The 60,948-nt window shown below is 45.5% G+C and overlaps 1 protein-coding gene across 1 annotated transcript; it reads left to right on the forward strand.

Moving 5' to 3' along the window:
* Positions 1–7,156: 7,156 nt before the first annotated feature.
* ITPKA (inositol-trisphosphate 3-kinase A) lies at positions 7,157–60,665 on the forward strand. The gene is made up of 7 exons (XM_065404261.1): positions 7,157–7,651; positions 46,976–47,072; positions 49,058–49,271; positions 51,731–51,935; positions 57,980–58,081; positions 59,344–59,415; positions 60,462–60,665. Exons 1-7 carry the CDS (start codon positions 7,157–7,159, stop codon positions 60,663–60,665), a joined length of 1,389 nt encoding a protein of 462 aa, XP_065260333.1.
* Positions 60,666–60,948: the final 283 nt, after the last annotated feature.

Raw genomic sequence — 60,948 nt, forward strand, 5'->3', positions numbered from 1 at the left:
GCTGGCCTGAGCCCTGCCGGGCCCTACCCCCACAAAATAGAAATCAAACTATGCTTATGCCTGAGGCCCTCTCCCACCCAGCAGCTGAAGCCCAGAGCCCTGGTGCCCCACAGGGCTAAATCCCTGAGCCCCGCCCCAGCTGCTGAAGCCTGGAGCCCCCCACCCTTCCCTCCATGAGGCCCTGGAGTTTTTATAGTATGTTGGGGGGGAGGGGGAGGCTCAGAAAGAAAAAGGTTGAGATCCCCTGGGTTAGAAGATGTTTTAGACCTAATTTCTCTGATTTCAGTATTCCAGGCTAATTATGATCTTGTGATTTCTCACTGCTCTGAAATCCCATTTTTTTAATCTCCATTTCACAGTTTATCATGTTCAAATTGGAATATACGTTACAGTCAGATGCAGCTCACACAGAACCCTACCACCCTTTTAATAATTTTTTTTAATTGGGAGATGCACTGATCTTGCTCCCCACGTAATCCCTTTGGTTTCAGGGATAAGGGATAGGATTAAATCTCCCTATGAACCTCGAGAAACTGTATCACACATGTATTATATATATACACACACACAATGGGCCATATTCTGCTTGTTCTTGTTTACACTGGTATAAACCAGGAATAAATCCACTAAACGTAGCAACTCCTGACTTATGCCAGTGTAAGTGACAGTAGAATATGGCCTAATGATTTTAGGGAGTTATTTATGAAGAATAACAAATGTGGTTACTTAAAGTGTAGGGCTAACAGTGATTTCAACAAGAGGGATTGTTTTTAAATATTGAACAACCTTGAAGTCAAGTCATCACAATGGTAACACAAGAAATTCCGACAGAGCAGAATTCACAGGGAACTGTGAATAAAGTGTGACCTTTAATCATGCTGTCTGTATGAGAACAAGACTTCCCCTTCTTTTGTTTTTACATTTTAAAGTGAATTTAGTGCTGGATTGAAAGTCCTGGAGGCTGAATCCTTTGTTTATCCACAGGACAGCACAGACAACAGTGGTGTAAGCATCACAGACACTGTTCCACCAATGTACATCAGCCCTACACAAAGAGGGACTGATGTCAAACTAATGAGCCAATGGTTGAATCCTGCAACCAGAGATGCTGGTATAATCTTCACCGACTCTTCTGGTGGTGGCTGCTGCCCTAAATAAGAGGTGAAGTTGCAGGTATCAGAGCTTTCTTCATCCCATTCTTGTTTTGTTCCGTCCCCTCCCCTTGAAAGCGGGGCAGGATTACAAAGTGGTCAGTTTGGACACTGGTGGGAGACGTGAAGGAGAGAGGTTTTGCTGGTAGATGGTCAGTGAGGAAGTGAGAAGAAATGGGCTTACTGAGAATGAAAAGCTATGAGGCTTTACAGTAAAAGGCAGAAACAATATTTACCCCTCGGTGACCTCTTTACTGTCTTTGCTCAGTCCTAGCTTCTTCTCTCTCCCCCTCCAATTTAGCTCTTACCTTCCTATGCCCCAGATGTCAGTTGTACAAAATACTGTTTCCTTGCCACCCACCACCCTTTCTCACACACAATTCATCCTCTCACACCAGTTCATCCCGTACACCTACTCTCACTCCAATTCAACCACAGTTAACCCTGCCAAGCCAGACCTTTCCCAGCTCAGAATCTGCTCAAGTCCCCTTGGCTCCTTCAAGTCCAACTCCTACATCCTCAGAATCCCCTTCTTACCTATCCTTGCTCTCTAGGCTCAGACCCAAAGCATCCTTCCAGCTTTGGCCCACCAGATAATGGTCCCCCTCTTTCCTTATCTCAAAAACTTTCCCCACCTCTTGGAATCATTGCTAGCCAGGAAAAATTGTACCAACATTAAGGCTGCCCTAACTTATGCTGATGGCTGGAATGGCCCCCCCAGCTGACACCAGGACTGGGGAACATAATGGTGGTTTATCCAGCTTGGCTGTCCCAGAAATTCTGGTCCTGAGTCTCTAGTGTAGCTGACTGCTGAAACATTATTTGTGGGACTTAACCCCACTGGCTCCTATGGAGTAACCCACACTTACTATAGGTAACTTATTCAGTGCAGAACTATTACAGGCCATATTGCCTGTTTAGATAAAAGTGACTTTCCAGATCACTTTTATTGCATTGTTGGAGCAGATGGCTGGCATCTAACAGCCCTGTCTCAACTGATTTGGCAGGTAGTGTACACAGGGTTCATATGACTGTATATTCAGTGTTAAAATTACTATATACATCCTCATCCAGTCATAATACAAATGGAAACCTGTTGCTTCCATACTCCTCTTTGCAACAATGGACAACTTCCTTAATTAAGTATAACATGGTCTCAGAACCCGATTCTTTTCTCACATACACCAGCTATTCACCTGCATAACTACATTGCCTTCAACAGAATTACACCAGATTAATACCCCTGTATGTCTACACGCCCTGCAGCAGCAAGCCTTCCATCCCAGGTTGACAGACTTGGGCTCATGGGGCTTGTGCTACCATGCTAAAAGCAGCTGTGTAGATATTGCAGCTTGGGCTGGAGGGATAGCTCAGTGGTTTGAGCATTGGCCTGCTAAACCCAGGGTTGTGAGTTCAATCCTTGAGGGGGCCACTTGGGGATCTGGGGCAAAATCAGTACTTGGTCCTGCTAGTGAAGGCAGGGGGCTGGACTCGATGACCTTTCAAGGTCTCTTCCAGTTCTAGGAGATGGGATATCTCCATTAATTATTATTATTATTATGCTCTGAAGCTAGAGAGGGAGGTGGGCTTCAGAGCACGAGGGGCAACTCCAGAGCACAGTCTACACAGCTACTTTTATCACAGTAGTGCGAGCCCATGTCTGTCCACCTGAGCTGTGTAGACACACCCAGTATTCTCTTTTCTCAGAAATAAGATTTTACTTTCCAGTTGGAAATGTAATCAATGCCTGCCACGAGGGGGCAACCTTACACTGTCTCTGGACTAAAATGCTCATATGACTTTTCAGATCCTCTTGCATTTATTTATTTGTATTACAATCTAAGTAGACTAGAATTTAAAGATGTGATGTCACAAAGCATTGGCTAAGGTATCCTAATCAATATGTTTGAGAACTTTAATGTAGACAAGACGGTACATATAGTTTAACGTGGTAATCTGGTTGAGTTAAAGCCAATGCTTCCCTCTAGGTGGTAACTCAACCAGTTTAGCACACAATAAAAGTTGTCTTGTACACATTAGATTTGTCAAATGTGTTAGTTGGAACTCTAACAGTACATCTTTTGTCCTAGTTTAGACAAGGACTAAGAGGGGTTTCTTTGTTATCTTTATAATGAAATGTTGTGTTTCAATTTTTTATAGGAGTAAAAAAAATGAAAGGAGTAAACGCAAACAATACATTATAGGTAATGATGCTGAGAAAGGGGTTTGATGGGGATGCAGTGGCAATTTTTTTGCAAATTCAAACAAAGGCAGAAAGTTCCTTCTGTAGCAGGACGCTGTGAAACTGAAAACCACAGCAGTAAGAAATAGCTCTGAAATGAATCATAATGACTGAAATGAACAAAACTTAAAACCCCAAGTGGGTGGGGAGCGTGATCTCATGGTTAGAGCCACACACTGGAAGTCAGAAACTCTTAGTTCTGTTTGCATCTCTGGCACTGACTCACTGCATGACCTCGGTCAAGGCTTTTAATCTCTTTGTATATCAGTTTACCCAGCATTAAAATAAGGACAGTGCATATTGAAGTTTTAGGAGTGTTGTGATGCTTCATTAATGAATATTTATAAAACACTTTGGAACCATGGATGAAGGTATTATTAAAGTGTTATTAATTATTATTAAGTTCCTGTGTTGGGTGCACATTTACTTAATGAAGCTGTGATAGTGTGACTCAGGGGAGAATCTCTTGTATCTTCTGCTAGTCTTCTAACTCTTCAACCTAGATCTAAAGATTTTGTAAAAATAATGTTTGTTCAAATCGAACACAGATCAATAGCTCCTCCAACAGGGTGCCATCTGATGGATGCTTGGCATCCTATGTAAAATGAGTTGGTGGTCCGAGTACAATTTCTGCAGCCAGGTGTTCACATCACAGAACACATAATCACAGCTAGCAGCCTGGTTGACAGTTTCAGCAGAGGTCAAGGATTGCATGGGCCTGGAACCTGAATTACCATCTACATTCAAAGGTGATCCCTGAAGGCAGTGCAGATTGTGGCACATTGACTGGCTGATCTGAAGAAGACTGAATTACCACAAGTTACACTGATTAACTAACCTGATTTAAGTTATAACAGGTGCAACTTCTGTGCGTGGTCTCTCTTACATCAGTTTAGAACTGGTTACATAGGTTTAGCTGGGCCTGTAAATTTTCAGATGCATGCCAGACTAATATAAACCAGGCTTAAGCTAATTCAAGAGCATCCACACACAGAGCCACACCAGTTTAACTAAATCAGTATAAAATCATACCTTCATTTAAGCGTGTACAACTCGGCTTATGGACCAGGCTTGAGCCTGCAGGCATATCAATATGGTACCTGAGTACTAAAACGTCATTTAAAAATTAATTAAAAATGTTGTGCATCTATCTATATTTCTATATCAATTCTCAGCCTACAGAGACTTCCTCCATAATTCTGTCCATCATAAAGACAAATTCCTTGGTTTTGGCCTGTGCTTGTTTCTGAGAGACAGAGTCAGCTAAATCATTCTATTTTCTTGCACACTTTATCACCAAGGTGTAGCCTGCCAGGAGCTATCATCCCCTGTGACATGCCTTAGAGCAGTGGTGGGCAACCTGCGACCTGTGGGCCACAGGCGGCCCATCAGGGTAATCCACTGGCAGGCCGCGAGACAGTTTGTTTACATTGACCGTCCACAGGCACGGCCGCCCACAGCTCCCAGTGGCTGTGGTTCGCCGTTCCCAGCCAATGGGAGCTGCGGGAAGCGGCACAGGCTGCAGGGACGTGTTGGCCGCCGCTTCCCGCAGCTCCCATTGGCCGGGAATGGTGAACCACATCCACTGGGAGCTGCTGGTGGCCGTGCCTGCGGACGGTCAATGTAAACAAACCGTCTCATGGGCTGCCCACCACTGCCTTAGAGGTTCTCTGTCAGATTTGTTGCCACTTTTATATAGTAAAGCCTCTAACTTTTAAATCAGATAAATCAACCAGAAGTGGAATCAATAGTAACACTTTACAAGTCCATGTGGGCTGCTGTTCCTCAGGCTGGCAGAAAAAGGAATGATTTGGTTATGGTGCACTCAACTGAAGAGCAGAGGAGTGCTTTGTATTACTCAATAAGATCCCATCTGGCTGATTAGGGAGAGGTATTTTATGGGCTCCAGCAGGCCTCCTTGCCACTCTTCCTTGGTCAGAAGGATAGGCGCTATCATGCAGGATCTCTGGGGAAGTTTTGTTAGAGCTGGAGGATGGGAAGGCAGAAAAATAAGAGGAATTCCATTAGAGGTTCATAGTTCTCTCTCTCTGCATGTGCATGAGAAATAAAAAGAACAAATTCTGAAGTCCTTACTCAGAAAAAGGTCCAGCTGACTTCAATGGGCATTAAAGTTGAGTAACTAATAAGCAAAGACTGATTAAAGATGTCACCATCTGATCTCCAAATTATTCAGTGTACTACTCAACTCTATAGTGATATAACCTTACTGTAAGGCCTTCCTTGCTCCAAAGGTCTTACAATGTAGGAGATAAATTGTCATCTCATGCATTGTAAGGAAAAGAGAGTGGAAAATAATTGGCAAGGTAAATGAGGTAGAAAGGATTCTGATGTAACAGGGTACCCTCCTTTACTGAATGGAATTGTATCTTGATAGGATCTGGGTTAGAAAAACTGAACTAAGTGCAGGTCAGCAGGTGAAATAGTGATACAAACTAAGCGCAGGTGCATATGAGCCCAAACCACATATTATTCAGCTTTCACAACACACGAAGTATGCTAGTGCATCAGAAAACAGTCTGAGGATGCTACTGCTCAATGCTTGAGTACCAAAATATGTGAGAACCTCACATACATCTAAAGTATCCAGCTCAACCCTAAAATGCACCACCCACTCAGGACAGCAGATGCACCTTCAGCTGCTGAACAATGCAGTTCAGCCAGCCTGAGTAACTGGGCCATTAACATTGTGCAACTCAATCACCAAGTATTTTCCTAGCAGAGACCAGTTTAAACATTGAAGCAGGACCAGCTCCTGCAAGCTGCTGAGAGCCCGCAACTCCCATTGATGTCTGTGGAAGTTCAGAATTGGGGCAGGTTATTGAATTTACAGAATTGGGCCCAAGGGCATGTACTGAACTATTGAAATGTGTCTGGGAGATTGTGGGGGGCAGGTCTACCGACCCTGTCATTGTCCATCAGGTCACAGATTTCCTAAGGGGGAAAAGGAGCCTGAACTCCCCTTGGCCCGTGAGAGCAGGATTTGGCCTGAGACGGGGAGTGGGAGTAGCGAACAAGGGGAAGGCATCCCTGTTTCTTGCTGATGGGAGGGTGTCTGTTGGTTGTTTTGCCCCCAGACTGTGGGCAGGTGAGGGGGGGCACTGGTGAGCGATAACCACCCAGGACTAGAAAGGGGGGGTGCGCGTGGCTGCCGTCCACGGAGACCCATCGCCTGGGGCACAGCACAGGCTGGGCTGGGGAACTTCTCAGCGGAGCAGGGGAGCGTGGAAGATGGAGCCCTACGCGCCACCACGTGAACAGCGCCCGCGAGGCTGCACTCTGCGCCCTGCCCGGGAGGAAGCCGAGCGGCGGACCTTGGCCCCGGAGCCGGCACTGGCCCGGGCTGTCACCCCGCTTGCGCGAGGCCAGGGCCCGGCGTGGGCCTGACTCTCCCGCAGCTTTCTCCTGAGGCGTCTCTGGGTGGCGCCGTGGAAACTGAAAGCAAAAGAGACGAAGGGGCCAAGCCGCAGCCAGGAGCGGGCGTGGGCCTGACTCCTCCCTCCGGCGGCTACGCTCAGCTGCTGCGGCTGGGCGGGCTGAGCCAGCCCAGATGGACCTGGCTGCGGCCCCGGCTGAGGCAGGATAGGCGGCTCCGGCTCGGAGCCTCCCTGCGGGCGAGTGCGGGCGGGCTGGGACATGACTCTGGGCGCTCCTCGGCCCCCGGCTCCGCGCGGCAGACGCAGCCAGCAGGAAGTTTGCCCGGGTGCATCGGCGGCCGAGCTCCTGGCAGCGCCGCGCTCCCCCCATGCACACGCACAGCCCCCGGCTCCGCAGCCGTGCCCAGGAAGCGCCCCGCACCGGCCCCACCATGGACTCTAGCTGGCGCCGGCAGAGCAGCCCGGAGCTGGGCAGGGGCAAGCGGCTGAGCGTTGGGGAGCTGCGCTCGTTCTTCGAGGCTCACTGCGCCGCTGCTGCAAGGGAGCTACCGGACCCGGCCAAGAGGAGCTGCCGCCCCCCCAACGGGCTGCTGCCGCCGGTCATCCCGCAGCTGACCGTCACCCCAGAGGAGAGCGAGGAGGCGCAGGGCAGCCCCAAAGGGCCCCCGCCGGACCCGGAGAGCGGCTGGCTGGGGACGGGCAGCTCACTGCACCTGCTGCAGTCCCGCCGGCTCTCCAACTCCTCGCTGTCCTCCACGGGCTCCTCGTCCGTCTTCGAGGACTCCGAGGACGACCTGCTGAGCGACACGGAGGGTAGGAGCCAGGGCATCGTGCACCTGGAGCACGGGGAGGACACCAACCAGGTAGGCCCCCCCAGCGGCAGACTAGCCGAGCGACCCATCCTGGACGGCCCGCTGCTTCCCACGTCCCCCGCGGACGGGCGTTTGGGAGAAACACTCACGTGCCCGCAGGTCCATATGCAGCCAGCGAGCCGCGCCGCCGATCTAGAAGCGGCGCCTCCTGGCGGTGCTGGAGAGCGAGTGCTATAAGCCTGGGCTGGGGATATAGCAGCAGGGGTCGGATACCAGGGTGATGGACGACCTTGTTGTGGGCTAGCTTGGGGGAGGCCACCACTGCCCCTGCTGTACTTCTGGGGCTGGGTCTCCACCGGGTTGTTCATTTGGCACGTTTCACCGGCACTAGGTTAGTTTAAAATGAAGTCTGTTAAAATGAAAACAACAGGTCTACCCTAATCTAAGCCGAAGGGCTCTTTGTTGCATAGGTGCCTGCGATATCAGGCTCTCAGCTCCACTGTACTCTGTGGTAAACACCAACTTGATAACACAGTCCTCCAACAACATCCAGTCACTGGTCTGCTCATGTGAGCTCAAGTTACTCCCCTTCAGTTATTTGTATTGCTGTACTGCAAACAGCAGCATAGCATGCCTGTGGACGTGGAGAAATACGCAATTCAAGCTATGCTTCCAATCCCATGGTCTCAGAATGTGCATGGGGTCATTGAGCGCTCACCAGTCTGGTGTTTTAAGCAAGGTTTCAGTGACCTGACTAAAAGGAAACTATTTTCCCTTACCCAATCACATAAACTGAAAAATCCACCATGCTGATCAGTGATAATGCTACATGATTCTCTGTGTTACATTGCTGGGGACCTGAGGCTCTTGAAACCCAGCCAAGTGCTGCTACTGTTTCTCTTCTTGCTATGAAATTGCCATCGATCTATTAAGATTTTTTTTAAATTGTGTTAGCATTTTTTGATCACAGGCATTTTTCAGTCTCTCTTGTTGGATTTTAAAAATAATTTTTTTTTCCAGCCATTTACCAGCATTTCTGCCTCTCCCACTCCCCGAGTCTCTGGTTGTCAATTTTTGAGCTACTTTGTGCTGTGATCTTGACAGAAAATTGGGAGGAGCTTGGAATTATTAGCATGCATGCTTTTGTCCATTTTGGCAGTAATACATTCATCCCAGTAAATCCCTTATGTAATTTGGCAGCTGCTCTTACATATAAAGGGCAGTTTTGAAGACATGCAGTTGGCTTGTTTTTCATAGTGGTAATACATATTTTACTTCGTGTTTATAACAACTCTCTGGGCGCCTTGAAACTGAAATGTTTCCTTAGCAAATTCCCCCATCCACCATTCTTGAGACCACCCAATGTTTTATTATTATAGGGTTGTTTATGACTACAGGGCCACTGACAGTGAATTGAATCAGGAAAACCAGCGTATATTGTGAAACAAGATAAAAAATAAGTGACACAGTGTTGTAGGTAATTCTTCCAGCTGTGTTATTTTCCTGAGAGTTTTAGGATTATTAAATTAGAGGAAGTATGGTTGGGTGGCTAAAGTACAGGCCAGGGAATTATGCAACCTTGGTTCTATTCCCGTAGACGTGCTTTGTCACCTTGGGAAAATTGACTTTTCTGTGCCTTGGTTTCCCAATTATGTAAGATAATATCCTGTAAAGGGTTTTTCAAGGCTTAATTAATTAATATTGATAAAGTTATGATCCTCAGATGGAATCCCCTGTAGAACGGCAAACTATTATTATTACAACAACATAACTTTAATGTTATTTTTATAAATACCTGTAGCCCATGACATTGACTTTGAGTTACAGAATAATAGAAATTAAAGACGGGGTGGTAGGGTGGTGGAATATTAGATCATCTAGTTCATTCCTGTCTGCTATTGCAGGCAGTGAGTGGGTATGATGATGGAACACTGTTAGCTCTGAACACCTATCATTGAGAGCTGTGGGCTGGATGCGTGGTTAATAGCACTTTATCAATACAAAGAACCTGATGCCATCCATGCTGGCCCCAGGCTAACTTGTCTCCTGAGAATAATCTGAAGCAAAACTATCCTCCAAGCCAGGTGTCCTGTTGGATGCAATTTGGTCCAGGTCCGGCACCATTGAGGTCAGTGGTAAACCTCTCATTGACTTCAATGTGTGCAGTATCAGGCCCTAAATCATTAGTCAGAACAGCTTACTACCCTGTATACTACATTTTAAAAACATGGTACATAAGTGTATGTTTTGGATGTAAGCTGTGTTACCCATTTAAAACCTTATTAAGTTTGTTAGCACTATTTAAATCTGGACAGGGTTCAGAGAAAGCACTACATCTAATTACAAATAATGTAAATAATTAAAGAATACTAACTAATGGAAAAAAAAGTGTTTAAACAAATAGAAAGCAGCCATTTTAAATGTTTTGAGCTATGGTAGGATGGAGAGAGACAGCATCCATTCGCGTGCACGGGAAATCAGGGACTTTTCAAGTATTAAGATAAGTTCTGTTTCTTTAAAATGTTTTTGCAGACCTGCCAAGTGTCATGCATTCCCACAGAACAGGTCAAAAGTCACACATTTTTGATGAGAGAGACCCTACCCACATGCAAGAGCCTGTAGCTTTGGGAAAGGTGTACTCAGCTACTTACCCAAGAGCCCATGCATTCTAATCCAAGCTCTTCTTATGATTGGGTTTAATACTTCTTTGCACCCCTCATTAACCAATGCCTCATTACCTCTACATTAGGGGAGACAACCCATTTTACAGATAAGTGTGAGCCTGGACAAGCTTTTTGTAGGCAAAGCTAAAAATAGAATCCTGGACTCTGTTTTGACAGACCCAAGGCTTATCAGCTTTTCCACACTGCCTTTCAGGTGAAGTGGGCCAAATTCTGTGTCTGTCTAACCGATCCTAAAACAGTGGCTATGTCTGCACTGCAGCTGAGAGGTGTAATTCCCAGTTTGGGAAGATGTACACATGCTAGTTTGCGAAAAGTGGCATTGTGGCACAGGTGGCAACTCAGGCTATCAGCCTGAGTACAATCCAGTTGGAAATACTAGGTACATATTTGGGCAGCTAACCCATGCTGCCCACTACACTGCTATTTTTAGTACACTAGCTGGAACAGAACTAGTGCATGTACATCTTCCTGAGCTGGGAATTACATTTCACAGCTGCAGTGTAGATGTACCCAGTGTGGCTGGACCACATCTAACGGTTTGAGTCTGCTACAGCCTGCATGAATTTAATGTGCATTGTTGTCCTTTAGTTCAAATAGTTAAAGTGCATGCTTTTTGATCCCAGGTTGCTCCTGGCAGAATGACCCTATTAGTCTCTTTAATCACTAGACCACACTCAGCTCCTAGGGCCAGGAATCCTGATAGCCAACACTCCAATGCTAGTTCACGAATAGTTGTGAACCAGTAAGTAAATAGAAAATATGTGCAAAGTGTGTGTTGTGTCCTTTTATGGCCTGTTCTTTATAGAGAAAAATAATATGATTCCCCCCTTCCCCTAACAGCAGAATTCTGTGTTGTGTATCTCAAGGTTGTGGGTTCAAGGCTGGCTTGTGATTCATGGGGTGAAATACATATAAGTTAGTGGGAGGACCTTGAGATGATAGGTGAAATGACTTTATTTTGCCAAGCCTTATAGTTAGTTAGAGGTGAGTTTGGATGTTAATATTTATTTTTTGTTGTATTTAGTATTTGGTTAATGTGAGCTGCCCTTTTAAGAACAGGGTGGGGCCCATACCACAGGGTTTGTCTGAAGCAGATTGAGAGCAGTGCCTGGGGGAGATCTTGCTTGTGTGTGCAGAGGGAAGACTCTACCTGTGTAAGCACCAGAAAGGTCACAACTTGATTTATTGAACTTACCTTTCCAGAAAACAAGTTTCACCCTTGAAGGTGTAATGGCACTTACCCAGGGACTGGGTGCCTCAGGGCACCTCTAATGTGCTTTAGAGGCGTTTTTGCCTGTAGGTCGTCAGTTAGGGATTAAAAGTTGTTTCCATCTGATGGAGGTTTACTGGCCCCACCATGAGTGGAACTTGGTGGGTCTGAGTTTCAACTCCCACCTCCCAAACTCACCACCTCACTTTGTATTAATTGACAAACTCCAAAGAGTGACCAAGAACTGCATGGGCCATGGAGACAGAATTATCCTTGTGATCTCTAGGGGAAGGTCCTCTGTCAGGATTAGGGCAGCGTGTGTGGGAAGCTTATTCTACTGCTGCCCTGTTAGCCAGACTTTGTAGCTGTGTACAATTTATTACATTTGCATAAAATGCCATACATGGAACTGCACAGGTACATGACAGCTATATTTTTTGGTTAATTAAGCAATAGATTTTAAAATAACCAACTGTTAAAATACACGTTGGATCTTATCCTATGACAGCTATAAAAGTATCTGCATTCCCATACATTCAGATGGGGACTACAGTTTCCCATTCCTACTTTGCTTCATGAGATAGGAGATCCCTGTTGGGGAAGTATATGTACAATGGTAACTTCCACTGAGAGACCAGCCAAGCCACTCTCAGTCATGAGTCACTAGCATTTCTAAAAACCGCTTTCAAACAGAGATAAGGAAAAATAAACAAGTCAGGTTAGGACCTTCATATTGGACAGTGTCCCTTTAAAGTGTTTTGCTCAGCAAGTAAGGCTAGGTCTACACTACCCGCCTGAATCGGCGGGTAGAAATCGACCTCTCGGGGATCGATTTATCGCGTCCCGTCGGGACACGACAATCGATCCCCGAATCGATGCTCTTACTCCACCAGCGAAGGTGGGAGTAAGCGCCGTCGACGGGAAGCCGCAGAGGTCGATTTTTGCCACCGTCCCTACAGCGGGGTAAGTCGGCTGCGATACGTCGAATTCAGCTACGCTATTTGCGTAGCTGAATTTGCGTATCTTAAATCGACCCCCCCCCCGTAGTGAAGACGTAGCCTTAGTGATGTGATATAATGGCTGCTGCACCATGTTAGAGGAATGTGATTTACTAGGTAGAAATGTGCCAAATACACAAACCACATATTCCTGTGACTGTAACCATGAGAACAGCTGACAGCCAGAAAGAAGCATTAGATTCTTGCCTGCAGTGATAGTAGCCCAGAAATTTTTGGGGGGTAGTAGGGTATTTAACCTATAGCATATTTGTTTTGGCTGGTCCTTTCTCTCTCTCTTCCTTTTTCATCCTTAATAAAATCTTAAAATAGACAAACATGTTTCATAATTAAGGACTAAAAGTATGAACAGTTTCAGCTCAGGAGCCAATTACATAAACTAATCCAGTAGAGAAGAATTTTTATTTTTAAACTGAGATGGGAAGGGACCCTAAGGGGTTTATTTTATTTATTTATTTTTTTACATTGTGTGAACTTCATGCTTCTAAAAGATGCTGGATTGACAGTGATATCCCTGTACTCTGAAGTCCCCTCTTTGTCCACAGTCTAAGGGCATGTCTTCACTAGCAACGTTAAAGCGCGGCCACAGTCGCGACATGGTGCTGGGAGAGAGCTCTCCCAGTGCTCTAAAAAACCCACCTCCACGAGGGGAGTAGCTACCAGCGCTGGGAGTGCGGCTTTCCACAGCACACTTAAATGGTGCCCCCTGTACCGACATGCCAACAGTATGGGTGCTGAATGGTTCCAAGAATTAGATATGTTCATGGAGGACAGCTCCATCGACGGCTATTAGCCAAGATGGTCATGGACGCAACCCCATGCTCTGGGTGTCTCTAACCTCTGACTGCCAGAACCTGGGAGTGGACGACAAGGGATGGATCACTTGTTGATTGCCTGTTCTGTTCATTCCCTCTGAAGCACCTGGTGTTGGCCTCTGTGAAAACAGAATACTCAGCTAGATGGACTATTGGTGCGACCCAGTATGGCTGCTTTTATATCCTTAATTTGCGTCCTCTTATTTTTAATGAGGACGTTTGTCTAGGAGGAAGTGAACTAAGACCCAGTAACTAATTTCTGATAGTCTACTGAATACCCCTCAGTTCCATTAGCCTTTAGTTATTTCTGAGCTGGGGTGGATTTGAAGTTATGACCTAGGAGTTAAGAGACCCTTTACCCCATCATTAGTCTCCTGAGCCATTCAGTCTCCTGTTATGGTTTTTATTTTAAATATTTAAAAGGGCACAGTTCCTGCCTGGCCCCGCAGGATGAACTGGGAGGAGCAGATGCAGCACTGTTGCATAACTGTTCATGGAAAGGTTGTGTTTTCTTCCTTGTACTTTCATAATGCCGTTGAAACCTGTTTGCAAGGTGTGGTGTATCTGGAGCATGGAAAGGAAAACAAGTCTGCATCATCAGGAGATGTATCATTGTTTAAGGAGGGGTCAGGTTTTTTTTTAAAAGCCTCTGGGCAGATCTCTTATGGGTTGGGGTTGGTTAACAGTGGCGGTGGAGAATACTCATGAGAAGTGGTGCCATGCAATACCTATAACTAAAAGGAGTGCTGTCTAGTGGTTAGAGCAATGGATTGGGAGCCAGGAACTCCTAGGTCTATTCTTGGTTCTATCACTGGCTCACTCTGTGACCTTGAGCAAGTCATTTAATCTTCCAGTAATTCAGATTTAGCCATGGGCCACAGAGAGAGAATGACTCTCTGGCCCAGTGGTTACGGCACCTGCCTGGGACGTGAGAGACCCTGGGTTCAGTCCTGCTGCTCCAGTCTCTCTAGTATTTAGTCACAATGGAACAGCTTCAACAGGAGAAAGAGAGGAAGCCCCACATATCCCATAGCTCAGTGATTAGAGCATCCTCCTGAGAAGACCCCCCTATTCAAATCTTTAGCAGAGAGGGGAAATTGAACCTGGGCCTCCCACATCCTAGATGAGTGCTGTAACCAATGGGCTAAGAGTTATAAGGCAGACACCAGCACTATTTATGGTGTTTGAATGTGATGTGAGCTGGTAGGCTGCCTCTGCACATGTCTACAGGATCAGGCTGCTTGAGTGAGTTAGGTGGCCAGATGGCTGCCTTTCCCTGGTTTGTGAATTGCTCTGGGGCTTAGGCAGGAAGTAGGCATCCGAATGCCTCAGGGGAGGCAGCAGTATGCATGTCCAGAGGTGGGAACTTTTGCCTGGAAAACCTCAGTGCTGAGTGAGTTTAGGTGCCTGCAGGGTTTGGTTAGAGCATTATGGCTAACAGTGGAGCCAAAACTGGGACTTAGGTGCCTGAGTGCCTTCTAGGGTGACCAGACAGCAAATGTGAAAAATCAGGACCGGGGGGGGGGGGGGGGGGGTAATAGGAACCTATATAAGAAAAAGACCCAAAAATCGGGACTGTCCCTATAAAATTGGTACATCTGGTCACCGTAGTGCCTTCATGGATCCAGTCTTCCATGTCCAGGGCTACAGCTCCCTTAGCTAAGAATCAGTCCCTTTGGAGTTTGCTTCCCACTTATAATGGAGTGTGCATCTCCCCCATCCTTGGTCACTGCAGAAACTGCTCAGACTCTTCTTTTAATGTCCGTTCCATGTAGCTTATTCAAGTCCCCTCCACCAACGCCTGTACAGTACAACAGTTCTAATACTTACGACCTTATCTGCCATTGGGCAGAGTTTCCTCTCCCCATGAATGCGTTCTGACTCTGCCTTCTCCCCTGGGAGCCTCCGGTGGACCCTCACTAAGTCCCCCCCAGATCAATGAATATCCTGAGCCAGCATCCGTGATCCCCTCCTTAGATGCCTCCTTCCCGCCTTCATAGGGACAGTAGGCATTTTCCTTTTTAACCCTGCCCTTGAGAGTCCCAGTCCGTCCACAGAATTGTGCAAACCCTCATTCCATTTTGGAGCAGTCCTCTTTTATATATCCTGGCCTTCCACATTGATAGTATGCTATTTCCTGAAATAATTTCTTTCGCCTCCTCCCTTTTCTTCTTGAGGCTTTTCAATTTGCTACCCCTTCACCCTGGCTCTGGGCCCCTGGACCTCTCTTCTGGGGAAGTCATAAGAACATAAGAACATAAGAACATAAGAAAGGCCGTACTGGGTCAGACCAAAGGTCCATCTAGCCCAGTATCTGTCTACCGACAGTGGCCAATGCCAGGTGCCCCAGAGGGAGTGAACCTAACAGGCAATGATCAAGTGATCTCTCTCCTGCCATCCATCTCCATCCTCTGACGAACAGAGGCTAGGGACACCATTCTTACCCATCCTGGCTAATAGCCATTTATGGACTTAGCCACCATGAATTTATCCAGTCCCCTTTTAAACATTGTTATAGTCCTAGCCTTCACAACCTCCTCAGGTAAGGAGTTCCACAAGTTGACTGTGCGCTGCGTGAAGAAGAACTTCCTTTTATTTGTTTTAAACCTGCTGCCTATTAATTTCATTTGGTGACCCCTAGTTCTTGTATTATGGGAATAAGTAAATAACTTTTCCTTATCCACTTTCTCAACATCACTCATGATTTTATATACCTCTATCATGTCCCCCCTTAGTCTTCTCTTTTCCAAACTGAAGAGTCCTAGCCTCTTTAATCTTTCCTCATATGGGACCCTCTCTAAACCCTTAATCATTTTAGTTGCTCTTTTCTGAACCTTTTCTAGTGCTAGAATATCTTTTTTGAGGTGAGGAGACCACATCTGTACACAGTATTCGAGATGTGGGCGAACCATGGATTTATATAAGGGCAATAATATATTCTCAGTCTTATTCTCTATCCCCTTTTTAATGATTCCTAACATCCTGTTTGCTTTTTTGACCGCCTCTGCACACTGCGTGGACATCTTTAGAGAACTATCCACGATGACGCCAAGATCTTTTTCCTGACTCGTTGTAGCTAAATTAGTCCCCATCATGTTGTATGTATAGTTGGGGTTATTTTTTCCAATGTGCATTACTTTACATTTATCCACATTAAATTTCATTTGCCATTTTGTTGCCCAATCACTTAGTTTTGTGAGATCTTTTTGAAGTTCTTCACAATCTGCTTTGGTCTTAACTATCTTGAGTAGTTTAGTATCATCTGCAAACTTTGCCACCTCACTGTTTACCCCTTTCTCCAGATCATTTATGAATAAATTGAATAGGATAGGTCCTAGGACTGACCCTTGGGGAACACCACTAGTTACCCCTCTCCATTCTGAGAATTTACCATTAATTCCTACCCTTTGTTCCCTGTCCTTTAACCAGTTCTCAATCCATGAAAGGACCTTCCCTTTTATCCCATGACAGCTTAATTTACGTAAGAGCCTTTGGTGAGGGACCTTGTCAAAGGCTTTCTGGAAATCTAAGTACACTATGTCCACCGGATCCCCCTTGTCCACATGTTTGTTGACCCCTTCAAAGAACTCTAATAGATTAGTAAGACACGATTTCCCTTTACAGAAACCATGTTGACTATTGCTCAAGAGTTTGTTTTTCTATGTGTCTGACAATTTTGTTCTTTACTATTGTTTCAACTAATTTGCCCGGTACCGACGTTAGACTTACCGGTCTGTAATTGCCGGGATCACCCCTAGAGCCCTTTTTAAATATTGGCGTTACATTAGCTAACTTCCAGTCATTGGGTACCGAAGCCGATTTAAAGGACAGGTTACAAACCTTAGTTAATAGTTCCGCAACTTCACATTTGAGTTCTTTCAGAACTCTTGGGTGAATGCCATCTGGTCCCCGTGACTTGTTAATGTTGAGTTTATCAATTAATTCCAAAACCTCCTCTAGTGATACTTCAATCTGTGACAGTTCCTCAGATTTGTCACCTACAAAAGCCAGCTCAGGTTTGGGAATCTCCCTAACATCCTCAGCCGTGAAGACTGAAGCAAAGAATCCATTTAGTTTCTCCGCAATGACTTTATCATCTTTAAGCGCTCCTTTTGTATTTTCATCGTCAAGGGGCCCCACTGGTTGTTTAGCAGGCTTCCTGCTTCTGATGTACTTAAAAAACATTTTGTTATTACCTTTGGAGTTTTTGGCTAGCCGTTCTTCAAACTCCTCTTTGGCTTTTCTTATTACACTCTTGCACTTAAGTTGGCAGTGTTTGTGCTCCTTTCTATTTGCCTCACTAGGATTTGACTTCCACTTTTTAAAGGAAGTCTTTTTATCTCTCACTGCTTCTTTTACATGGTTGTTAAGCCACGGTGGCTCTTTTTTAGTTCTTTTACTGTTTTTCTTAATTTGGGGTATACATTGAAGTTGAGCCTCTATTATGGTGTCTTTAAAAAGGGCCCACGCAACTTGCAGGGATTTCACTTTAGTCACTGTACCTTTTAACTTTTGTCTAACTAACCCCCTCATTTTTGTATAGTTCCCCCTTTTGAAATTAAAGGCCACAGTGTTGGGCAGTTGAGGTGTTCTTCCCACCACAGGGATGTTGAATGCTATTGTATTATGGTCACTATTTCCAAGCGGTCCCGCTATAGTTACCTTTTGGACCAGCTCCTGCGCTCCACTCAGGATTAAATCTAGAGTCGCCTCTCCCCTTGTGGGTTCCCGTACCAGCTGCTCCATGAAGCAGTCATTTAAAGTATCGAGAAATTTTATCTCTGCATTTCGTCCTGAAGTGAAATGTTCCCAGTCAATATGGGGATAATTGAAATCCCCCACTATTATTGGGTTCTTAATTTTGATAGCCTCTCTAATTTCCCTTAGCATTTCATCATCACTATTACTGTCCTGGTCAGGTGGTCGATAATAGATCCCTAATGTTATATTTTTACTACAGCATGAAATTTCTATCCATAGAGACTCTATGGAACCTGTGGATTCGCTTAAGATTTTTACTTCATTTGAATCTACACTTTCTTTAACATATAGTGCCACTCCTCCCCCTGCACGGCCTGTTCTGTCCTTCCGATATATTTTGTACCCCGGAATGATTGTGTCCCATTGATTGCTCTCAGTCCACCAGGTTTCTGTGATGCCTATTATATCTATATCCTCCTTTATCACAAGGCACTCTAGTTCACCCATCTTATTATTTAGACTTCTGGCATTTGTGTACAAGCACTTTAAAAACTTGTCCCTCTTTATTAGCCTGCCTTTTTCTGATGTGCCAGATTCTTTTTTATGTGGCTGTTTATCATCTGATCCGGCCCTTACATTATACTTTTCAGTCCTCTGCTCCTGACTATAACCTGGAGATTCTCTATCATCAGACTCTCCCCTAAGAGAAGTCTGTGTCCGATCCACACGCTCCTCTGCAGCAGTCGGCTTTCCCCCATCTCCTAGTTTAAAAACTGCTCTACAACCTTTTTAATGTTTAGTGCCAGCAGTCTGGTTCCACTTTGGTTTAGGTGGAGCCCATCTCTCCTGTATAGGCTCCTCCCATCCCAGAAGTTTCCCCAGTTCCTAATGAACGTGAACCCCTCCTCTCTACACCATCGTCTCATCCACGCATTGAGACTCTGAAGCTCTGCCTGCCTACCTGGCCCTGCGCGTGGAACTGGGAGCATTTCTGAAAATGCCACCATAGAGGTCCTGGATTTCAGTCTCTTCCCTAGCAGCCTAAATTTGGCTTCCAGGACAAGTCAGCTTCTAGGAACTCTTCAGAGAGTTTAATTGCAGTCTCCAGGGTGCTGGGTGGTGCGTCCTCACCCAGACTCTAGTATTCTCAGGGAGGCTATGGAGAGATTGTTCCAGTATCACCAGGTCCATAATTTCCCCTACAGGTCAAATATCTGTCCCTAGTCAGTGGGTAGCCGAGTCTGTTAGCTTTTCTGCTTATGCCCTGGGTCATACCCCTTCAGCCCATCTGGTGGCCAAACATTTCTGCTGGTACTTTTTGGTGCAGAGTTCCACCTGATCTAAAACAGCAGCCTTCATGACCATCATAGTCACAGGCCTGTTCCTTGCTCAGGGAGTATAATCTGTTTGAGTTTCCTAGTCGAGATTGAGTGCCACTGGAGGGCCCATGTTTCCCTTCCCTATCCAGCTCCCATGGCTACCCTGTTAAATGTTACTAAGAATGTATCTTCCTCTCCAACCCTCCCCATGACTGCAGAAACCACCCAGACTCTTTCTTTTAGTGTCCACTCCATATAATTTATTCAAGTTCCCTCCTCCAACAACTGCACAGTGCAATACTTACAACCTTATTACCTTCAGCCCCTGTTCATCAGGGCCCAGGGAGAAAAAGAGATCTTCCTTGCTTGGGATCTGCTTCAGTGTGGCATAGCTAGCTCTGTCCTCCCCTTTCCCTCCTAAGGCTTCCTTCCCGCCTTTTATCAAGCTAGTCAGCTGATGGGTGAGTTAAGGAACTAATTGGTCCATCTTCCCCATCTGATTAGCTAATTCCTTCCTATTTCCTTGGTCAGCCATTGCTGGGGAAACCAGTAGAGGCTACAGTGATCAGAGTGCTGACCCAGCTCTTAGGACTCTGCATCTGTCACACCATGGAAGTAAGCTAGGGCCCAAACTTGGTGACCTTGGTGCTTTTGAAATTAGTGACATTTATGTGTAATAACCAGGGATCACACATGATTTCACAGAGACAGAATGAACCAATCTGTCAGCCTGTTACATGGTGGAGCTCAGGTAGGATAGATTTTGATTTCAGTTATTTGTGAACAGCCCTTTTTACCCTTATCCTATCAACAGGTACACAGCAGACAGAAAGGTATTGCATGTTCATATAGTAACACATTTAGGGAGGGGGAGAACTTTTGATGAGCAGGAGTTAGTCTTCATCCTTTCACCTTACATTTATCTACGAGCAGTAGGAACAACATAGTGAAGACTCTGGGCTAGCTACCCATCCAGTAACTTTCTAGTAATTTAGTCACTCGGTTTGTATATCGCTTCCTATGTAAAACTGATTTGTCCTGTCACTAATGGGGAATGCTATTGGGATAAAACAGCAGCTTCTTTTTGCACAATAAACTGAATATTACAGTAGGGGCAGAATCTTCCCTTCCTACGTCCAACACTGAAGAAACCCATCCTGGATGCATCCGTTCTAGCCAACTACCTCGTGGTATCAAACCTTCTATTCCTGAGCAAGCTTATAGAGAAGCTAGCCGAAGGCCAACTGCAAGCTAATCTAACTGAAGCTAATCCGAAGAAGTGGGTTGTAGCCCACGAAAGCTTATGCTCTAATAAATTTGTTAGTCTCTAAGGTGCCACAAGTACTCCTGTTATTTTTGAGGATACAGACTAACACGGCTGCTACTCTGATAACTGAAGCTAACACTGGAGACCCAGCAGAATCTGGAGTCAGGCCATGATAGGGGACAGAAACTGCTTTAGTGGCACTGATTGATGATCTCCTGCTGTCATTGGATGGTGGATAGAGATCCATTTTCATCCTCCCGGACCTCTGTGCAGCATTCAACACTGTTGAAGATGAGATACCACTGTCTCACCTGAGAGAGGTGGCAGGGATCCAGGGGAATGCACTAAAATTGTTTACATCCTTCCGGAAGGACATACCCAGCAGTGGTGATGGGAAGCTGCACCTCCACCACTAGACCCCTTGCTTGCATTAGTCCCACAAGGATCAATTCTCTCTTCTGTCCTTTTCAACATCTACATGTAGCCACTAGAGGAACTGGTCAGATGACATGGACTCAGATGTCAGCAACAAACAGATAACACACTTCTCTACATATCCTTCACTTCCTGCAACCTTACCCCTACCACCAAGATTCAGTGCTTGGATGAGATCAGTTCTCTGGTGAATAACAACTGGTTGAAGCTGAACCTGAGTAAGACTGAGGTGATGCTGGTAAGCAAAGCACTTTGAAGCATTTGCAGCCACAGTGCAGTCTCCGTTGGTGGAAGGGCAATAGAGTCCATAGTTTCGGAATGCTTCTGAGTTCCTCTCTGGTGCTCACATAGTAGCATCTGTAAGTAATGCTTTCTACCATCTCTTGAGGGTTAGGACACCCTGTCCTGCTTTGGTGGATGATGACCTGGTCTGAGTTATACACGTCTTTGTCACCTCCTGTCTGGCCTACAGCAATGTAAATATACCTGGGTGTGAAGCCACAGCCCTTAGGAAACTCCAATTAGTACAGAATGCTGCAGCGTGTTTCTCAGCAACAAGGGCTACTGCAAACACGTCAAACCTGTCCTCCACTCTGCGTCCTGGCTTCCCACAGCACACTGGGTCAAGGTCTCAGTCCTCGTTTTCAAGGCACTCAGTGACCTGGATCCAGCAAATCTAAAAGATCTAAAGGATTATCAAGGACAGCTTTGATAATAGGTAGTGCTACCAGCCCCGCCTATAATAAAATAGACAACTGGCTAGAATATACTCAGCATCCTCTACATTTGGAATGTCCAATGGTCAGATCAGAACACTGGGAGTCTCAGGACTCCCAGGTTCTTTCCCTAACTCTGAAACTGACTCAGTGTATGCCTCAGGCCCATAATCTCTGTAAAATGGGTATGATAACCTTTAAATCACAGAGATGCTGTGAATTTAATGAATGTACAGTGCTTTGCTGATTCTTATATGATAGGCTATATAGACAGGTGAGGCATTTACTGGAGATCTTCTTTTCTTCTTCTACTTCACTTCAGATGTGACTGAAAATGAAACAAACAAAAATCAGAGAGCAAATGGCAATAGATTTAAAGTTATTTCTGTTTTTCTTATGACATTTTTGCTTTTGAGGACTCCTTAGTTATTAAAGTTTTGGGGTGTTTATATAGGAGACATTATTCTAGTTAAGGTGGATAGGGACCTCCATTTTCAAGCATACATTTAAAGAAAAAATAAGGTTGTTTCCAGCTGAAATTTTCTGGTCTTATTTTGAGAACTGAGACATTTTTTAAATAAAAGTTTGAAATTTGAAGGTTGGTTTGGCTAGCATTTTAGTTACTTGAACAGAAATAAACGAATTTTAGTCTAACTTACTCTTCCTTTAATCAAATTTATGTTCTTTTCCAGTTGTAAAACCTAAAACTTGCCTTTCCCATTAGTGCATGTTGAAGATTAATTGCTTTGCCTAGAATGGTCACTATAAAAATCTTCAAATTTGCTGCTTGCAAGCTATTATTGTGTCCTGAGTATTGGCTCAATCCAGTTCCCAGTGAAGTCAATTGAAAGACTCCCATTGCTGTCAGTGGGGGTTAGATCAGGTTCCATTTGCAGTATTCCCAGTACAAAGTATAGGGATTAACAGTAATTATGCCTGATTAAGAAAAAGTACTGAATAAAAAGAGGAGGTCAAACTACAAAGGTATAAAAAGGAATATCTTTCCCCCCCCCCACCCTGATTTTAATTAAGGAAAGCTCTTTAATAAAAGCTTACATTGACTACTCTGTGCCTTGGGCAAGTCGCACAGTAAACTGTGTGGTGATTAGCCAAGATGGTCAGGGACACAACTCCTGGATTGGGATCTAGACTTTGTGGGTCTCAGCCCAGACTCTCTGAGATCAATTGGACCTGGAACAATGGATCTGAACCTTCTCAAACTTTGGGGCAGTTCAGATCTGGATCCACATTTCTGGCACTTCTTCCAAACCCTAGGAAAGATATAAATCCCTGTGTATGTGTTCAGTGTTACTAGTAGCATTATTCATTTAGATCGGGTTGGGCAAACTTTTTGGCCTGAGGGCCAAATCTGGGTATGGAAATTGTATGGCGGGCCATGAATGCTCACAAAATTGGGGGTTGGGGTGCGGGAGGGGCTGGGGGTGTGGCTCGGGGGTGGGGCCAGAAATGAGGAGTTCAGGGTGCAGGATCAGGGCTGGGCAGGGGGTTGGGGCCTTGGAGGGGTTCGGGGTGCAGGCTCCGGGCGTGCTTACCTCAAGCAGCTCCTGGAAGCAGCGGCATGCCCCCCTCCGGCTCATCGTTGCCAGCCAATGGGAGCTGCGTGGGCGGCGCTTGGGGTGGGGGCAGCGTGTGGAGCCCCCTGGCTGCCCCTATGCATAGGAGCTGGAGGGTGACATGCTGCTGCTTCCAGGAGCCACGCGGAGCCACAGCATGCATGGAGCGGGGCAAGCACCGGACCCCGCTCCCCGGCAGGAGCTCGAGGGCCAGATTAAAACGTCTGAGGGGCCAGATGCGGCCCCCAGGCCGTAGTTTGCCCATATTTGATTTAGATGCAGAGATCAGTCAGATCAGCCTGAAGCTCAAATGCAACATAAAGTTAAAGCCAGGTGCACATCCTGCTTTATCCCACTCACAGAAAAACCTTTGATACACTTTCACATTTCAAATAGATGCCAATGTGCCCTGGATGTTCTGACTGACCTTCAACAGCAATAGCTATCAGTAAAGTAAGCAGGTTCCAAAGTTTATGGGGATTCCAATGTTAGTCACTTGAGCACAGCTCTAAAAAGGGGTCCTGGAACTCAGAGGCTCACAGGGGGCTCAAAGAGGCACAGTCATTCCCCAGTACATCCTTTTGGATCAGAGGTAGTCAATTATTTTTTTGGCAAGGTCCAAATTTCTTGGTCAAGGTATAGTCAATGTCCAGATTCCAGAGGGGGAAAAAAAAAGTAAATAAAAAGATTTCGGGATCCGTTCAAAAGCATCTGGCGGTTCAGATTTGGCCCGTGGTCTGCCTATTGACTACCCCTGCTTTTGGATGGTGCACCCTGCTCCTAAGACAGTCAGACAGCTTCCTGGGCTGGTGCCTGGGGAAATTGGCATGGACTTACCACTTTCTTGCTCCTACCCTTTTGGGGTGTCAGCACTCCTTGGGGAGGGGGGACACACAGGGTGCAGTCCCCATGTGAATAAGACATGTAGGGGCAGGAAGGTTCCTTGTGCCTTCCTCACTGCATCCATCCAAGGGCCAGGGATGATCTGGCTTTATGCATGTTCGATACTGTGATGGTGAAAGATAGGGTAAATATTGACAAATGGCCTCAGAATTTGTCCCCACAGCTGTGCACTCATGTATCCGATGAAGACAGAAAGGACAGAATTTGGGTGAGCAAACAGAATCTGTGCATGCAAATTGGCTGTTTGCTAATAGAAATCCTGTCATTCATGGGCCTTGGCTGGGGTAAATGGGCGTGCACTTGACCTGAATTTTGTATTCATGATAAGCATTGCCTACCAGGGGCTCCTGATCCAGTATGATTCTGACTCCCTGCTTTTTCAAGCCACACAAGTCCTGGAAGGAAACAGATACTGGTTCCACAATGGGTCAGCTCTCTTCAGAGGAGACTTTAGTCTGCAGAAATGAGGCAACCTCCCCAATCGTCAGCTTAATACAATGCAAACTGCTGGGCATCGGGTATGCTGGATTTATAATTGATCCACTTTGGTTGTTCGCTGTTTGGTAAAGGCACCTGAAGTCCAGGAATGAACACCTCTTTTACCTTCTTTGTACAAATCCAAACAGATTAATAAAATTACATTAAATGACTAACTCCTTGTAGTCCTTGCTTAGGGCCAGATCATCCCTTCCTGTGGTAAAACCTGCAGGAGAGGACCCTGGAGGAGGAAATCGCTGGCGCCCTTGTGCCCTCTCCTGGCTGTTACCCCAGGCGCTGGGATCTCCCAGCAGGACTCTGCAGACAAGTTAATAAAACCTTTTATAAATGCTTTCAGAGAGCCTGTCTGTGAGGATCTCTCCGGCCTATCAATCAGGGTGGATTTTAGGCACAAGCAATGCAAATGACTGCTTGGGGCCCTGTGCTTTAGGAGCCTATGCCAGCCTCAGCAACTCATGACTTGATTCCACAAGAATCATGGCAGGATCAAAGGGGGAAGGCCTGACTTTCCCCCTCCAACCAGGGGACCAGAGACTGGAGAAAGCCACATACTTTTAGGATCCCAGTGATCCTGCACTGGCTTGCCAAGTCCCACCTGGGCCCAGACTCCCACTGTAGGGTCAGATGATACATTTTTCTCCCAGTCTGTTAGCCAGACTGGAGTGGGAAGTAATTCTTGATCTAATTTTCCTTCTTTCTCCCTGACTCTTCCTTCAGCCTCTGTCTGTCTAGAATTTATTCCCCACTTATCACAGAAATATTTAAGCACTGTGTTCCCAATCTTGCTTTGAGCCCTCAAATTGTGAGACCAGACTTAGCAATTCTGTCTGAGAGGAGCCAGGGGGTGGGTAGGTAGGAGGTGGGATGGCATGGAATGAATGAAGTCAAGCAAATTATTTTCTTTGTATGTTGCACTAAGTAAGAAAAATGATACAGACAGGGCAGCAAATTCAATCTTGGCTTGTGAAGTAGCCTGGGTGAACTGCTCATTCCCTGCATGCACCATGAACCATAATCCATCTGCGGTGACATTTTATATGTTGCCTTACTTTCCCTATCCTCAGCTGCTGTGCTTTGGAGTATTGTTGTTGGTCATTGTTGGATTCTGCTGTCTGTTTCCAGTCTGGCATGGAGGCTGCTGCTCATTCCAAATTTTTAGTCAGCTAGATTGTATGGTTCTGCAAGGCAGACTAAGTTTGGCTTGCAGTTCTGCTGCCAGGAACCCATGGTAGTAAAGTGTGGTTTTGTGTCTGTCTGTTTTATTGAAAGGGTGAGGTACAGAATGACAGGTAGTAACCACGTGTAAGCTGCATGTGTTTACTTTCCTAGCAGGGTAAACAGATTTTCTTAATAATTTGCAATTGACATTTGTGTTTGTAAAAGGTGAGGGATCCCCAGGATCTTGATGGTAAAACCCTTTGTTTACCTAGAGGGCAGAGAAAGTACTATTGATCGCAACACACAAACAGCAGCATACACACCCACCATATCTCGGAAACCCAGACACTCTGGGTCAATTTCAAGTCTGATGCAAGCAGGTGTGATTTCTTTGACTTCAACTGACTCACAGCCACTTACGTCAGGTCTGAATTAACCCCTTGCATCAAGGCTATTGTCTGGAAGGGAACATTTTAAATAATCCCTGATTTGCCTGGGGCTAGGAGGGGAATTCAGCCTCTCTTTCCTATGCTAGTCTATTAACAGAACATAGCCCTGACCATAGTGGTCCTGGGGCAAGAGGGGAATCCTTCTATCCTGTATATTTCCTACACTGTTTCACTAACAGACCCAACACTGCCTTGGGGGTATGTGAGCAAAAGCTCCCCTGTATTCACACCCTACGCACCATTGTAATAAGCTTTATACAAAATATGCCTTGTTGAGATATCATTTGAATGCTAATAACTCGCTGGCCAGTAACATCATGGTGAAATGTATGTAGCAACATTATATGCAAAGGTATGAAATCCCCCGTATGATGATCTTAGCACATGTTTAAATCCACACAGCCCTGCCTAGGCAAAAGTTGTTAAACATACATTCCTAAACAAAGGAATGTGCGTTTACCTCAGTTTACGTATAAGTAGTAAATAGGGTCCACAAGACAGCAGGAGGAGGATATAGCAGGAGAGAAAGCAAATTTGTATTTCAGCAAACACAGGTGAGGAGAGAGAGCATGGAGCCTCCTTCACCAGCAGACACCATGTCACCTTCTGTACTGCTTGAATAAACTTGGCGTTGAAGAGTAACCCTCAGAAGAATCCACTTCAGAGTTCCTAGATTATATTTAAAAAAAAAGGGGGGGAGGGCAGAGAACCCTATGTGCTCTCTTTCACCTAAGAAGACAAAGAGACCAGCACCTTTGGGCCCTTGGGAGAGATCCTGACCAAGGAAAGGGTCAGTTACCATCTTCCTGGAAGACTGGATGAGAAAGGCGAACTTAAAGAAAGCTTGAACGAAAACTTGTTTGATTAAGTTTTAGACTTTTGGATGCATGTTTTCATTTTTTTCTTGTAATGGTTTCTAACTTTCTCATACTTGAATTCACTTAAAATCCTATCTTCTTTTGTTAATAAACTTGTTTTACCTTTAATCTAAACCAATCCAGTGCTGTGTTTAAACTGAATTTTTGCGTAGCTCCGGTTAAAATAACAAACTGTTGAATATTGACTCCTTACAGGGGCAATGAATCTTAATATCTGGACTGTGCAGGAGAGGTCTGGACAGTGTATTGGGGAAAAATCAGGACTGGGAATGTGTTGGGGTCACTCTGCAAGCAGTAACCTAGGTTGGTGGAAGCCAGTGTGTGACTGGTGTGTTGCTGACAGACTTCTGGATCAGGTCTGCAGCTATACACAGACACTCAGGCCTGGTCTACATACACCCTTACTTGCTGACCTGGAAGAACTGCTGTCTTCTATGGTAATTCTCCATACTCATTCAGTTTCGGCTGTCCTGCTCTTTGTGATGCTCAAGCCATGAAGCCCAGCTCCTGACTGGAGTTAGCAGACTTGCTCGCCCGGCTCTGATATAAATCCAAAAATTACTGTATGAGTAAGTAATATAAATCCCTTTTAATCAGGGTGGATTTGCTTTAAATCACTAGTCAGGAAGACTCGATTTAATCATGAATTTCTACATAAAAGTGCATTCTTGTTGGTTGTTATAACCTTAATACATATTCTTCACAACTCGGAGATAGATGTAGGTTTCATTTTTAGAAGGTCCACATGATACATTTTTAAATTGATTTATTTTGAAAACTTTTCAGGTTAGTTTTACAGCTATATCAGAAAATGAATGTTTGGTTATTTCATTTACCAAAGGTAATTGAAGCAGATATTTATGAAGTCATTGGGAGGTGAACTATCTCCAATTCAACAGGCTAATCATTAATATTTGGAGGATTTTCTTGCCATGCTGTATTAGGAGGAGAACATCACCAGACAGACATTTAAATTGTTTTATTTAACTAAAACAACAACATTACGTATTCTGGATTTTTTTCTTCAACAGCAAATATACAATATTTTAACAAAAGAAGCATATGAATTTTTGAATTTCGTTAAACATTCAGATTTTTTAACATCAGGTTTGTTTTTGTTAAAATTGTTCAACTAAAATAGTTAAATGAAATATTTTTAAAAAACAAAACAAAAATTAAATTGACTATGTCAGCCAGGTCAACATGAGAAACTTAAAATATTGGCTTCTGCAGCTAACTCAGTCGTCTTCACCTTCATTTTCCTGTTTGTTCATAATCTGGAAAAGAAAAACAAGCTTTCCTGCTTTTTCAGGTTCCAAACGATTTCTCAATTTGGAATGAATTAGCCCAAAGGAAGAAAATATTCTTTCTACACTGACAGAAGAAGCTACTGCTGTTAAAAGTGAGGTTATCACTTCAACAGTCTCTGAATCCAAGTGATTAAGTGACTTCCACCAGTTCACTGGTGTGACATTCTTTAAAACATTATCAGCAAACATATATTTCTTGAATGGTTCTTATTCCCAAACTGGGTCTCTTTTACGGCCTGCTGCCATTATAGGTTTTCCCTTCTAGTGAGAGAATGGTATGGTAGATCTCAATGAAGGCTACACTCAGAAAGACCTCAAGACTTCTGGAATATGCTGCTCAAACAGTTCCACTTTTGTTTCTACTGCCTGTCCCTCTCTCCTCACATTTATCTCCAGACTTCTTCTGCTTGTCCCAGATCTATTCTTCCCCCAACAATCTTCTATTCATTTAACTTTTTGAAACTTTGCACTTTTAGAGAGAGGTAAAGGATTGACTCTGTATACACAAATTTGCAGAGGGACAGTAGGGTTGAGGTCTGTTATTTCTCACCTCTATATATTACTTATTTTAAAACGTTTTTGCTGTTAACAAGCATGTTATCTCTGGAGACACAAATCCACAGTTTGAGAACTGCAAAACTAAGCATCTCTGATGGTATCTTCTAGACTGAGCCCCATTGGGTAGATAGAAAGATTAACCTAAATAATCTGTACAGAAGCCCCTGGAACCCATAAAATTGGGTCCCTAATCCATGAACTATTGGAACTCATTTACAAAACTTTTCTTAAACATTACATGAATATATTGTCTCATACTATAGAATTAGAATTTATAATCCCTATTCCATGATGAGATATTTTTGAGCTATAATGTATCTTAATTAAAACTAACTTTAGATAGATTTTTTCCTCAAAAAGCATTTTATCAAAAAAATCTGATTTAAATAAAAAAAACTGATTTTTTTTTTTTTAAATCATTGATTTTTATCCACCCTGCTTTTAATACAGGGGTTTGGAACACTCACACAATGATGACCTTAAAGTGGTGGGTTATTAAGCAAAGCAATTGCTTAAGGATGTGGCTTTCCTGTAGGTAAATACCACACCCCTTTAGTACCGATGTCATGGTATGTTGACAGTTGCATTCCTTTCCATAGGCTGGGCCCTATCTATACACTAGAGTACATACTAGATGAAACAGTAACTGTTTGTAACCTTTCAGAGGGGTGTGGGGTGTTGGTTTGGAGGACGCAAAGGCGGAGAAGTGAGATGGAATATTGGACTTTGCCTTGTGGTCGATTGGCACAGCAGCAGGAGAACTGTTACTACTATCTGCATGTTTGATCAGCCCCTTTCACAGCATTTATTTTTTAGATTTGAGTAACACTTTGTGCTTACACTATACACTGGCTTCTATCTGAAGGTCTCAAAATGCTTTACAAGCACTAATGAATCAGCCCTTTCAGTACCCCTGTGAAATAGGTAGTCTTCTCCCTAACTGGGGAAACTGGAGTGCAGAGAGAATATATGACTAGTCCAAGGTCACACAGTGAGTCAGTGGCAGAGCTCTGACTAAAACCCATAAATCCTGACTTCTGGTCCCCTGCAGTAACTATTGGACACTCATTAGTGGAGTTTATGTATTGTGCTTGGGAAGAAAAAATTGAAAAAATTTATGTATTTAGATTTTTTGAAGCTGCAGCTATCCATAAACGATTCACATATTTACAATTTTTTTTTTTTTTTAAATGCTAATTTACAGACAGACCTTGCTTGGAGAGAGTTAAGATTGTAAATGGATCATTCATTGATTTTATTTACAACATTTTAGAACATTAAAGTTATCAAAACAAACCAATGCTATAAATGTTGGGAATATCACAGTTAAGGTTCCTATCGTAGCTCTAACTCTGCTGTCATCCTTCCCCTCCTTTCCTATTACATACATGAATTACAACCCTGTAGTCATTCATCGTATGATGTTCTAACCCACATGTCCCCTGCCCTGAGAACTCAGACAGGTATTGGGAGAGTATGTATGGTACTATATGTATTTATGGCTCGTGTGTCTGGGTGAACATGGTGGTGATTAGCCTCTAGTGTGTATGTCAGTATGGGGCACTTGAACTACATTGTGGTCAGTGCTCATTGCAGGAGGATGGATGGAGGCAGTCTGCGGTACAGTTAAGATATGAAATATGTGGTTTCTGGTCCATGCTCATAGGGTTGAGAAGGCAAATGTCTCTGGCCCATAAGCAGCTGATAAGATCATATTGGCTTGAAATCTTTGATAATGTTGGTATGTGGCATGTATCTGAGTGGCAGATGGGGGAAGTATGTTCAAGGATAACTGGGCAGTATTAAGATTTGGGAATTTCCTCACTTTTCATTAACATTCTACCTTAACTACAGATTTCTTCATGGTAAGCAAATCACCCACAGGGTGGCCCAAAGGGGCAGAACCATGATTTAGCCCCCAGCTCTACACCAGCTGGCAGAGTGGGGCTAACTATCTGCACTGTCCTAATGAATGATGCAGAGCACACCCTCTTCCCCTGCCATGTGCACACCCCTGGGCAAATTAATGCCTCTTGAGGATCTTTCCTGGCTCATTGCCCATGCACCATATCTCTGACGGTTATGCAGAGCCAACACTGGCATTTTGTAGTAAGTACATTTATATTTTACATTGCATATGATTCATTTCACCCTGACCATTCTTGGTTGTGTTGGCTATTGGACCTATTACATTGGTCTGCCCACGGAGAATGATGGATCTGTTTGGATTTCAGACATCGCTAAGGGATTATGCTACATAGCTGGGGTCCATTCTTTTGATGGCCTATAAGGACATTATGATATTTTGTTCTTGATTATCAACATCACCTCTCCTAAACATCCTTACCTCTTGCCTTACTGTGGCATTAGATGATCTGTGGCAGATGATGTACATAGAGCACAGCAGAAGTTATAAAGTTAAGACATTTTCTGTGTCAGTGTGGCAACCTCAGAAGTCTTGTGCTATAACTATTTTAAAGCATAGGAAAGATTTTATTTGCCATCTGCTAAATGATGTTCAGTTTACCAGCAAAACTGTTCCAGGTGGTGGACAGCCTGGTTAAATCTTGACTGCCTCTGCCCTGAAAGTGAGTCAATTCGTATCCGGCTGTGAGGAATTTTCCATTATCATCTTGTATATTATCAGTCAGTTTCCTTCAGGATTGACCATCTCAGGACCATGTTAGGAGAGGGCTTCTCTGGATCAATTTTATTCAGTTCTGCTGAGATTCTGGGGGGTATGGGAGAGGCCCATCCTGCCACTACAACTGGACTGATGCCTTTTACAGAGTGTTAAAGCAAAGTGTTGTGGTGGTGGTGGTGAAGTACTGGGACTAGAGATTGCTTGTGCCTTCCTATGGGAGTGGAAAGTATCAGCTTTCCTCAAATGAGCAACTGTTGGCCCCAGCTGAAGAAATATTCTCTTTCTAACACTCTGGCTAACAATTGTCTAACAATCTTGCAAATTATTACACTGTCTTTAATATACCTGGTGATGAAACTGAAAGAAAATATTGTGACTAAGTAGCTTTGATACCATATAATGTCCTTTGACTTCCTTGGCTTTTGGCCTGGGTTTGATATGGAGACTATGGTTTTACTTGCTAAGGAACACTTAGGCCTGGTTTACACTTAAAAATTAGATTGACCTAGCTAGTGCTCAAGGCTGTGAAAAAATTCACAACCTCTGTGACTTAGGTCAACCTAACTCTCTGTGTAGAGGTGGCAAGGTCGACAGAAGAATTCTTCCATCAACCTAACTACCGCCTCTTGGAGAGGTGGGTTAACTACATGGATGGAAAAACCCTTTCCATCAATGTAGGCAGCGCCTACGGTGCTTTAGCAGCACAGACGCGGCTTCATAGCTGTGCCACTGTAGTGAAGACTACTACTAGTGATGGGCAGAAATCAAGTGTCCATGTTGATTGCTTTTAGATCAGTCAGTGGCCTCTATTTCATGAGGTATTGTTGACTGTCCTTTTGCACTGGTAATGGTGGATGGTGTCTTGCTCTGTTCTTTCCTTCTGAGGGGCCCTGGATCATGATGCTGGGAAATTGCACATCTATCTGTCCATTTATAATGTAGTGATTAGACAATGAAGGCAGCACCTTGAGGGCTCTCATGCTGGATGCCATAGGATCCCATTCTGCCACCCCGCCTCTTCAACATAGACATGATGACACTTTGGGAGACAGTGGGAGGTGTTGGGCTGAAAGGCACTTAGCTCTGTGTTTTTCTTTGGACCTGAACAGTGCAGTTTCTTTGCTTTCCCAGTTCCTGGGTGAAATAGTCACATCAGACAGTTTGAAGGTGGCGATGATAGGTAAAGGGAAGCATTTTGAGGGTATGACAAAGATGTCTGCCCCAGGTATTCAGAAGATACTTCAGAGTCCAGCTCTCTCCCCATGCACCGTTGAGATAAACTCCTGTGCTTGTGCAAACAGTCCCAAGGTTTGTCCTCTGGGGGACTAGAGACATGACGAAGGGCCATCAGCTCTGGAGCTTGCTTCCCTGTTGGACCAACAGTACTGTAGTTTGCTGACCATCATGTCCTAGTGTAAGACTCATTTATTATTTGAGGAGGGTAATGGTGGGGTGAATTAAATTGGTGGTTTTGAAGTAATTCTTTGAAGGAGAAGGTGGTCAAAACCTGTCAGTTTTATTTGTATGCCACACGTGCATCCAGAGATTTTAATTATCTATTTGCTGAATTATTTAATTTTAAGATTCATAAATTTTTACCCCTAGGCCCTGTTCAGGGAGCAGGTAGTGTTCCAGAATTACGAAATAGCAAGCAGGGCCTCTGCTCTACTATCTCTGTGGTGTGGAGAGGGAAAGTGCATCTGGAATCATGGAATGAATCCAGGTGTGTGCTGGGAACGGAGATAACGTGCTCTTAAGAACTCTGCCCCATGCTAAACATCAATTCCTCTCCCCCTTGTATCGCCCAGTTTTTCTTTCCTGTAGGTCCTGCTTCCCGTAGTCACTGTGAGTGCTCTGCAGATTTGCCAAGCATTCTTAAGAGCAGCACATGAAAGGGGTTATGCACTGTGCTAAGTAATGCACTATGAGTCATGGTGGAGGGGGAAATGTGGGGACCCGAGGTTTGTGTCTTGCAAGGTTTTTTTATTTGTTTTTGTTTTGTTTTGGCTTATATCACTGAATATTTCTCATCTCTCTGAAGGACTAGCCAGCCTGTCCTGACTATGGTACAAACAGGAAATCAGAACCCGGCAGACAGAGGATACACCTGCCAAAGCATGTGTGAGCATCTGTGTCCCTCAGCCATGGCTGAGTGCAGAAACCGGAAGCATCAAGGGTTGGGTGCAGTCTGTTAATATCTTCACAAGTTGGGTGGTAGGAGAGAGAGAGAGAGAGAGAGAGAGAGAGGTTGAGTTGTAGTAACACTTTTTGCTTAGTGGTCTGATTAGCGACACTGATCAGGAAGATGCCCCTATAATACACACAATTGTGGGGTTTTTTTCCCCCTATGCCATCCATTCTTCCTTAGGGTTGTGCTAAAATCAGCCATGTTGGCAAGGGGAGGTGTAGATTAAATCTCCCTGCTGCAGCTGGCACCCCTGCACCACAGGGGTATTCACTCAGTTGGAAGGCAGGCAGTGTTGACATTGCCGCCTCTCTCTTGGGGATTCCACGGGGGGGTGTCGATGTCAGTGGGGTTAGGGCTGCAAAGGAGTCCCACTAGCAGAGGTTGCTCAGTGATATGCTTGAATCAGCGCATCATCCAGCCACCCTGACTTTACTTCCTCTCTGGTCAGTGCCAATCACTCTTGGGGCAGCATTGATCCAATGGCAGAAAGTGGGCTGCAGTTACTAGGCCTGATCCTCAGCTAGGTGTAAATTGGCCTAGCTCCATTGAAGTCAATGGAGCTACAGTGACATATGACAGCTCAGGATGTGGCCCATTATCTACAGCTGCAACCCCTAAATTCCAGTAGATTTTCTGTTGTAGGGCTCTGTGCCTGACTATGCAGATGAAGTCAGCATAGTAGACTAAGCTTTGAATCTAGGCCTACCTACCTCGTTGTCTGGTGTCAAACAGGCTCAACTGGAAGGGTTGCTGAGGAATAATCCTCTTCTCTTTTGTGTACCAGATCCCTCTTTCTTATTCTCCTCTCTTTCACAGTGAGGGGAAGGAGCAAGCTGTGGTAATAACATAAGTTATTTGCGGGAAGAGCCCTGCCCTGGCTTGGGAACTGGTTCAATTGCTGTGCTTGCAGCCTTGATTTTTAAGAGGTGTGTGCATGTTTGTTCACATTCTCTTGTCAGAGCTTGCCCTGGTGGCACTCCTGTTATTGACTTACTCCTTCGCATAAAGATTTTTGTCTCAAAATCTGTAATTCATATTTGATTCAAACAAGTGGGCAGTGTACTTGGCAGCTACTAGCTCCTCAACCCTGGATGCTGGAATCCTTTAATAAGGGGCCAAAATGGGGAGACTGGCTACTGAAATCAGAAAAAAACAGTGCCCTAGATTGTGTCTGCAGGCTTGTTTCTTGTTTTGGACATTACGCTCTTTAGCTGTGGGCCAAACTGTACTCCTCACTTCCTCACCCAGGGCCCCTATTGACTTCTGTGGGAGCCACTTCCATATCCATTTCCCCCTAAATGTGGAGTAGCAATGCTGCCCTCCAGCAAGTATGTGAGAAGGGCCAGAGCCCCATTGTCCCCAATCCCTTTTCTCCATTTCTGCCTCATTGTGTACTTTAGTCCTGTGGGTATCTCCAGTTCTCAGAGCATAGAGAGAGCCCTAATTTATAAACACTTTTGATTTGGGCAATAAAGGACAAAGTCCTGGAATCTTAATAGGCTGTGAGGAGAACGTTTTAACTTGTTTCTGTATATCTGAGAAAGTTCAGTTGCAAAGGAAGATCAAAATCTTACTCACTATATCTGGTATATTAAAACTGTTCCAGGGCCTAAAATCTGACCTCGCAAACTTGCCAGCTTACTTAACTGGTCTGTACCTATTGAGGGGGAAAAATATCTAATAAACATAATTCTTTCATAACCAGAGGTGGCTACATTTCTTTCCGCTGCATTTCTTTCTTGTGTGCAAGTGCACAAGCCACAGACAAATGTGTAGCAGGATTAAGCAAATGTGTAGGATTTGCTATTTGCATGACTGCAGCTGGACAGCACTTTGTCAATACAGTCCGTCTCTGTGGGTTTGATTCAGGGACAAGCTCAATGCCTTTCTTTCTCACTTTTCCCCTGCCCTCATCATAACTGGGATGACTATGAACATTGCAGAAACATCTTTGTACAGCAGATGAGATGGGATTTACAAAGAGATATTTGCAAAAGGTGGTGAGCAATCTTTGGGGGAGGAGGGAGGTAGGGCTGAATTTAGGATGAAAGTTGACAAAGAGTTATATAGAATCTGTTCAGGACTACCAAGAAAGAACTAGCAATTACACTGAATAGTTTTTCTTCTTACCCAGCAGAAGATGGTCCCTTGGCAGGGCAGGGTAGGGAAACTTGAAATGGAGCAAACAAGTGCCTTGCAGGAGAAGGTGACCCCTTGGGTGTGGAATGACAAGTAATGTGGGTAAGCCCAAGATTGAAAGAACACAGAGGCTATCTCCCTCGCTATTACAAATTCATTGTTGTTATACTAGAATTGGGTAGAGAAACTGCTATGTGATGGATTTCCATATTTCAAAAGGGGGTGGAGCCAGGCTCTGAGGCAGTCCACCTGGTCAACTGTCCTGGAGCCATGGACTGTGGAAACCCAGGCTCCCCAGCAGGCAAGGAGCTGGGTGGGTAAGCTGGCAGGAAACCATTAGAATCCTGCCTGGAATCTAGAGGAACTTTGTTGAAATTGAACTGTCTCTATGGAACATTTCATTTTTGACAAATTGGCAAATTCCAATGAAAAAATTATTTAATCAGAATCTTTATGACCAGCTCTCATAATGCTGCAGTGAATTGGTCATGGTCACTCATAAGTAGGCAGATATAGTTGCAGTTTATTTAAATTAGATTAGTGCCTGCCTGGACTTGGCAACTGTCTAGTCCCAGTGGGTTTCTCTAGAAACCTTTTTTGGGGTAACTGTAGGTATTAATTGATTGACGTATATGCACTGGGATGGTCAATGCCCAAATTTGACCTGGTTAGTTTTAATTTCTTGGGGGGGGGGGGGGGAAGCCCTGTAAGTTTGGCTCCGTAATTAGGTTTTGTGCATTTGCAAGTCCAACATTGCAGCACTAAGCTAATAACAGTACATGAGAACCACAAAGAGAGAATGCTTAGAAGCAAAATGAAACTGACAAGATTAGTTTCACCATCCAAACTGAATTACAGGCAAAAGGTAAACAAACAGTAGGAAGGATGAAAAATGAAGTAGATTTCAGAGTGATTCCACTTTTAATAACCTAAAGTGATGCTCTCAAAAGAGTTAAGGAGTTCGGTTTTTTAAGACATGGTTAAATCATTTTTATTGAGGTTTATAAACTTGTTTTTCTAAAAAATAAATATTAGCTTTGCTGTTTTTTTTAAATAAAGAAATGTACATACAGTAAAACTTAAGTAAATATAATAAAACTGCAAAAAATATGCAAAGTTCAAAAGAGCTATAATTTTCAGTACAAATATTAATAAAGACTAAATTATACAGGGCTAGATCTTGCCACTCTATTCACAATGAGGAGTAGCTTTCTTCATGAATAGCCCCATTGATTTCAGTGGGACTACCTGCAGAATAAGGCATTACCCAGAATGAATATGGGTAGTAGAATCTAGCCCATAATGAATATGAAGGAAAAAGAGTGAGGGACAAATGAGAACAGCAGAAGAGAAAGACGAAGTGGGTACAAGAAGAAAAGAGATATTGGAGTATGAGTAATATGCATATACATGAAACACAGCACTAGTCCCTAAATGCAATCATATTCTTCGTGATTAACTGATTACCTACCCATTCCCTGCTCATAGAATGCTGTTTCTGTTAATGGTCTGAGCAATTCTTTTATCCTACATTTTCTAATGTCAAAAATTATTATTATTTTGCAAGCCTAGGGCCAACTCCAATGATGTGTAGGTAGGTTAGCCTCCTACATGCACATTCAAGTGTTAGCTTCTAGTGCAGAGACTTCCAGCAAGGGTTCCACTCAGTGCCAGTTTCACAATATATGATTTGTGTCATGTGAACACTTGTCTATTAAGTATTAACCTGAGACCAACTGTAGACGTCCGGGGTAGGGCTCGTCCCTCGCAGGGGCGACTGGGAGCCAGGCCGCCTCACTACACGAGGCTGGGGAACAGATCAGTCTCGCAGATCCAAGCCCGAAGTCGGGGCGGGGTCGCAAGCAACCAGTAGTTCAGGGACTCAGGCCCTCAGGCAGGGGCTGAGCAAACAAACAGCAGTTCAGGGGCTCAGGCCCTCAGGCAGGGGCTGAGCAAACAAACAGTAGTTCAGGGGCTCAGGCTAAGGGAGGAGGAGAGACTGCCACCCGGCGTGGGGTGGCAGGGGGGAACACAGGCCCACCCACTCCACTGTGTCCCAGCCCGGGGCCCTGTCAGCAGCAGTCCGTCTAATGCTAGGTCAGTGGGGATCCTGACCGCAACACACTGACATGGGTTCGGGGTCTGCTATCCCCGGGCCACTTCCCATCTCCTCCTCCATGGGTACCTGCACGTCCTTAGCCTCGTCCGCCGTGTCCCAGATCATGGGCTCCTCAGGGCAGCGAGCGCTGGGTAGGTTGGGCGGCTCCTCCGGACCCTCGGTGAGGGGAAGTTCAGTCCGCTCCTCAGGATACCGGGCTCGGGGCAGGCTCGGCCAGTCCTCCTCAGGATACCGGGCTCGGGGCAGGCTCGGCCAGTCCTCCTCAGGATACCGGGCTCGGTCCAGCAGGAGCTCGGGCACCAGCGTCTGTCTTCCCCCGCGGTCGGATGGCAACTGAGCGCTGGGGCCGGGCCTTTATACTTCCTGTCCCGCCCCTTGACTTCCGGGGGGCGGTGACAGGCGGCGGTGACTCCGCCCACTCTGGCGGCTGTTCTGGCTCATCCCTTGCAGGGGCGACTGGGAGCCAGGCCGCCTCACTGCACCAACATTGTAATCTTTTAACAATTATAGGTCCTGCTCCTGCAGCTGAATCTACAGGAGAGTACCCATATGCCTATACATAGCCCTGTTGGGGTCATAGCCTCTGCGTGGGACCAAGGTCCACCTGCATGGATCTAGTTGCAGGACCAGGGCCTAAAAGTTACACAAGCAGCCCAAATGATGTAAAGAGGGGAACAGGGTATAAGTGATGATGGATGGCAATCAATTTCACTTTCTTTCTATAAATGTTTAAAAAAAGATTATAAAGAAAATCTTCCCCCTTCCTTTTGTTTCTTGCTGTCATAATAGCTCTTTGCGGGCTTGTGTAGGCTTGCATTATGTAGCGTGAGTTCTCCGGGGGGAAAAAAAGCAGCAGGATCACAGACAAAAAGAGCTGCTGAGGCTTTCTTGGGAAAAGGATTCAAGGATCAGTGTTTACTGTAGCCTTGCAAAATTGTTGTGAAAAATGACCAAATCTGGCAAAAGTACTCCTCCACCTTGCTGCTGAGAATGGAAAAAATGAATAGTTTAAGGAATGCTGTCAATTTAGGTCACGTTTTTGTCTGAATTTTTTTTAACTTACAATAGTTTCAAATAACTCCTAAGATTATTAGAACTGACAGATCTTGGGAGTGGGGAGTATTTTTCCATTTGTTTACTTGGTGTATTAGCCAGCACTTTTGTATAGTTACTTTCACTGTTTCAGTAGGGCCTGATTCTGCAAACACTTGTGCATATGTGTAGCCTTTAAGTCAGTGAGGCTGCTTGCGTGAGGAAAGTTATATACAGGCATAAGTGTTTGTCAGACTGGAATTCATTTATGTGAGCCTTTCACAAAACTGTGTGTGTGTGGGGGGGGGGGGATCTTGTTTTTCCTCTTCTGTCCCCTGGAGGCAGAGTATATCTGCCTCTCAAAGTTTTAGTATAGACTCATTGAGGGAGGGAACTCAGTGATTTGACATTGTCCTTTTAAATATCCAAGCAAATCCACAGCTTTCTCTCTATTCTCATCCCTTCTCCTGCTGACTTCTGGTATATTCTGGGTTATCCTGAACCTAGGATGCTGTGCAGAAAATATGGTCACACAAGCAATGGACCTACCATAAGCAGCACTTGTGGGGGTGCCATCTAGGCAAGAACCAATGGCCAGAAGTGTTCTGTCCATCTCCAGAGCTTCAGAATGGCTCAAGCATGTAGGCAGGAGCTGTGTGTACCAAGCGATGAGTAGGTTGGCAATATAATTGCCTGTCTTATCTGGCCAATGTCATGCCAGAGCATTTTAGCGCCAGGATAGAGCAAGCTTTCCATGGTTCCTGCTCTGGAACAGGGCTACTGCCGTGCCTCCCTTGAGCACTATGTTTCATGTTGATAAGGGCTTAGAATGCTCAAGATGATCCAGAACAGCTGAGAAGGATTATACTAGACCATGAGTCCCCAAATTCACTGCCGCCCATTTGCCAGCTTCGTCCTTACACAGTTATCACCCTCCATGAAGTTCATGATTTCTCTTCCGCTCTCCTCCTAGCCAGTCTTAGTGTCATTGGAATGTCCTGTGTGTAAAGGCTGTCTTCTGAGGTGATCTCTCCATGCTTGATATTGATATGAGATGGCATTTTCCCCCTCTTTACCTTCCTTCTTCCTATCTTGCATACCATCTGTGTCTCCTGTTATGGGTTTCCTCAGTAGCCTCAATGCTGAGTCTAAGAATTATAATTTCCTCATGTTTGCCTTTAGAGTCATCTTGACTGGCTTCCTCTTTTTATTTTTCAAATCCCCATTTTTAAAGTTCACTATCACCATGCTAAATTTTGGTAAGATCTGTCTGCTGAAGATGTGGAACTTAATTATATCATGGATCTACTGCTTCAGTTACCAACTCTTGTGTGTTGCTTGTGACTAACTTGCTTAGGCACTAGATCTGGTTGGTAAGTTTCAAATTGATTGAAAAATGAGAAACAAACCAGCAAACTTTTATGTGGAATTTCCCCCCATTTTCCCCATGCATTCTGTTTAGGGCTATCTAGGCCCCCTACATGAGTAGGTAATAATTTCACAGATCCCAATTCTAATGTTGGTTTTTGGGGGCTTTTAATTTATTGATGAGCTATATTGATCCCATGAAGTAGATAAAAGTGAATCAGTGGAGCCAGGCTTTCCCTTTTTCAGGTCATAGAGGTGTAGGGAAACTGGAACTTCTCTGGATGTGTACAGGTGGCATAGAATACTGATTAGGTACCTAGAAGAACAGAGGGATAAGGGAGCAAGAGAGAGCACGTGCAAGAGAGAGCACATGTGTTAAGCAGTTGCTACAATCCCCTTTCCCATTGCTGCATGAAGCTGCACTTTGAAAACTGATAAAACCATCCCTGACAAAGAGGAAGAGATCCTGCTTTAGAAATAGAAGTGAGAAAGATTCTTCCCACAACAGACCCACACTCTGCTCACCCTCCTACTCACACCACTACTCCAAGAGCACTCAACCCTTATTGCTTGCCAGCAGAGACTCTTCAGTGAGGCTGGACTCTAGAAATTCCAGTGGGGGATAGAGGGGAGAGTTCATCTGTGGAAACCCCTGTTGATAGTAACATCCAGCGATGGCTCTGGATTCCAGAGCAGCAGTCCTTTCCTTGATGGCCTGATCGCCATGTTTTCTCTTCCTTCGGAGGGAAGTGTCTGTGCAGTGTCTGTGAGAAATTGAAAGGCAAGTGCTTACTCCAGGAGCATCTCTAACACATCGGCTCAAAATCCGCCTTAGTCTAAGTGGGTGCAGTTATTGTTGAAGTCAATGGGAGCTATGCCTGCTGATGCTAAGGCTGAATTTGGCTCGCTGTGTCTCTTTCACACCCACAGTGCAAGCATTCACTGTAGCTGCTTCAGGCTGGGTGGGAGGGCGGAGGAGAGAAAGCCACTGGAATGTGCTGTGTACATTGAAAGCTGACGTGCATTCCTAGAAAAGCTCTGCTTCTCAACATTTTTGTATACAATGTGTATTATGAATCATTAGCAGACAGCATTCAATGTTAGAGGTTGGACATTAAAATGAGTGTGTGATCTATATGGTAAGGGTGCAGGGCACAGCTGATTTCTCATTGGGGGATGAGGGAAGAAAAGGGGAGCTCTACACTGAAAGCAGAGGTGGATCGAAAAGCTTGATTTCTGTGGAAGCTGCATCAAAGGGAGTCTTCTGAGCCCTTTGATTTTGACTGCGTGTTTGGTAATTGAGGACCTTGGCCATGTTTAATGGAAACAGAAAAGTAGTTGATGTTTTGAGAGAGTGCTTCTGTTATCTGCTAAAGCTAGAAAGTAGACTCTACAGAAAAAGATACTATATTGTGTACTTGAAGAAGAAGAATATCAGACATCTTTACATCTACATAGTACCTTTCATTCAGAAGGATTCCACAGCAGTTTATAAACTGTATATAAGAGGAATTTCCCCTACCACTGCAGTGCAGCCACCTCTGGGAGGGAGTCCAGCAGTTGTTAAACACCGTAATGCTACAGAATAGTTTAGGACAAATAATGAAGAACATGAAATCCACTGGAAATTGCAGGGGAATTTAGACTTCCAGAGTGTCCTAGCTAAATTCCAGTTTGGATAACATCCCTGCTTTTGCATGAAGTGCTGTTGGATTTTTCACGATCCCAAATGGCCAAGACCTCAGTTTTATGTATCCTCTGAGAGAGAACACCTCCAGCAACACCATGTCCCTTCTAGGGTGATTAGCTGTCCCAGTTTTATAGGGACAGTCCTGATTCAGGGCTTTGTCTTACATAGATGCCTATTACACCCTACCCCGTCCTGATTTTTTGCTATCTGGTCACCCTAATCCCTTAACATCATTCTGGAACATTTCTTTAGTACTGACTAAGGACTTGCTACGTGGGTAACTTTCCAGTTATACTGGCATAGTTAAATCATTATAGTTATGCCAGTATAACTCCCCGTGTGGACACACTTATTCTGAATAAGAATGGCTTTTTGGGGCTTAGCTTAAACTGCTACCAAAGCAACATAAGCTAACCTGGAAAAGGCTCTCTTTTTCTAGAATTAGAGTGTCCATGGTGTGTGTGTGTTATACTGGTATAACTATAGTGTTTAAATCCATAACTTTCCTTAGACTGGTATAATTTTCCTGTGTAGACAAGCCCTTTGAAGAAAGTGTGTCACCTACTGCATCACCAACACTACTTCCTGCTGCACTTGTAAGTCATCCATAGTGTTTTCTTATTCACATGCTGACCAACATAAGTAGAGAAGACCTTATTATAAACAAGATAAAAGAGCATGGGTGGAAAATGATGGGCAGGCTAAATTTTGCTGTTGAAGTACATTCTGCCTACAGACTTTTTTCTGCAGTGTCAGTTTTTGTATTCTTAACTTCCTCGGATCATAGAAGTTAGAGATGGATCAGTTCCCCTGCAGCTGTAAGCTAAAATCCCCCGATAGAGGATACAGTAGATATTAAAGATAGGATTTTCCAAAGTGTTTGGCATAGACCTAATCTGCTTCCACTGAAGTCACTGGGAGCCATCTGAAAAAAATCACACCCGAAGCTTAGGCTACACTTGATCTTAGCCAAAAGGCTGAGTAGCATATGTTGTATAGATTTGCTGTGGGTTGTTAAACAGCTGCTGTGTCCAACTCCTGCAGTGGCTGCATTTCAGTGTTGGGTGAAATGATTCCTGTGCATCTAGTTTGCAAAGTACTCTGGGATCCTTCAGGACGAAAATTGCTATATAAATGTGTAAATGTTATGATGGATTATTATTCTTACTCACCTCAGTTTCAGTTCCAGAGGGTGAGACCTTTTTGGCTTCTCTTTTTAAAGGCTATTTTCTTTTGAGCGTCCACTCAGCAGTTGTTTCCCAGCAGCTGCTGTATTTCCCCTTCTGCCTGCTATAGTATTGAAACAGAGCAGCTGCACAGAGGTGACCGAGCAAGGTGGCAGTAGCAATGACTGGTCTTGTTAAAATGTAACAAGGCTGGGGGAGGGGGAGAAGGAGAAGAAAGAAAACTCCACAACCTAGAAAAGGTTCTATATCCTACTTTAAGTGGGTGCCAGAGGGGGATTGGCAACCCCAGAACTGAAATAAGGGTAGCTCTACCTCTGAAACTCTGCAGATGACACCTGCTGGTTAGGATTAGGCCTGTGAGACAAGACTGAAGGCCTGTGGGAGAGCCGGTGGCGCTTACAGTGTTGGGCCTCCCATGTCCATTTCTCAGGTGTGCATGAATATGAATACATATGTACTCACAAGAGCATCTGCATCCTATGCAAAACGTGGTTCTAACGCTATGGCACATCTACCCAGCCGCTGGGCGGTGTAATTCCCAGTGCACATAGACAGAAATGCACTAGCTCTGCTTGAATGAGTGCTTTAAAATAGCAGTGTGGCCACTGTGGGGTGGGTGGTGGCTCAGACTAGCCCCCTGAGTATAATCCTGCTCAACCCCCTGGATACGTACTCGGGGCAGCTAGCCCAACATGCTAGCTAGCCCGACTCCCATGCTGCCATGTCCACACTGCTATTTTTAGGCATTAGCTTGAGCAGACCTGATGTGTGTCTGGGTATATCTATGCGGCAACCCCTGCCACTCCCCTCCCCCATCAGTGAGTCTTAGGGCTTGTCTACACTGGCAATTTACAGCGCTGCAACTTTCTCACTCAGGGGTGTGAAAAAACACCCCCCTGAGCGCAACAAGTTTCAGCGCTGTAAAGCGCCTGTGTAGACAGTGCCCCAGCACTGGGAGCTGCGCCCCTCATGGAGGTGGGGTTTTTTTAGAGCGAAACTCTCCCAGCGCTGCACTGCGACCACACAAGGCACGTTAAGGCACCTAGTGACAGAGGATGTGGAAAAAGCTAATGTACTCAATGCTTTTTTTGCCTCTGTCTTCACGAACAAGGTCAGCTCCCAGACTGCTGCACTGGGCAGCACAGTATGGGGAGGAGGTGACCAGCCCTCCATGGAGAAAGAAGTGGTTCAGGACTATTTAGAAAAGCTGGACGAGCACAAGTCCATGGGGCCGGATGCGCTGCATCCGAGGGTGCTAAAGGAGTTGGCGGATGTGATTGCAGAGCCACTGGCCATTATCTTTGAAAACTCATGGCGACCGGGCGAGGTCCCAGATGACTGGAAAAAGGCTAATGTAGTGCCCATCTTTAAAAAAGGGAAGGAGGAGGATCCGGAGAACTACAGGCCAGTCAGCCTCACTTCAGTCCCTGGAAAAATCATGGAGCAGGTCCTCAAGGAATCAATTTTGAAGCACTTTGAGGAGAGGAAAGTGATCAGGAACAGTCAGCGTGGATTCACCAAGGGCAAGTCATGCCTGACTAACCTAATTGCCTTCTATGATGAGAGGACGTGTTATTCCTTGACTTTAGCAAAGCTTTTGATACGGTCTCCCACAGTATTCTTGCCAGCAAGTTAAAGAGGCACGGGCTGGATGAATGGACTATAAGGTGGATAGAAAGCTGGCTAGATCGTTGGGCTCAACGGGTAGTGATCAATGGCTCCATGTCTAGTTGGCAGCTGGTATCAAGAGGAGTGCCCCAAGGATTGGTCCTGGGGCCGGTTTTGTTCAATATCTTTATTGAACATCTGGAGGATGGTGTGGATTGCACCCTCAGCAAGTTTGCAGATGACACTAAACTGGGAGGAGTGGTAGATATGCTGGATGGTAGGGATAGGATACAGAGGGACTTAGACAAATTAGAGGATTGGGCCAAAAGAAATCTGATGAGGTTCAACAAGGACAAGTGCAGAGTCCTGCACTTAGGAAGGAAGAATCCCATGCACTGCTACAGACTAGGGACCGAATAGCTAGGCAGCAGTTCTGCAGAAAAGGACCTAGGGGTTACAGTGGACGAGAAGCTGGATATGAGTCAACAGTGTGCCCTTGTTGCCAAGAAGGCTAATGGCATTTTGGGCTGTATAAGTAGGAGCATTGCCAGCAGATTGAGGGACGTGATCGTTCCCCTCTGTTCGGCATTGGTGAGGCCTCCAGTTTTGGGCCCCACGCTACAAGAAGGATGTGGAAAAATTGGAAAGAGTCCAGCGGAGGGCAACAAAAATGATTAGGGGGCTGGAGCACATGATTTATGAGGTGAGGTTGAGGGAACTGGGATTATTTAGTCAGCAGAAGAGAAGAATGAGGGGGGATTTGATAGCTTCTTTCAACTACCTGAAAGGGGTAGGGATGAAGAAAATATCGGGACACATGGGAGGGGAGTGGGTCCCACCGGCGGAGCAAAAAAAAAAAAGGGAAATAAAACAAAGCAAAAACAGGAGTGCGAAATATCGGGACATTGGTTGGGACACGGGACAAATGCCTAGAAATCGGGATTTTATCGGGACGTCTGGTCACCCTAGAAAGGGGGTTCCAAAGAGGATGGATCTAGACTGTTCTCAGTGGTAGCAGATGACAGAACAAGGAGTAATGGTCTCACGTTGCAGTGGGGGAGGTCTAGGTTGGATATTAGGAAACACTATTTCACTAGGAGGGTGGTGAAGCACTGGAATGGGTTATCTAGGGAGGTGGTGGAATCTCCTTCCTTAGAGGTTTTTAAGGTCAGGCTTGACAAAGCCCTGGCTGGGATGATTTAGTTGGGGACTGGTTCTGCTTTGAGCAGGGGGTTGGACTAGATGACCTCCTCAGGTCCCTTCCAATCCTATGATTCTAAGGCACGTTAAGGCACACAAGGCACCTCAGAGCCTATGTCAACTGCCTCGGGCTTAGGGGGCTCAGCCTAGGGGCTAAAAATAGTAGTCTAGACGTTCAGACATGGGCTGGAGCCCCGGCTCTGAGACCCAACCCCTCTCACTGGGTTTCAGAGCCTGGGCTCCTGTCGGTACGCTGCTATTTTTAGCTGTGTAGTTCAAGCCCCATGAGCTTGAGTCAGTTGGTCTCTGAGACTTACTGGTGTGGGATTTTTTTTTTTTGCAGTGTAGACATACCCTCGGTTTACCCATGCTGGGAATTACAGGCCTATGCCATGTGCATCACAAAGTGCCACTTTTAAATTTCCTGCTGGCTGTTTTCTTATGGCCAGCAGGGTTTTAAGGGGCATTTTTTCTTTATTTTCAAAGTTAATCAAGTATCTTGAATAGCCCACGTGGCATGACATCCATCTCTTCAGTGGTGATCATGTTGGATGTAGTGCCAGCTCTACCGTGGGCATTTATGGCACTTATGGAGCAGGCAGGGGGCAGTGGAGCCGAGTGCACACGTTTCGGATTGCTTGGCACGTCGCAGGTGCAGGGGCATTTCAGAGGTTGCCCTGTTTAATTGTTTTTCTCCTCTGTATTACAGAAAAAATCATGGCATACAATTAAAACGATGGTCAACTTGCCAGTCATCAGCCCCTTCAAGAAGCGCTATTCATGGGTGCAGCTGGCTGGGCACACAGGTGAGAGGTGCAATTTCAGATCTTTTGGCTCTGTAACCAGGAGGATGTCAGACAGCAGCCTGGTTTCAAATCTTCCTGAAGCTTCTATTGGTATGAATGGGGATTTTGTGAAGAGGCTCTTACTTTTGGTCATGGTGGGGTAATGTGGTGGTTGGATCAGTTCAGGGAAAGCCAGCCGTGTCTGGACACCACATGCCTCTGCAGAGTAGAAGAATCTGTTTTCAGGTGGCCGAGGTCAGACCTTAGGACTGGAGGAGAGCAAGGCAGTAGTTTGGGGAAAGGTCAGGCTGAAAGGAGTGGCCACATAAAGCACTCCTTACAAGGTGGTAGAGGGGAAATCTATATTGGGGAAGAACCAGCAAGAGATTGGGTGGGGAGATTGGAGCCCTGCTGCTGCCCCAGTCGATTAGGAAAACGTTCCTGCTGTCTCATTCCTCACTCGAGTAACCAGTGCACCCATTAGCAGCCTCTCCCAATCTTACCTGGGGGTTGTCTCTGAGTTTGCAGTGGGAAGAAGGATTCATCTCCACGTGTGTGTATGTTTCAGCCAAGGCGATGAGTGCATTTCTAAATCCATCCCAAAACCTCATCTGAATCTAACACCTCAAGAGGAAAATGAACCTGGTGGGAAAGAAAAGCCCAGCATGTGGGTGTTTGTGTTGCAAGTCTGTGTCATTTGTGCATCAGTGCAAGTGTGGGGAGAGCAGGCGAGGGGCTGCTCAGGCAGCTTGAGTCTACTTTGGTGTCTGTAGTACTTAACAGAAGTGCCCCTAGGTCAAGTTTTAGGTTATTCATAAGGCAAAATACAAGGAGGTGCCATCAGATTTGCTTCTCTCTTGTTTCAATTGATTCCTACACGTTCCCTACTCCCAAAGTGCTAGCACAGTGGTTAGCAATCTGGATGGGGTGGGAGGAGCTATTATAGTGGTTGTTAGCACTTGTCTGAAGAAGGAGCAAGGATCATGAATCTGCTCCAGTTCCCTTGTATCTGGGTTTCTGGAAGTGGATTTGACCCATCACTTGCAGCTAGTCTTCTCTGATTCCAGGAGTTCTCCGTGAACTGTAACACTGGTCAGCGTTACCCCTGACACCTCTTCTGATGCACAGGTGCAAAGGATTCTGGGGCACATCGGAGAAGGACCAGATGTAATGGCTGAATGTGCAGGGTCATGGTGTGATAAAGGGTGAAAGTGAGGCAGAAGCTTAACACCGGCTCTAACTTTAGGGCCCGAGTTTGTTTCAGGCCATGTGGACTAACAGTTTTCTCTCTCCTCGGATGTTATTACCATTCTGCAGGACTGGAGCATGGCTTCCTCTGCTGTAGTCTAATCACTTCCAGTGTCTGCCTGAAAGTACGGTGTAGTTTACAGTGTATACCATGCAAATCCAGGGTTGTAAAACAATTGAGCTACACTTTGCACCTGTAGATTAGCAAGGCTCCAAAGGAGTTGCAGTATGTGGAGGTGTATGTGTTGGGGGCGTATGTATTAAAGAGGCAGTGTTTGGCTCCTGGCTGTGGATTGCTGCTGTTTAATGATCAGGAACTGATCCCTGCTACTCACAAGCTACTGCAGGTACGACATTGGGCTGGATTCAGGAGCACAGCCCACACTGGAAATATTGGATAGCTTTAAAAAGAGCCCGGCTGTCAGCATATTAATACAGTCTGGCCCATTATACTTTCCGTGGGTTTTAGCACAGCTAGATATGTTAATTCTCTTATGAATACTTTAGCATGGGAAAAACATGGCTTGGCCCAGCCAGACTCCTTGGAGCAATAAATTCCTGTATGGGAACTTGTCCAAATGGACTTTCACAGCCAATGGCTGTGTTTGCATTGGGTGCTTTTATTTTTTACAAGGAGTGTGTTATCTTTCCTGTTCAGGGGAACTCTTTATCTGGTGCACGAGAGTGGAGTGGGTGAAGTGGGAGTGCAGGTGTTTCCCTCTTACAAAGACTGACCTTATCAGCATGTGTTTTTGCAGGGAGTTTCAAGGCAGCTGACAGCGATACGATTCTGAAGCGCTTCTCTGAGAATGAAAAGGAGTGCTTTGAGCTGCTGATGAAAGATCCTCTGCGCTCCTGTGTCCCTGCCTTCCATGGGGTGGTAGAGAGAGATGGCGAGAAATACATTCAACTGGATGACTTGCTCGCTGACTTTGAAGGGCCTTGTGTCATGGACTGTAAGATGGGGATCAGGTGGGAGACATGAAAAAGATCCTGCTTTCTACATACAGTGCATGTGGTTAATTTGGGGAATGGGTGGGCTGGGGGTGATGATGCACATGATGGATGAAGCACTCATTTCTGGGGACTCAGGTTGAAGCCTGGGCAGAGGGCCTACTAGTGACATGAGTTAGTTGGTCTCATTCCCAAAACACCTCACATTGACGTTGGCGCAGTGGGAAACCTCCGCTTGGAAGATTTCCTGAAGCTCATAGGGAGGATGATCCCTTACATAGGTTTCAGAGTAGTAGGCGTGTTAGTCTGTACATAGGGTGGCCCTACCCAGGTCAAGGGTGGGGCCATTCCTGGAGTAGTGTGACCTACCTGGCCTCTGGACACTGACCTCTTTCTCCTCCTTAGATGCTATCTTGGTCAAGTCTGACTTATTTAGTAGGGCGGATTGATGTGAGCTTACCTAGCACTTACCTGATAGGACTTGACTTAGGGAGAGTAAAGAAAAAAACAACCCACGTGACATAGCTCATTTATGGCCAGTTTATTAACCATTTTGAATACAAAACATCGCTCAAAAATCAAGAGTCAAATTCCCTTCCCAAACATGGATAACTGAATTGTAACCTGAGATCTCCTCTCCAAAGCTGCCACTGAGTCCTGGGAGTGCAGTTATTCCTGCCTGGGAAAACAGGACTGATAGTCAGGGTCTAGGAACCACCTCTCTGTTTCTGCTGTCTTGTTCTCCAGTATCTCCGCTTGCATTTTAAAGTGTCTAGTTGTTGTGGCTGTGAAGAAAACCTCAAAAAATGTGAACCAAGTCTCACCAATAAAAAGATGAGTCTGCAGAGAGCCTGGAACGATGACTCTGCGAAGTGTGAACTGCCCCATGCATCTCAGTGAGCGGGTGACTCAGATGGTTCACTAGACTTCTTTACCTGGAGTTAATTGTCAGTGAACTCAAGTTCTTAATGCAGAGGGAGTGTCCACATGAGCCATAACAATCATGTTAAGTGTCTCATGTGAACTATCAGTCTGTTAACTCAAGATAAAAAAAGTCTAGTGTAGACAGAAAGGACAGAAATTGTGCCCAGCTCTGCATAGTTTACTCTGAAGGTCTTCGCTGCACAATTAGCGTAGGCTTTTATCCAGGTCTCAGCCGAACCCCCCACTCCCATTTACACAGTAAACCCAGCTAATTTGGGGTTGGAGATGCTTTAAGATCATGCTAGCTTACTTGGCTGGGGGGGTGGAGCTCCACTTTATCTTGGGCTGGAACCTGCCCGCTTTGTAGTGAGGATACCAGCTGAATCCCTCCAGTGCCTTCCCATGGTCCCCTCCCCCCCGCAGAACAGACGAGTTCTCCCGCAATTGACACAAGTGACTGGGAAAGAATCGTAGAGAATCTCCTCACAAAGAACCATAGGATATGCCCCCAGACACACCCGGGCAAGCGCAGAAACTTCTGAGGATGCAGTAACATGAGAAGGGCTCTGCTCTAAGAACGCTCTCACGAGGGGGAGGCTAATCCGGGTGCTCAGACTGGGGTGCCAATCACCTGGGCTAACAGGCTATGTCTTCACTGCGCAGAGTGACTGTCATTTTAGTGACCCACATGGGTGGCGTTTGGGAGAGGCTACCACTTATTTCTTCCTAGTCAAGGAGCCTAGAAGAGCCAATGGGCATATTCAAGCCCCAGTGAGGGAGAGACTAGCTCAAGCAGCCCAGTGGAGCTCAGAGAGCATGCACAATTCTGTTTTGAATAACTGCAAAATCGACAGTGAGTGGTAACTCACATGGGCAGAGCTTCCCCTGCCCCCTCCCGCCCTCTCAATCTGACCCTGGGCCACCCTTTGCTATGAGCTCTGGTCCAGCAGATAATTTGCATTACACGTTTTTTAATCAGATGCAGGGTTATTTTCTGTCCTGTTCTGTGCTATGCGTGGGGTATGTAGCCTCACAAGGCTTCAGGGGCCTCAAAAAGTAGCCATGCCTGGAGTTAGTTTTTCCTCTCTCCTGAGCTGAGAGAGGCGTTTAGTCTCCATCAGGCTCAGTCAGTCTTGGGTTTACTACCACTGGTCTATTTGAGCTTTGCTTTCCTTTGTCATGGTGCAGAATGGGAATCCAGTGTTTCTCCCGAGTCCTATAACCAGGGGAGGGCTGTAGGATTTAGTTATAGGTAAGGATGTAATTAGAGTAAAAATGGAGAGTCAGAAGTCCTGGGTTCTGCCACAGACTCATTAAGTCACTTTGGGCAAGTCACTTTGTCCCTGTTTCTCAGTTTCCCCATCTGTAAAATGGGGGTGATGATGATAATTAGTTTCCTCACTGGTTTGTAATGAGTGAGGCTTAGTCCATTATCGTTGGTAAAGTGCTTTGAGATCGCACGCTGGAAGATGGCGGCGAAATGCAAGGTGGTATTATTGTTTCAGATTCCAAGGGGGTTCTCACTGTCTTGTTGGGTGGTGGTGGTCTTGCAGGACGTACCTGGAGGAGGAGCTGACTAAAGCCCGTGAGAAGCCAAAGCTGCGTAAGGACATGTACAAGAAGATGATTGAGGTGGATCCTCTTGCGCCCACAGCTGAGGAGAACACGCAGCATGCTGTGACCAAGCCACGTTACATGCAGTGGAGAGAGACCATCAGCTCCAGTGCCAACTTGGGCTTCAGGATAGAAGGGATTAAGGTGAGCAACTTCCACTGCTGTCCTTTCCTGTTGAATAGACTCACTCCTTTGCCTGATTTGATGCTTGATCAACTTGTCATCATCAGCCCGGTTTCCAAAAAGACAGTGTGACTTCCTAGCTGGAGCTGCATGGTCTGTTTGATTGTGACTAGAGCTTCTATGGCAATGATAAGAAAAGCGTTGTGAAGCAAGAAATATGTGAAACCCATCGAACACACTAACTGCTCTGAGAACAACAGCAGGAACATTGAGAGAAGACACCAAATAGCTACATCATGGTGTAGACAGAAAGAAAGTGAAACTGATATAAGGGGAAATTCTGAACTGGTGGAATAATCCCCTCCTCCTGCTCACAGCCATGACCTTTACCCAGTAGCCATCCTGGGAGTGCACAGATTTATTCTGAGTGAATTGAAGTAAAACAGATTTATTCCAACCCTGCACATTTCTGAAGCAATGTGGAAACATCATGTAGCATTCCCAGTATCTAGGCAAATCGCTTTCAATTTGTGCAGATATCCAGTATGGGGGGAAGGGGAATCACAATAGACCCAGAACCCCAAATGTTCAGACCTCAGCTATAACCCCCCTTCCAATCCTCCTTGGGCAAGAAGGGGTCAGTCCTTACAGCTCATGATGTTACTTCAGTGTTGCAGAAAACTTCCAACGATCTCCACTTTTCAGGCCTGTTTGCCCTACCCATACCCTGAGGGGGTACATCACGTGAGCAAATACCACCTCCCAGTCTCATTGGTAACCACCTGCAAAATACAAGGCTCCATCCTGACCTTCAGATACTGGAGATAACTGTCAGGGTTGCTTGAGGGTTGACCTGTAGGTAGGCCTCTGCTGGCTTCTCCACCCAGCTGGTATGGATTTGGCTTTTCCTCCCAAGATTGGTCTGGTCTTGTCTGGCCTAGTTTGACTTCTTTCCTATGGACAGGTGTGGTCTGGGATGGTGTTTCCTCTGAGTGGGCCCTGGAAACTCAATCCAGCTCCTAGTGAAAGCACTAATGTTACTTTATTTTTAAAGTGACGAGGTAACATGTGAGTGTCCATTATGGGATACTGACTGCATATAAGGGGTTAGTTACCAGAGTTGCTTGGTTTGACTTCAGGATTGTTACCAGAGCACATTTCAGCTGTCTGGCAGCCTGTTGACATGTACAGGGTCAGATAAGAGAGCTGGGGTTTCTGGTCTAAAACATACTTCCACTTTTGAAGCCCAGGTGAATGAGATAGGTACAGGGTGTCCTGAAGTTTGGGGGAGACAAGGCCCTGCACCCCTGGCTTCCTGCGATTCACCATGACTCTCAGCCAGCCAGTAAAACAGAAGGTTTATTTAGACAACAGGAACACAGTCCAAGACAGGTCTTGCAGGTACAGACAATAGGACCCCCTCGGTCAGGTCCATCTTGGGGAGCCTGGGAGGCCAGAGCCCCGTCTGGGCTCCCTTCCATTTTCCCAGCCAGCTCCAAACTGAAAACTCTCCCGCCCCTCCTCTCGGCTTTGTCTCTTTCCCGCGCCAGGAGGTCACCTGATCTCTTTGTTCTCCAACACCTTCAGTTGGCACCTTTGCAGAGGAGGGGCCCAGGCCATCAGTTGCCAGGAGACAGAGTGTCAGCCATTCTCTGTGCAGACAGCATCACACTGGCCCCCTAGGGCTCTGCAACAATCACACACCCCGAGACACCCGAGAAATGCATAGGGGAAACTGAGGCACCCACACAGCACTCAGAGAAAACATTAAGAACATTCTCACTTTGTCATACAGGGGTAGCAGCAAAGTATCTCTTAGGGTACGTCTACACTTACCTCCGGGTCCGACGGCAGGCAATCGATGTTCTGGGATCAATTTATCGCGTCTTGTCTAGACGCGATAAATCGATCCCGGATCGACCCTGGAAGTGCTCGCCGTCGACGCCGGTACTCCAGCTCAGCGAGAGGAGTACGCGGCATCGACGGGGGAGCCTGCCTGCCGCGTCTGGACCCGCGGTAAGTTCGGACTAAGGTACTTCGAATTCAGCTACGTTATTAACGTAGCTGAATTTGCGTACCTTAGTCCGAAGTGGGGGGGTAGTGTGGACCAGGCCTTTATTATCCCTTTTTCTCTGCTTCTCTAGGCTGCTTTTTCCCTTTCTCGTTGATGGTCTCTCCTAGCGTTATAGGATGAATGAGGTATCCAAGCTCACGCAATGCTGGGCTTCTCCACACTGCCCCCCACAGCCCTGACCTGCAGGGACTGAGCACCGTTTCTCAAAAACAAACTGGGTGATGGGTGCTTCTTGACACAGGCTCCTTTCAAGCAAACTCTGCAGTCCGCTGCTAGTGGGAACTTTCAGGCCTTATGTCTACTCCTGGGCACTTCTGATGGGTTTTGGCTCTTCCTCACTAGCCCATTAGCCATCCAGTAATGTTGCCAGGCTCATTGTCTCAGTCTTTAGTTCTTCTCTGTGATGGAATCAGCACTCCATACGTGTCCTCTCTGCAGACATTCCAATGCATCCTAGACACTGCAGATGACTCACAGAGGCAGATTACCCTGGGTCCTGGTGTGTGACTGGGAGAGGGAGCAAGGAGCCTTTCCCTTTCTTGCACAGGAAACGCTCAATGATAGTGTGTATCCTGGAGCAGGTTCTTCCAGATCCGGCTGGCTGAGCAGGTATGATGCACTGCCCTAAGGGCCTCTGCACAATGTTGTCTGGAGTTTCTCCTGGTGTGGGGCAGTACCGTAATGGCACAATCTGGGCCACAATATTTAGCACTTAAAAGTAATGTCTGTGGAGCTCTGCAAATATTTAATGCATGATTTATCTTCACAACACCCCATGAGGCAGTTAGCTGGGTGATATCATCCCTATTTTACAGATAGGGAAACTGAGGCAGAGATTTGATGTGTTGTGCAGGCTACACAGCAAGTCAATATTTGGAACACAGGCCACCCAACTACCAGCAGCCTCAAGCCCTAACCTCTTGGCATTGTTGTCTGTTTATATATATATATGTTACAGAACTACAACTTTGTCATATGGAGCAGTTACATCACATGACATCCCAGTTCTGTTTTCAAATCGGGGAGCAGTCCTGGTATTGTATGTCCCCAGAGCTGTAAAACTCATAGGTTCCCATTTTGAAAGGTGAGCTTGTGTATGGGAGAACTAGTGATGCCATCTAGTGGTTGTTGAGAGACAATCACCCAATAATTTGAAAACCAATGAGAGTGAAATCATAGAGGCCCTTTGGTTAAGTGGCCCCCAAATGAGATTTGATTCACTATATATGTTTCTTCCTGTTGAACTGTGTACCTACTCTTGTGGTTAATCCATCCCGCAGCATCTTCTTTCCCTACATCGTGCCCATATCCCTGAAATAAGTCAAGATTTATTCAGCCCTTTATTAACTCTCACTGCAGTATTGGACTTGTCTCTAATGCAAGAGGCAGGAAAGATAAGTGGAGCCTTTTGGTTGTCTTAGAGCACAAGGCACTTGATCTGTGTGCCTGCAAGCCTCAGAAGCAAGAATCTTCTCTCCAAGTGACAGTCTGAACAATGTGATCAATTGCAGGGCTGATGGCTCCATTAGTGTAATCGCCAATGGAGTCTATCATACTGTGTCTCCTTGTAAAAGGATGGTCTTCTGGCTAAAGTATAGGGCTAGGAATCGGGAGCTCTGGGTTGTATTTCTCATTCTGTTACTGACTCACTTTGCAATATTGAAAGTCACTTAACCTCTCAGTTTCTGCAGTTATTACATGAGGATGACCATACTTCCCTTCTTTCCCAGGCGCTGTGAGATTTTAATTCATTAATATTTGTAAAGCGATTTAGATCCTTGCCTGGAAGGCATTATATAATAATAAAATAGTAATATATTGTTTTAGGGCTTGATTGTGGCATGTAGCCAAAACACTGTAGTGGAAGCAATGCAGAACTGCACCTCCCCCCATGGGAGCGCAGAGAGGCCATGCAGGAAGAGTGTACAAGCAACACCATCCCATAGGGTGGCATGTGTGGTCAGCCATGGCATTGGCTCGGGAGGTGGAAGGTACAAAGAGTGGCACAGCAGCTGGGGAGGTGTGCAGTGTGTATGGAGGGCACTTGAATGGGGCCTCAAGGCTTTGTGTGCTGTAGATTCACACCCTGGCTTGTCGTGCAGTAACCCCCCCCATGTAGAGATGCCCTTACACTGCAGGTATGGTAAGGGACTGATGGAGTGATTGACAGAGGATTGGCTTCAGGGAAGACAGATGTGGTTTGAGCATGGCCACGCCAGCTGCTCTTTGGATTAAGGCACAAGCCAAATGATCTAGAATGGAAGGGATGGTATAGCTCAGAGTTGGATGTGTGTTTAATGGGAGCATAAAGGCAGCAAGCATGCTTGGTATTTCCCAACTAGCCACTGTAGGGTAACAAAATCATGAAGGCACTTCTGAAAGATAAGGGAGCAAGTGCCTTATGCAACCACAAATTAAAATAAAAAAGTTTGTTACCTGGCTAGAACATAGCAGCCATGCAAAGCTTTGTTAGAGTATTAAAATCATGTGGGATGCGTTTTCAGAACAAGTGTCCTCCCATTGGTATTTTGCTGGTGTCACGGGAGTACAGACACGCACAGCTAGCATGCCATTTAGACAGCAGATTGAAATTCCAAACTCCTCCGTACACATTGGTGTGCCACTGTACAGCACTTCAGATTGCTCCTCAATTCCACTGCCTACCTACTGCACTTCAGTTGCATAATATGCACATGCCTCATCAGCCTTACACCACCACATTCAAATCTGGCCCACAGGCTTGGAGTAAAAGTAGTTTATTCTTCTGTAAAATAGTCTGCGAAGTGGGAGGGTGTTATGACTAGTTTTGCCATGCAGTCAGTTAACTTTCTTGTATGATAATCCTATAAGTTTAACAGTACATGTCATATTCTGCTCTAGTGTAAATGGTGTTTCACTTGCTTAGACCAGAACTGAATTTTACCCAATTTTGGTGCAGTCACTTTATCTTGTAGGAGGAAGACAAATGTCTCTATGTGCTTGATTTACTCCTATAATGAAAATGCTGCATTTCATTTCATTAATATGATGAGGAGGGATGTTGCTTTATAACATTGCATCCTGCTTACAAATGTAAGCTACCGGCTACTGTTACTGGTCTGTATCATGCATGGACACTCTAAAAATAAGTATTCATTTCATATGTAGACATGGTGACATCCAGAAGGTCACCCAAAGTGCATGTTGACAATTGGGCCCAGATTCACACACCCATCTCATACACATACAACTTCACAGACACATGCTGATAACTACAGACACATATGTGTCTGCATCCCATTGCTCTGTGTAGTTGCATTACAAATACACAGACACTCTAAACTTTCTTCTAGATGCAATTAAATACATGCTCCCAAACACATTTTCCCTTGCAAATTTACTCACATACTTTGTACATTGGTATGCATGTTTGTACAAACACAGCCACACTGTTGCAAATACCGAGTTTTTATGATCAGCAAATAACTTTCTTTTCTGTGACTTAGGACATGCTAATATGAAAAGATATTTTATTGTGGACTAAGAGTCCCACCCACAGCCCTGTGGTTTCCCCACTGAAAGAGAGATGGATTAACACAAACTGGGTTTGAGAGACCACAGAATGTCCCCTCCCACACACAGCCATGGGGGGATACCTGTCAGTCTAGAAGAGAATGCAACCAAAGAGCACCCTGTGGTTGACCCACTACACTTAGCAAGTTGCAGTCCCTTGTGAGGTGAGAGGGAAACCCTCCCACAGGCTAACAATATCCGAGAGGTCTTTTGAAAGTGCAGTCAACAGGAAACCAAGTGTTATTCAAAGGTATTCTGTCTTTCTCTCTCTCTTCCTCTTCAGCTCTTGCTTGATTTATCATCTCTTCCCTCCCAGTCACCCACTTCTATTGATTGATGACAGATAGACTGAGCTGTTGATGATTCAGGAAGGTTTACTGATTTGCTGAATGATATATGATATAAACCCTTCTTTCTCTCTCTCCGTGTTTGTGTGCAGAGGGCTGATGGGACTTGTAACACAAACTTCAAAACAACTAAGACACGGGAGCAAGTTTTCCAGGTTTTTATGGAATTCATTGAGGGCAACGCAACTATTCTGGTGAGTCTTGAGTGGTACTAGTCTCTGGTTCATTCAGACCACTTTGTGACATGTGACCAGAAACTTCCGAAGAAGAAAATCTAGAGGGTGGGAGTGGTGAAGGAGTGGGTTATGGATAGGGGTTGGCAGATCATCATCCATCGGTGATTGTGATTTGGTTGTGGCTGTGTGTTTTCACTGCAGACACCTTGAGTTAGCAAAAAGTGAAACAAGCTAACAAGTGGTTTGCCCTTTGCCTCAGAGTGCAGTGGCTACCTCGTGATGTGTCATGACTCTGGCATTGGTGTCTGAACACAAGGCGTGTTAACAAGAAAACAAGTTTAATCTAGTGAAGACAAAGCAAGGAAGTGAGAGCAGGAGGGAGATTGGTGGTGCATTGTGTTGCCATGTGTGAAACTTTGCTTGAAAAGCAACTTCTGTACTCCCACACCCTGGTCTTTGAATGGATCATATTAACTCCTTCCCTGCTGGCCTGAGCTGTGGCCTCCATGGGTAGGATATAACATGTTTCATGACCTCAAAGGTTGCTGTCTCATTCCACTGTCACACACAGAGGCCACCTCAGTGGAACGTCCGCACTTCAAAGACAATGTACCAGGTAACACAGGGTAGCATTTGAGGAGCATTTTCCCCCCCACCTTATCAAAAGTGCTGGGCAGTGGGAAAACAGTTTGACAGGCCCCAAATTTGGCCCACATTCTCCCTCTCCTAACAAAATAGACTTCTCATTGTGGGGAGAGAGAGGGATTGTCAGAACATATCCGTTCCTCTGTCTGAAATGAGGGATGCTGAAGCCTTAAGATCCTGGCTCTGCAGCCAGGTGACACACCACTGGTTCCAGAGCCAGGAGGCTGAGTTTGTTGGGATGTGTGAAGCCAGTGCACATAAGCCCTTGCCTCACGCGACATTACTGTGTTCATTTGAGAACATGCAGGTTACTGAAATATAGTTTTTAGAACAGGTTTCGGACTACATGAGCCTAAAGGGTGTGTCCTAGAATGAAGAGTATCTCCCCATTATAACGACCATTGTAAGTCAAGTACCCCCCTTTCCTGCCTACAGACTGGCTCAGGCATTGCAAAGCTGTGAGCCTTTGTAGGGGCATGTATTAAGTGACAAGCTTGTGGCAAATCTATCCTTGGTGTAACACCATTGATGTCAGTGAAGTTGCACCAGAGATTGATTTTGCTCCCTCTTATTATTTGTTTTCTCTCCCCAAAGTGACCTTAAAATGTGCATGGGTTTTTTCCCCCCTGTTTCAGAAAAAATACCTCAAGCGTCTGCATGATATCCACCTTATCCTCGAGTCCTCAGACTTCTTTAAACGACATGAGGTGAGTTATGGGTGAGCGCATAGGGGTGGGGGGCAGCGCTGTCTGTGTGGGGACTCCTTGCTGCCTCAGCTTGCCATTCAGATAAGCTTTTAGACTAGCCTGTTGGCGAGAGAGGGGCTCGAAGAGAGTACCGCAGAGCAGAGAATCAATACGTGTTAACATCACATGAGCCACCAAGTCTCCTTCCCAAGAGTAGAGAATACTGTTCCAGCTGAGAGGTGACAAGTCCTCCAACCCCAGCTTCCCCCAGCAGGAGTTCACTGTAAGGAATGGTTTGCCAGTGCTAGCTTCTCACAGCTACTCTACTCCTGGTTGGCTCCCAAAGGAGTCGGGCTAACGGTGCTGGTGCCATGAGGTCTCTCATTTGGTCGGTGGCAGAACCTGATTCTGATTTCAGACTAACAACTTCGGTGGAGTTCCTCCTGATTTACACCAGTGTAAATAAGTTCCCTAGTTTCCCCTAGCAGGCACGGTTGTAGAGAAGGGAATGTCACTGGTAGTTACACAGCATTATTGGTGTATTTACTACACTTCGAGCTATGAGATTTGTGGGTATGCAGGGTTGAACCAGATTTAGGAACTTCACTGCATGATGGCAGGTGCAAGGCTGTGACTGGCACAATGGTCCTTAGCAGGCTGTGTTTGTTTGAAGCTTTGAGATCTGGCCCTTTATTTTACACTGTTGGTAGTAATTCCCCCTTAGCCGCTGGCAGGATTTTTGTTAATCAGTAATTGGTTTGGGCCATGATCTCTCTCCAGGCATCTTGTTCCCTCCCAAATAACCTAGATACATTGTCAATGAGCTTAAGATTCACTTCTGTTCCCTCTCTGCTGGAGTCCTGTCCCTCGATGCCCCTCTATCAGTACAGTGCAGTCAGGTTACAATGAGCAGCTGGCACACTGCTTGTCATTGCATAGGCTTTGCAGCTCAGCAGCCATCATTTGTCTGTACAGGTATAGCTGATGGGGCCTTGCTCATGGCAGGGAAGTGGGAGGGTCAGGGTATCATCATATGGTGCATATCATCACCAATCTCTACCCTGCAGGTCATTGGAAGTTCACTACTCTTTGTGCATGATGACAGCGGACATGCCAATGTATGGCTGATTGATTTTGGAAAGACCACGCTTCTCCCTGATGGGCAGACCTTGGACCACAGGATCCCCTGGCAGGAAGGCAACCGGGAGGATGGGTACCTGCTGGGATTGGACAATTTGATTAGTATCTTAGACAGCATCACTGAAAGATGAGAAGAGACTCGCACAAACTCAGGGGCTGCTTTGTAATCTTCCACTCTACTGGGATCTCTCCATTAGAGGGAAACTCCTTTAACTCTCTCCAAACTCCTGGGGTTATTGCAGTGCAAATGGAGCTGCTTTCAGAGCCAGACTGTTCATGATCAAAGTGACTGCATTGGCCCTCCATGAATCAGAGTGACTCAGGATTGGTCTTTAGTGAATCAGATTAACCTCGGATTGGTCCTCAGTGAATCAGGGTCTCCAAACTCAGGAACCAAACCAGCATGAATCCAGG

Source organism: Emys orbicularis, chromosome 4, assembly GCF_028017835.1.
Source record: "Emys orbicularis isolate rEmyOrb1 chromosome 4, rEmyOrb1.hap1, whole genome shotgun sequence".
Lineage (NCBI taxonomy): Eukaryota > Metazoa > Chordata > Testudines > Emydidae > Emys > Emys orbicularis.

Coding starts and splice junctions, on each gene's coding strand:
- ITPKA (XM_065404261.1), top strand. CDS start 7,157: ATGCACACGCACAGCCCCCGGCTCCGCAGCCGTGCCCAGGAAGCGCCC. Junction 49,272..51,730: donor GACTGTAAGATGGGGATCAG/GTGGGAGACATG, acceptor GTGGTCTTGCAG/GACGTACCTGGAGGAGGAGC. Junction 58,082..59,343: donor AGGGCAACGCAACTATTCTG/GTGAGTCTTGAG, acceptor CCCCTGTTTCAG/AAAAAATACCTCAAGCGTCT.